Below are 60,948 nucleotides of genomic sequence, written 5' to 3'. Positions count from 1 at the left end.
TTTCTACGTATGTTTTGAACCAGTTTAGTACAGTTCCTGAAAGACCTGTCCAGTTCTCCAGTCGTTTGAGTAATATGTTGTGGTCAACTGTATCAAATGCTGCACTGAGATCCAGTAAAACTAGGACTGACATTTTTCCACTGTCTGTATTCAGACATATGTCATTAAACACTTTGGTCAGAGCGGTTTCAGTGCTGTGGTTCTGTCTAAAACCTGACTGGAAGGCATCGTAGCAATTATTCTGTTTTAAGAAGTAACTGAGCTGTTGAGAAACTGCTTTTTCAATGATCTTACTTAAAAATGGGAGATTTGAGATCGGCCTGTAGTTGTTCATTTGTGTCTTGTCAAGATTGTCCTTTTTCAGTATAGGTTTGATTACAGCAGTTTTTAGTGATTCTGGAAACACACCTGATAATAAAGAAAAGTTGACGATCTGTAATAGGTCTGACTCTAAAGTCTTTGAGACCTTTTTGAAAAAACTTGTTGGCAGGACATCTAAACAGCAGGAGGAGGAGTTCAGTTGACCTAAGATGTCCTTCAGGTCTTTGCTGTTAATAGGTTGAAACTGTTTCATGGTGTTTAAACAGTTTTTTGGTGGACACAGTACATATCCTGGATCTGCTGTTGATGTACCAATTGCTTGTCTAATTTTTTGGATTTTTTTCAGTGAAGAATTTGGCAAAGTCATTGCAGGCCATGGTCGAATGAAGTTCAGCTGCCACTGACACAGGAGGGTTTGTTAGCCTGTCAACTGTAGCAAATAAGACCCGAGCATTATGGCTGTTTTTAGTGATGATGTCAGAGAAGTAGGACCTCCTTGCACTCCTCAGTTGTAAATTATAATTGTGAAGTTTCTCTTTATAGATGTCATAATGAACCTGGAGGTTTGTTTTTCTCCATCTGCGCTCAGCTTTCCTACACTCTCTTTTTTCATTTTTCACCAGTGTGGAGTTTCTCCATGGAGACTTTTTCCTTCCAGAGATAACCTTCACCTTAATGGGAGCAATAGTGTCCATTACATTTAACATGTTAGCATTGAAGCTATTGACGAGCTCATTGACTGAACCTTTGGACAGGTCAGGTGTTAATGGGAAGACCTGGTTAAAGATCTCACTACTGTCTTCAGTTATACACCGTTTTGTGATCACTGCTGTTGATATATTTATGTGGGCTGAGATTTTACTTTCAAAGAAAACACAGTAATGATCAGACACACCCACATCAGACACAGTAACCTTTGAAATGCTCAGGCCTTTGGAGATCAGTAGGTCAAGAGTGTGTCCTCTGTTATGTGTGGCCTCTGTTACATGCTGAGTCAGCCCAAAGTTCCCCAGAGTGTTACTCAGGTCTTTAGTCCCTTTGTCCTGAGGGTTGTCCACATGGATGTTAAAATCCCCAGCAATAATTACACAGTCAAAATCATTTAAGGTCATTTAAGTGAAAAAAAGAAAAAGAAAAGAAAAAGACAGCAGCCGAAAGCGCTATAAACAACGGTAGACTGGTGGGTAATAAGCGAATGAATAATACAGAAAACAGAGATTGGAGACGGGAAACTGTTCTTGAAGTACAGAGAGAGAGAGAGAGAGAGCTGTGCATGGATGTGATTTTAATAGTTGTGGAAGCAAAACAGCAAAATTCATGACGACATTGATCAAATGTGAAGCGCAGTTTGCTGCTTCTTTTGCTGCTGGCTCGGTGGATTTTGGTTGGAGAGACAAAACCTGCAGCTCAGAATCAGCACAAAAAGACGTAAACACAGCGCGGACCGGACGCATCGGATTCGCTAAGCTCCGACAGCGTGTCCGTCTACGGGCCGTCGGGTGAGAAAGCCGAGAAAGACAAAGCTGATTCTGATGCGTCGGTCCGTTCTGTGTTTACGTCTTTGTGTGGAGTCCGTGTACCTGCTCTCATTTGCTGTTTGGTTGTTGTTGAAATGGTTTTGTGAGCTTTAATCTGAGAATCTGGCGTTTCTGGCAAAACACAGTTATATTTAAAAGTCGATTCAGGATTTAATGAATTGATATCGCTTTATTCAAGCTACTCACCTCCCACTTCCACCTGCACTTTCAACTGGACCACGGCCAATCAGAGAGGTCCCACCCCTTACTATCTCTGATTGGTTTAGTCCACGATAGGGGCAAAATGTGTGTCTGTTGTTGACCACAGGGAAGGTTGCAGATTTTTTTTTTTTTTTTTTGCTACCCGAACAGTTGGTCGCACAGGTGCAACCAAATTTTTTTTTTTAGTCGCACCACTGAAAAATTTGGTCGCATTTGCGACCAAATTGGTCGCACTCTAGAGCCCTGCTAGTATGTATTTAAAGTAACCAATTTTAGGAGTTAGAAACTAAGTAAGAAATAAAAGATCCCAAAACAAGATTCATAATCTTATACTTCCTGCTCTTGCTTGGTATATCACTTTACAAACAAGATCAAAAAGACTTTTTGGCTGGATATAAGATTGTAAGAGTTGGTTAGACGGCCAGTTTTTGCAGTCCAGGTATTGAATAATCACACCCCATCTTATCTTAATGACCTTATAGTTCCTTATCACCCCAATAGAGTACTTCACTCTTTCCTAGAGTATTTAAAAGTAGAAGGTGAGGCAGAGTCTTCAGTTTTCAGGCCCCTCTTCTGTGAAACCAACTCCCAGTTTGATTTCAGAAGACAGACACCCTCTGTACTTTTAAGATCAGGCTTAAAACATTTCCTTTTGATAAAGCATATAGTTAGTGCTGGATCAGGTGACCCTAAATCCTACCTTAGTTATGCTGCAATAAGTGTGGGCTGTTGGGGATTCCTATGATGGACTGTGTCTTTCTCCTTCTCTCACCCCTTTTTACTCACCATATGTTTATTCAGCTCTCTGCATTTAGTCATTAGTTATTATTAATCTCTAGTTCTCTTAGTCCCATGTTCCTTCCCTCACCCCAAAACAGTTGTGGCAGATCCCAAACAGTTTAATCTGTTCATCTGGACATGGCGTTTTCAGTGGGAGAAATGTTTGGTCACTCACCCAAGTGTCTCAGCTGACTGCAGGTTTCCCCAACCTTATAAACAGTACATTGAACAATGGGCCGTGAGGTGAGTTCACTGATCATTAATCTGCAAATTGTCATTACCATTGATCAACAAGCACTGATCAAAGACCGTTGATCACTGATCAAAGGCCATGAGTCCCACTCACAGAGAGTTGGGGAATGGCTGCAATCACAGCATTGTAAGATGGTGACAGATGTACCCTTAGGCCCCCTCCTCGATTCAGAGATGGTCTTTCCCTTTTCATATAAGTGGCCTCCTTGACTCTCTGCTCAAACCAGCGTTCCTCCCTGTCCAGAATGTTACATCCTCATCATTGAAAGAGTGTCCACCAGCCTGTAGAGGTAGACTGAGGAGTCCTGGCCTGACGAGTTAGCTCTTCTATGTTGTGCCATCCGTTTCGCCGATGTATAAATCCTGGCAATCCTCCTGGCACTTAACAGTCTACACTATATAACTCTGTTTGTGTCAGGAGACCCGATCCTTGGGGTCCCCTGACACGCTTTTGGCAAAGTGTGTTTTGAGGTTTCAAAGCCACAGGGACATGGTGTTTAGAAAAAATGTGTCTCAACTGTTCCAATATTCCTGACACATACAGGATCTCTAACTGTTTTTACTTGGGCAGCAGTTGTCCATCTCTCCTGGATCAGCTGGAGCTTTCTTTGTGTGCCTTCTCAGCTTTGACAAATGACAAAAACTCAGGGCCTCCTTGATGTGCTGTTCTTCTGCTTCCCTGGCTGCTGTGCCTGTGGGGAAGGTGTTTGCTCTGTGTTGTAGCGTCCTGATGACACTCAGTTTGTGCTCCAGTGGATGATTTCCACTTCTTCCATGAACAAGTTGGCCACAGTGGGTGAAACTGGGGAACCCATGGCACACCCATATAGTACTGACCCTTGTATGTCAAATAGGTGGAATTAAGACACAGTTCTAAAAACAAACACACTTGGTCGGTGCTGAGAGTGGTCCTGTTGCTGAGGTGGGGGTCATCCTGTAATATCTTAAAAGCTACCTCCAACACTTCAGACAGAAACGTGTGTTCCAGTCGACCACAGCATGTCTGTCTGAAGAGCTGCCACTCGGACAACATCCAGCACAGGGACGCCACAGGGGACGGTCCTATCACCCTTCCTCTTCACCCTCTACATGTCTGACTTCAGGTACAAGTCTCAGTCATGTCATCTGCAGAAATTCTCTGATGACTCTGCCATTGTGGGCTGTATCAGGGATGGACAGGAAGAGGAATACAGGAGTGTGGTGGACAGCTTTGTTGAGTGGTGGGAGCTAAACCATTTACAACTTAACATCACAAAGACAAAGGAACCTGGACTTTAGGAAGCATGCTCCTCCTCCTATCTGTCACCATCAGAGGGGCTGACGTGGAGGTAGTTGAGGACTACCGGTACCTGAGGGTACACAATGATCAAATGCTTCGATCGGTGGATCTGGATGTCACTGCCGTGGAGGTCTCCGAACCAGCTCCCCTCAGGTTGGGTTTAATAAATGCCAGATCGGTGGCGAATAAGACCTTCATCCTGAAGGATTTCTTTTCTTCCCATGCATTGGATTTCCTCTGTTTGACTGAAACACCCTGTGAGTTAAGCGTCTTTTCTGAACTGCTGAACTGCTGGCTGTGCTTATTTTAGCACTCCGAGAGCTACTGGTCGTGGCGGGGGGTTAGCTGTTGTTTTTAAAGCACACTTTGAGTTTAAGCAACTATCCTCATGGACACGCCACACAAGCTTTGAACTTTGCCTGTGTGAACTTGGCCACTCGCCTTCATTGCTGTGTGCAATAGTTTATCGGCCTCCTAAATATAACAAGGAGTTTTTATCTGAGTTTTCGGAGTTTCTCGCTGACTGTGCATCCCGGTGTTCCAGATCTACTGCCGTTTAGATCAACTGCTGTTGGTCGAACAGATGTGTGGCAGTCTTGCGTTTCAGGAGTTGCTACCGACAAACCAGCATGCAAATAAACCTTTGAAATGAATGAAATGACACTAATATTTCACTAGTGTTGTAACATCACATGTCGTTAGAGTAGTCTGCCTGTTTCTTTTCTCTGCGAACAAACATTTTAGAGTTGGTAGTTATATACAGTCTGTATAAGTGTGGTTAATCTAATAAACATTTGTAAGGAGATGGCAGTTACTGTGAATTCACAGCAGTTACACAGTGATTAGTAATAAACAGAGTGAGTGGATTTAAGAAAGTCAGTGACTCAGGTGTGGAGATTGGTTGCCTCAGGGCTGTGTTTTAAGCCCCCTGCTGTACTCACTATACACATTGCAGTTATCCTTCTATCTTCTAGTCTCCCTCAGCATGTATCACCTGGAAAGTCACGCCAGTGAAGCTTAAGACCCTTAATGAACCGAACATCAACTCAAAATAAGCACAGATATGCAATGTGTGTAAAATACTTCTAACCGTACTTGTAATAAAAGTTAACATAATGGAAGGATCCTCAAATGGACATCTTCAATCAACAACTGTAATGCAGTATCAATACTGTGAGAAATATTATTAGATGAAATAATGCTGTAAAGAATGTTATTAATGCAATTATAATGATGCAGATTATATGGCAGCAATAAAAGAATTTCTGTATCTCCACACTGTGTAGCCACATCAGACACCACCTCCATTGTCAAGTTTGCTGACGACACTGCTGTTGTGGGCCTGATCTCCGACAACATCGAGACGGCCAACCTGGAGGAGATTAGGAACCTGGAGACCTGGTGCAGGGAGAATAACCTCCTCCTAAACATCAGCAAGACTAAGGAGCTGATCGTGGACTTCACTAAAAAGCAGGCGAGGAATTACAAACCCCTCATCATCAGTGGCACGCCAGTGGAGAGAGTGGACAGTTTCCTATACCTGGGTGTCCACATCACTCAGGACCTGTCATGGTCCTGTCACATCAACACCCTGGTTAAGAAAGCCCGTCAGCGTCTGTTCTTCCTCAGAAGACTTAGAGACTTCCATCTGCCACTGAAGGTGCTCAAGAACTTCTAAATGGTAAATGGCCTGCATTTGCATAGCGCTTTTCTAGTCCCTAAGGACCCCAAAGCACTTTACACATTGTTACGAAATCAGTTTTACCCTGGTTCTTTTTATTCCTCGAGCATCCAGAGATGGCACCGGACTCAGTAGTCATTTTCACAAAACTTTATTCATCTTTACTCATCTTCATTTAAGGGAAGACTGGCAAGGGAAGACTTGCCAGGCCGGTGCCCCTCAGCAAAATCTACACTCCTTTGTCTGTGAAACACAGTTTTGTAGGGGCGACCCTATCATAAACCCCCCACGGTGTGCTGCAAACTCTGTGTCTGTGTGCACGAGCACATGAATGCCTACATGTGCGCGTTCCCGCGTGTCTATGTGAGTGCTCGTGTGTGACCGTGTACGCATACCTGTGTGTATGTGTGAGTGCGCGTGTGGATGTGTGTGCGTGAATTTCCACTCAGCATTAACTCCTCTCTGTTTTACTTTCACAGTTCAAGTGGGGGAGGGGTCTCCTACAATCTACTCCTAAGTTCACGACACAGTGAAGCCTTTATTATATTGAGGGCAGTGTCAGTGTCTCTATGTTCTATGTTAACACATTTCTAAACTCTAAAATAGGCTAAACATTCTACAACATCCAGTCATTCCCATTCACACATACATTGGCGACGGCAGCTACATTGTAGCCACAGCTGCCCTGGGGCGCACTGACAGAGGCGAGGCTGCCGGACACTGGCGCCACCGGGCCCTCTGACCACCACCAGTAGGCAGACATAGTATCTTGCCCAAGGATATTTGGCATGCAGCCAGGAGGCAGCCTGGGATCGAACCACCAACCTTCTGATTAGTGGCTGACCTGCTCTGCCACCTGAGCTACAGCCACCCACTTCTACTCCTGCACTATCGAGAGTGTCCTGACGGCAAACATCTGCACCTGGTTTGGGAACAGCACCAAGCAGGACAGGCGAGATCTGCAAAGAGTGGTGCGCTCGGCCGAACGCATCATTCAATCAGAGCTCCCTGACCTGCTGTCCATCTACACCAAGCGGTGCAAGTCCAAAGCTAGGAAGACTATGATGGACCTCTCCCATCCCAACAATGGACTCTTCTCACTGTTGAGGTCTGGGAAGCGCTTCCGCTCCCTTAAGGCCAAAACAGAGAGAATGAGGAGGAGCTTCTTCCCCCAGGCTATTCGGGCCCTGAACCAGGTGTAGGACTGGACTCTCCCACACACGTCACTATAAGACTGGACTCTCACAAAAACTGAGAACGTTGGGCAAGTTCAAAAGAAATGTGTTTGTAAGAACGAAAAACCAAATGGTACCTACAATAGTTATGGAAAGTCTAACTGTTGTATGTCTGTGTTCTACATGTTTATCTGATGGAAAATAAAGTTGCTATTGTTTTATTGCAGTTTTTTGACAATTCTGAGTGGATTTACACAGTACGGGTCACAATGACCCACAACAAAATCAATGTCATTTTTTTGTTTTTCAACATAATACAAGGGTTCATTTCCAAAACTTGCATATGATCTTCAATTTGTAGCAGATCCACTATTACACAGCAGCTGGAGCAGTCTCCAATGGAGGTCAGTCCAATGCTGCCACCTGTGGCCAAGTACCATAGCCTACTACTAGATTAACTTGTGACACATCTGCACCTGCTGCTATGATCACATTGAGTAGAGGCTGAGTGGCTGCACTTACCCCTGGTACATCCACATCTACCCACACACATGTTGAAAGATGCAAACCCAGCAATGTGGATTGTCAACACTGAAAACAATCAGTAAGCAAAGACAACAGGGATCAATTTTGTCTGTTTATTTAGCACCCACAACATTTGTAGTCGTCTTCTGCACAGGGGAAGTCCACACACACCGTGTGGTACCACTTTCCACAGAAGGTGCAATCTGCAAGACTGAATGAGATTGTCAGGGTCATTGTCTGACTGTTTATTACTAATCACCTGCTGTACATTCACAGTAACTGCCATCTCCTTATAAATGTTCGTTAGATTAACCACACTTAAACAGACTGTATATAACTACCAACTCTAAAATGTTTGTTTGCAGAGAAAAGACACAATTTTTCAATTCAATTCAATTTTTTTCTTTATTGTCCCACAAGGGGAAATTAGTTTAGCAGCAGGAGGATAAGAACAACAGAACAATACTATAAAACAATAATAACAATAATAATGATAGAAAATTCAAGGACAATTATTTGCCATTAAGGAGACAAGACGCAGTAGGGATAAAAGAGACCTGGAGTCTTTTAGTCCTCCTCGGAGGTACTCTAAAACGGCGGCCGGAAGGCAACAACTCAAACTCACTGTGAAGTGGATGGTTCACACAATTAATAATAGAATGAGCCTTTCTAAGCACGTTTCTATTGTAAATGGCCAAACGTCCATCTTGCTAGCGCCCTGAAATTTTGCTAGCGGTTTTTACCAGAAATCCCAACCGATTCTTATTCTTCACTGTCAGGTTACCAAACCAGGCAGCGATACAAAAAGACATCACAGATTCGATAAAACTTCTATAAAACAAGGACAACATCTCAGATGAGACATTAAAAGATCTCATTTTCCTTAAAAAGAACAGTCTTTGTTGAACTTTTTTAGTAGTGGCATCAGCATGAGATTCAAAACACAGTTTATGGTCAAGTACCACACCTAGATATTTATAACTCTCAACGATCCCAATATCGGCAGTTTTAATGATAGTGGGTGATGAGCTATAAGAGGACTTCCTAAAATCAATAATCATGTCTTTAGTTTTTGACACGTTCAGTGAGAGGAAGGACTCATCACACCAATTCACAAAATCATCTACAACCTGTCCATGGCCTGACTCGTCCCCCACTAGAAGACTGACGATTACTGTGTCGTCAGCAAACTTCAGGATGTGTCTGTTTGTGAAATTGCTGCGACACTCATTTGTGTACAGAATGAACAGAAGGGGAGAGAGGCAGCAACCCTGGGGTGATCCAGTAGAGGAGGAGAGCACATCAGAAAAGACATGATTCACCCTCACACATTGTGACCTATTAGTCAGAAAGTCTGTCACCCAGCCGACCAGACTAGTGTCAAGCTTGAAATGATTGTAGAGCCTGTCAGCAAATAAGAGGGTTGAATTGTATTAAATGCAGATGAAAAGTCAGCAAATAATAATCTTGCATGGGTGTGGGGGGCCTCAAGATGCTTATACAAGAGATGCAGGAGTGTGACAGCAGCATCCTCCACACCTCTCCCTGCTCTATAGGCAAACTGGAAGGGGTCAAGATGGTGTTCAACATGCATTAAAATCTCCTTCTTAATTATCTTCTCAAATGTCTTCATCACTAAAGAAGTCAGAGCCACAGGCCTAAAATCATTCAGTGCCTTAGGAGAACTGCCCTTAGCAACAGGAACAATGATCGCATGTTTCCAAATCTTAGGTACCATCTGTAGCTCTAAAGAAAGTGAGAAGATATAGTGAAAAATCCCACTCAGCTGATCAGCACAAGTTCTCAGTACCTGTCCACAGATGTTATCAGGTCCAGGACTCTTGCTTTTGGTGTGTCTGAAAAGATTAGCTACCCCTGTCTCATCAATACAAATAGATGGGGGAGTGATAGTCCTTTCCCTCAGTGTGCTGGTCTGCCTAGAGCAGTCAAAGTTCTCAAAACGAAGGTAAAAACTGTTAAGATCGTCTGCCAGATGTTTGTCAGAGGTAAACCCTTCTAGGGTAATGCTGCTTTTACCTTTCATCTGTAACCCTGCCATTGTTTTCATACCAAGCCAAGCTCTTTTGAGGTTGTTACTACTGAGTTCTGCCTCAATCTTATTTCTATACCTCATCTTGGCAATCTTTATTGCAGCCCTCACCTCCTTCCTCAATATTCTCACAGTGGGAGCGTCTCCCTCGTTAAAAGCAATTTTCCTTTTAAGAATCAGATCCTTAATATCTTTAGAGAGCCACGGTTTGTTATTAGGGGAAGTCTTAAATTCTCTGACTGGAACCACAGAGTCTTTGCAAAAAGAGATGTAGCTACACACCACATCGGTGAGTTCATCCAAATCAGAAGTGCTCTCTTGAAACAAGGAGCAGTCAGTGCAATCAAAACACCCCTGAAGGGCAACACAACTGTCTTCTGTCCAGACATTAGTCCGCTTCACACAGGCCTTCTCCCTCCTAATCACAGATCTGTAGACAGGGAGGAGGTGAATAACATTGTGATCCGAAGAACCTAGCGCAGGTCCGGCCACAGACTTGTATGCCCCCTTAATTGGTCCATAACACAAATCCAGCGTTTTGTTATTCCTTGTAGGACAAGTGACATATTGAAAGAAATTGTTCAGTGATTTCTTAAGATTACAATTGTTAAAATCACCGAGAATAAAATTTGGAGCATCCGGTGAGAGAGTCTGCAGATTGTGTACCACTTTAAAAATGGCATCGGCAGCAACTTTAACGTCAGCCTTAGGATGAATGTAAACAACAGTGACAAAAATTTGAGGGAACTCCCTCGGTAAGTAAAAAGGCCTGACAGATACTGAAAGGAGCTCGATGTCAGAAAGACACAACCGCTCCCGCACAGTAAAATTATTACACCAGCCCTGGTTGATATATAAACAAACCCCTCCTCCGTGAGATTTGCGTGTTACTCCACAGTTCCGATCCAGCCTGACAGGGGTCCCAAAGCCGCTGATTCGCAGTGAAGTGTCACTGTCCATATCGGTCAGCCATGTCTCGGTAAGCGCCATCAGACAAGCCTCCCTGTATTCCCGTAGATGAAGCACATTCCCTTGTAATTCATCCGTTTTGTTCCTAAGAGATTGGACATTGGCCAGAATCATAGAAGGCAGAGGAACACGATTCCTCCTCCGAAGTTTTCTTACACGCTGACGCACACCGCCTTTCTTTCCGCGTTTTCTCAAGCGGCGGGGCTTTCCAAAATTAGTCTTTGACCGGGGAAATAAATCCTCACCAAGAATCACATCTGTCCGAGCATTAGAAGAGTCGTGCATAGACAAACAGGACCACCGTAATCCAAGGAGTTCCTCGCGTGTATAAGTGATTGTCAGTGAGAGTGAATGACTCCAGGTGAATATCGCCAACAACAATAAAACTAAGGTGTAGAAGATCTCCATCTCGGCAAAAAGTTAAAACCACGGTTAAGAACAGAGTTAAAAACAAAGGTTAAAAACAAAAAGAGAAAGTAAATGCCAATAAACACCTGCTGCAGGTCGCCACAAGAGCAGCGCCCGTCTCACAGCTGGTCGCCGCAGGCAGACTACGCTAACGACATGTGATGTTACAACACTAGTGAAATATTAGTGTCATTTCATTCTTTTCAAAGGTTTATTTGCATGACGCACAAACTGACAAGTTTGAAAGGTACAAATGTGTTGTGCATGAAACGAATTCAAACGTGGTGCAGATGTGTGTCACAGGCTGATCTGGCTGTAGGCTGTGGCACTTGGCCAGAGGTGGCGCTGGTTGATTCGAGTCCATGTTAGAGCACAAAGTAAACTGCTCGCTTTAGTTGTGAAGCAAAAACGCTGAAACCGGAGAAATAAACCGTAGGAGAGGAACGATAACGACGACGATTCTCACTCCCTTAGCTCCTCCGCTTGATAAAATGACATCCATCAGTTTTGGAGTGCAATGGTCAAGTGTAGCCATTCGAGACTTGCAGTGGTTATTCTCTTGAACTCCTCCTTTATCTGTAGACCACACAAACAGAAGAATTAAACCTTGCAGACTATTAGCTATACCGCATTAATGAATGCTCTAATACATTGCGCAACGACGTACTGGGAAACTCACAGAAAACCTCCGCCTGCCCCACTCCTGCTTTACAGGTGAAAATAGAGCAACAGGACCGCTGAGTCTTTGACTTTATTTATTTTCTGCTGTGTTTTACTTGCATCTATTTGAAAGACTGAGTGTAAACACAAAAATATTTTATTTTATGTGCTGGAATGTGCAGAAAATAGGTTTAAATGTTAAACTAATTTATTCAAGTCAGAGAATGTTGCATATAATTAAATGTTTGCTTGATGCATGAAGTTAAAAGATTAAAACTAATAAAACAAGTTAAAAAAAGAGACTTTTCCATTTGATTACATTTTGTATGATGGATTATGCAGAAAAAGTAGAATTGGGCTGTCACGGTCTCGCTGGCAGACCGTGGGGATGTGGGGAAAGGAGGACCCAAAATGCAGGACTCTACAGTGCAACAGTGTTTATTTACAGTGGTGACAATCCGAACAACAATAAATCCCCCCGTGCGATCCCAACTCCCGTTCCGTGTCTTCTCCTTTATCCCGTGCTCCGTGCTCTGTCTCCGTTCCCTGTGTACTCTCCGTGTGCTGCCTCCTGGTCGCCACAATTCCTCCTGAGGAAACACGCATACCAAAGGCAGCCGTGAGTACAAAACCTAACAGTAGACTTGCACTAACCTTGCACAATACACTTAAGACTGACGGGAAGTCACTCAACGATCCAGCGTCGAGGAGCTCTCAGCCACACTGTTTTGAAGCTCCTCTGACGAGGCTTGATCGGCGCCAGGTGTGTGTGGATTCCTGGGTGGGACCGGTCAGCTGGCAGGGCCACACCCACCAGGCCTAAAAGTGCCTGCCACGACCGCACCCTCACATACACAAGCACACACCCCTAAACACCTGACAGTACACCAACACGGAAAAACAGGACAGCAGACACAACCATAATAACAACAACCACAATAATGATAATAATAATAATAATAATAATAATAATAATAATAATAATAACTACAATAGTAGTCCACACTGCTCACGGACCCCGAATCCCTGGAACTGGGTCCGTGACATGGGCTGAAAAATCTATCGCTTTATCACCTACTCAGGTTGTAAATCGTGTTTTTAAAAAGTAACTAAGTAACTAAGTAATTAATTACTTTTGAAAATAAGTAATTGAAGGAAATTGCCTTCCCGGGTTTCCTCCGTGGCGTGAGCGATAAGCAGAGTTCTGTCCTTTCCTTCTAAGATTCCTAATTATTTAAAGTAACACTCAGGTATGCCATTCAGCGTGTTAGTACGAGCTCGGGAGCAGCTTGGGAGAACAAGAAAACAGAGACTGCTTTAGGTTGCCTTCCCAATCGACTCAAAGGTTTATTTGATACACAGCAGTTTATATAGAGGAAAAAAGGTTCGTGTGTCAGCTTTCCCAGTTCAAACCGGTACAGACCAAATAAGGAAACGTCTTCCTGTCTTGTGAGCAAAGAAGTATCCTGTGTGTAGTTTATCAGCTCAGCTACAATTTATGATCATCCCAGCAAAATACACTCCTAGACATAGAATACAGAGTTCTTTCATCAGTGAATTCTGAAACAAACCACCTGGCCTTTAACGAGCCTTTTCCAGGAGATAAAGAAAAAGGGAGGATGGGAGTAAGGAAGTGGTCTCATCTCTGTGGTGTTTTCGACCTTCTGGTACCAGCTTGTGAGTCTTACACCTTAATTCTTGGGTCACAGAGAAAGAGAAAAACAACTAGTATATGGGCCTTATTGAGTGACAGAGTTTTCCTGCATAATGTCACTATAAAACAATATCCAGTAAATGCTACCATGGTACTAAAATACCTAACAGTTCCCCTCTTTTATTATTTTTAAAAATAATAACTCAAATAGAAAGGAAAAATCACAAATGTAATAACATAATATAAAAAGCAAATCATAAAATGTAATAGTTCACAACCTAATGTTCAATATACACATCAGGAACATCATTGGTAACATCTGACACATAATCTGGGTCAATTTGTGCCAATTGCAAATACATTGAAGTGGCTGTACTGGTAGCTATATGGGTTATCATTGAAAATGTGGCTTGCAGAAATGTGAACAGGGTTGCACTTTACAATATGAAATAGTAAATAAAAATCCTAAGGTTAATGCGATAGATATGATAAATAACCTAAATATATAAGACAATATATAAGAAAAACAGTTCTTCAGTTGTCTCCTGGCCTGGTCCCAGGTTCGAGAGACACAGAATAAGCGTCGTATGATGACAATGGGCATTTCATTTTCTCCATTATCAGGATGGAATGAGTCTAGCTTTATCAGGTTAGACATCATGTGGTACTTTTGGCTTTCTGTTCCTGCTGGATGTTTGAGTACCTTGCCGTGGCTCTTTCAGACGTTGTGTGTTAATCAGTGATTGCGTGTGTGTATGTAACTTTTGGATCCGGGCGCTGGCTCGCCTGAGATGTCATCTACCCGTGTGTGTTTATTTGCTCTAGTTCCGGGCGCTGGCTCGCCGGAGATGTCGTCTGCTTGATCCGACGCCTGAGATGGTCCGATTGGGCTGGTCTTAACCCTGCTGGCATGAATCCACTGAGGTTGTCCGTCTGTGAGGATGCTGGTTCTTCGTCACTGCCAGTAAAGCCTGGGGGCTGGAACACGCGCGGCCTCCCAGAGTGTCCTTGGGTTTAGTGACTTCTCCAACATGCATCTCCTTGTCTCCACTGGTGGAACTGTGGAGGGGAAAGGCTGAGAGAGACAAACTTTCTGATAGTTATTATTCAGTTTTTCTACCAGGTTGTGAACATCAGTGGACAATGCAATATACATCACCTTCTACTAGCGGTGCCCCTCTGGAAGCTGACCATGGTGTTGGAAATAGTCTTATTTCAAATGGAGATAATTTGGTTACTGCAGATTGAGTCCTTCTAATCTCACACAGGACTTAAGTAAGTAATTTGACCCAGGTCATTAAATTTTTAGCACACTTTTGAATTACTTCTAATGTGAATGAAGATCCTCTATCACTGTTAATCTGGTGAGGTATTCCGAATCTGGGTATTATTTCATTGCTCAACTTTTGACAGACTACTTCTGCAGTTTCTTTTGAGGTTGGATAAGCTTCTACTCATTTACTAAATTGATCCACTATTACCAGTAAGTACTTGATGCTTCCTTGCGCTGGCATATGTGTAAAATCAATTTGTAATGTATGAAATGGAAAATCTGGTTGTGGTAAATGCTGATGTTTTGCTTTTGAGCTACCTACATTAGTTCGCGCACATGTTAGACAGGTTGCTAATATGCTTTTACTGCATGTGATGTTTTCTCAATTACAAATCTTGATTTTATTGCCCCTATTACCCCTCTTTGTCCGACATGACTCACACAGTGAAAATGTCGGGCAAGGACTGGCATCAGGGAATATGGGAGGGCAATCAAACCCTTAAGATTTTGTATAGGCCATCTCTGTCATCTAAGGTACAGTCATTATTCTCCCAATAGGTGCAATCACATGCAGAGGCTTGCTCTTGTATGAATTTTAAATCAACATTTGTTTCTAAATAGTCTGGGAGTGTAACAAGTGGCAGCTGTAGGGGCACAGATAATACTTCCTGCGGAGGTGGGAGCTGTGATGCAGCTGCAGCCTTGGCTGTCACGTCTGCTAAGGCATTACCTGTTGCTTCGTCTGTGTCAGCTGTACTGTGTCCATTCGTTTTTACAACTGCAACGGCCGATGGCAGCTGTATAGCCTGAAAAAGTCTTTGAACAAAATCAGAATTTAGCAATTTATTTTCCATCAGCAGATCTAAATCCTCTCTGTCTCCACAATGTGCCAAAGTCATGCACAACGCCAAATGTATAGCGGCTGTCTGCGCAAATTGTCACATGCTTATCCAAATGTAGCTCACAGGCGCGTATTAAAGCCATGAGCTCTGCTTTCTGTGCTGAGTGAAATGGTAATGAGTGAGCCTCTAGTATGATGTCAGGCACTGTTACCACTGAATAGCCACAAAGAAATGAGTTGTCATTCGGCCTTGAACAGGACCCGTCCACATAAACCGTGGCTGAGTCTGGGATAGGTGTTTGCTCTAAATATGGACGTGGTGCTGTGGATTCCTGTATACGTGTCATGCAGTCATGATCGTCAAGCCTGTCTGAGCCATCCTGTCGGTCAGAAGAACACAGCATAGGATCAATAAATGTGCTGGCGAATCAGGTGTGCTGCTCGCTTTTATAGTGAGATTTGCATATGTTGTGTAGTTATGTTTGCTAGAATGGTCGTGACCTGGTGATTGGTGTGTAGAATAGTGTCATGTGAGAGTGTGAGCTTCTCGCAGTCCCTTATCATGATAGAGCAAGCTGCTACTGCTCTCAGGCAGGCCGGCATTCCTGAACAATTCAGGCAGCACCTTTGAGTGGCGGAGGTCAGCACTCCCTTTAATGCATTGAAAGAGACAGTCATTTCTGTGGATCACAGTATTCGAGGAGGCTTGTCTTTTTTACAACAGTCACGCAGAATGTGGTCATGAAAAGAACAGTCTGGTATCCACTGTCTGCAATAGTTCACCATGCCTAAGAAGGACAGCATTTCCTTCTGTGTAGTAGGCCGAGGGACGGAGGTCACAGCTTTGACCCTGTCTGCAGTCATGGAACGTTTTCCGTGAGACAGTGTGAATCCCAAATATTGAACAGAAGTCTGACAGTACTGCATTTTCTTTGCAGATGCTTTGTGGCCAGTCTTTTTGAGGTGCTGGAGAAGCATGTGTGTAGCAGTTTGACATAGTTTTTCACTTTCAGCACAGAGGAGGAGGTCATCCACATGTGGATCAGGGTGCAGCCCTGGAGGAGTGAAGCACCATTGAGAAAGCAGCAGAGCTGTCTATCATGCCTTGGGGCAAACGAGTCCAAGTGTACTGCTTATTTCTATGTGTGAATGCAAATAACGGCTGTGTGTCTTAAAAAGGAGCGGAGCATAAATCCACCACGGGAAAATGTGTATGCAATGCATGTCAATATGCTGTGAACATCTGAAACGAGAGGTGGCAGAGGAATGTTGACTGCATTAATTTGCCTTAAGTCTTGTATGAAACGCCATACGCCAGGTTTGTTAGGCTTTGGCACAGGATTGACAGGAGTGTGGGCTTTATTATTCCTGTAGTCAATAAATCTCCTATCATGACATCTAGGGCTGCGGCTTTTTCCGTGGAAATGGGATGCTGCTTGACATATACTGCTTGTTGTGTTTTAATAGGTGTACGTGATAAAGTGTACAGTCAATAAATCCTATATCATTCTCACTTTTTGACCATAATGTCATATTCTGGTATTCAGCTGGCAATGTAACTGCAGAAATAGTACAGTGGATAGGGTAGGTTAGATCTATGTGACGACATATTTCGTAACCTATGTCTGAGTTATGTAACAAAATCACTGTTTGACCTTCACTTGTGTGAGCAGTTATCATGTTGTTGAACAGTGTGAGAGAAACAAAAGTGTGGCTCCCAGTCATGGGATTACCTGTTAGTGGCGTCTGTACACGTTTTTTTGGCACAGTGTGTGACATAGAGTACCGGACAAAAAGGATGTTGAGTTCATTCTCTGCTGAGGGTCCAGCTGACACAGAGGATGTTCCTTCTCCATCATGTCGGTACATAGGGCAGAGAAAACATAAGCTGTTATCAGTGTCAGCAAACATTTCACCCTTTATGTTAAATGAAATACACAAATTCATTTTTGCTCTGGGTGTCTGCGGCTGCTGGAAAACTGAGCTAAATTTGCACCTCTAGCTTGTCCAACAGTGCATAAAGCGTTTTATGAATACTAGGATAGATTCATCAGGCTTCTGTTTACACATAGTTACTGCATTTAAGTCGCTTTTGTCTCTGGACATTGTTAGCAGGAATTTCTTTAGATTCTTAAAGAAATCGGCGACTTTGTCATTATTTACCCTCCTTTTGTCCATAGCGGTAACATTTGATGCATCACGTCGCGGCATTCTATCATATATTTTCTACAGGACTTTTTAAGCAGACTACTTTTCTTATCACAAATGATATTCAACATTTCTACTGACCTGTTTTCTGGCGATAATCGTTCGGGATAAGGCTCCGAAAAGAAATTAGAATGCATTGAACTTCTTAAGTTGTAAACAAAGTCAGTCACATAAGCACTCCCGCATGTTCTGGATACGTGATCATGGACGTCTTCACCGATTCGCGGACGTAGGTTACACGTAACCGGAAATGGGAGTTATACTGAGCCGTTATTTGAGACTTTATTTTGTATTTTATTAATTTTTGGTTTTACAGGTACTTTAGATTTTTTATCGGACCTGTCTGTGGTCTTTGAATTATTCTGACCCATGTTCAGTGATTTCCAGAGGGGTTTACACGCTAGGAGGATTTATGTTAGTATTTTCGCTGCGGCACAGCTGAGGTCACTTTAAATTTATTGCTAGCAATTTTTTGTTTGTGTGAGCAACTCTCACTTAGCGAGCAACTTCTCGCTTAACGAGCAACTTCTCGTAAAACAACAGGCAACTTCCTGTGTCTTTCTGCTTTTAATTTACTGCTTTTAACCCTTGTATGGTAATCGGGTCTGTGAGACCCGTTCAACTTCTCCCTGTGTCACTCTTTGGTGAGCAACTTCTCACTTAACGAGAAGTATTTAAGACAACAGGCAACTTCCTGTGTCACTCTTTCTGAGTGAGCAACTTAAACAAAATTAAAATATTCAAGACAACAGGCAACTTCCTGTGTCCACCAACACCACACAAGGGTTAATTTACTTTATTCGGGGACTGAGGAAGTCAGTCAGTGTATCTCTCTGGATCACTAAGTGAAACTTCGTCAGCATATCCCGTTTTTTTATGGATCGATCACTGAGAGAGGTATAATAGGTCTCTATATAAATATGAAAGACGCATATTTACCTTCTGTCAGTAATCCCACTTCTGACACCAAAATTGAAGGAAATTGCCTTCCCGGGTTTCCTCCGTGGCGTGAGCGATAAGCAGAGTTCTGTCCTTTCCTTCTAAGATTCCTAATTATTTAAAGTAACACTCAGGTATGCCATTCAGCGTGTTAGTACGAGCTCGGGAGCAGCTTGGGAGAACAAGAAAACAGAGACTGCTTTAGGTTGCCTTCCCAATCGACTCAAAGGTTTATTTGATACACAGCAGTTTATATAGAGGAAAAAAGGTTCGTGTGTCAGCTTTCCCAGTTCAAACCGGTACAGACCAAATAAGGAAACGTCTTCCTGTCTTGTGAGCAAAGAAGTATCCTGTGTGTAGTTTATCAGCTCAGCTACAATTTATGATCATCCCAGCAAAATACACTCCTAGACATAGAATACAGAGTTCTTTCATCAGTGAATTCTGAAACAAACCACCTGGCCTTTAACGAGCCTTTTCCAGGAGATAAAGAAAAAGGGAGGATGGGAGTAAGGAAGTGGTCTCATCTCTGTGGTGTTTTCGACCTTCTGGTACCAGCTTGTGAGTCTTACACCTTAATTCTTGGGTCACAGAGAAAGAGAAAAACAACTAGTATATGGGCCTTATTGAGTGACAGAGTTTTCCTGCATAATGTCACTATAAAACAATATCCAGTAAATGCTACCATGGTACTAAAATACCTAACAGTAATCAGTAAAGTAACGGGATTACTTTTTTGGGGAAGTAATCAGTAATTAGTTACTGATTACTTTTTTCAAGTAACTTGACCAACACTGACTATCAGTAACATCATAGCACCACCCAGCTGTATAGAAACTCCGTCATGCTAGCTCACGCAGTACGAGTTATTGTAACTGACTGTAAAAAGTCAGCACAACGAAAATAAACTCCAGCTAAACTTGGTTTATATCTGACCCAGATAGACTGCAGCTCATAACTGAGAAACACCAAACACTCTTCATGTTATCATTCATATTTCATCCACACAAATATTTTATTTCTTTTTGTCCACTGGGCAGGTGACCTGCAGAATCATGTCTGCCCCAGCTGGATACCTTTTCACACACACCGTGACGTCAGACACACTCACTTCTGCTTAGCGCACAATTTCACTTCATTCGTCAACCATCCACACACCACGTACTGCCCAATAAATACTTTGCAGTGTATTTCACCCTTGGACTTCTTTTACGTTTGCGGCAGGAAACGCGACTTACTCCAAAACCCAGGCTACGTGTACACAACAGATCACAGAATTCTAGTTTCTAGGTATGTGTGTGCATGTGAGTGTGTGCATGTGTGTGCATGTGTCTGTGTGTGTGTGTATGCGTGTCCATGTGTGTGTGTTTTTGGGGATGCATTTGTGTGACCTCCTGCTCACCAAAAGGGTCATAAAGGCAGGACGTTTACTAAAGAAGAAAACAGAACCCTCACATAGGCTGTGCCTATAATAAAAGACTGCAGCCTCCCCCCACCATTCAACAGGCTGGGGAGGGGGTCACAAACACAGGAATGTGCTTTTTTTCATGTATTCATGTCCAGGTTTGTTCATGTTCATGTCAGGGTTCTTCATGTTGTGTTTTAGTTCACCCAGTTTAGGTTAAAGTTTAGTTTTGCATCAGTTTGCCTTGCCCCTTTCTTTGTACCCTTCGATCAGCCTTATTGAACTGCTGGAGTGATGATGTCCTATGACAATGAGATTATCACATGACATTTTTGAATGGGGATATTTCTTTTGAACTGTTTTCAATTTAACGTAATATTTAAGTGTTTCTTAGTTTCAGACTAGTTGGTTAGTCTATTTCAACGTTTTAAACCATATCCCAGGGTTTTTACTTCACCATTGATGGGGTTTTAACAAGCAAATAAAAGACAGAGCTTAAATCTGTAAAGATTAGATGAAAAATACTCAAAGGATAAATTCAATTGGTTTATTATTTTGTTACATAAGTTGAAAAAAGTAAAACAAGTAACTACAGAAACAACAAAAGAAAAGTTAAACAAGTAAATGAAGGGGGGAAAGGAGGAGGGGAGAAAACCCCAACAATCCCCTCTGAGCAAGCACGAGGCGACAGTGGGGAGGAAAAACTGCCTTTTGACGGGCAGAAACCTCCAGCAGAACCAGGCTCAGGAGGGGACAGTCAACTGCTGGGACTGGTTGGGGGGGGGGAGGGTGAAAAAAGATGAAGAAGGTGGAGAATATGTGTTAGGGGGGACAGGAGAGGTGCAAAGTAAGATGGGGCACAGGTGGAGGAGGACGAGGCTAAATCATTTGAATAAGCGGCAGAACCAGCCTTTTTTCTTCTTTTTCGGGTAGTTTTCCACGAGCTCGTTCTCCAGGATAAGGGTTCTCAGCTGATCGTTTGTTTCTGCATTCTGCTGCTCGAGTTGCTGGCATCTTTGCTTCATTTCTTTTAAGGTTGCTTGTTTTTTTCTAAGCTTTTCTTGCTTTTTGTTGTGCATCTCTTCTAACAGCTCGTTTTTTCTCTGGATTTCTTGACTCGTACGCTGCAGGTCTTCATGTATTTTCTCTTGTTGTTGCTTTTGTGCCTGCATTTCAATTATTTGGCTCTTCAAGTCATTGGACTTCAACAACATCTCATTAATGACCTTTGAGTGTTTTCTCTTCATTCCATCAATCCTACACTGCATCTCTGAACATCGTTTTTCCAGTATTTCCTTTTCTCTTTGCAGTTCAGGAGTTTCATCACAAAGTTCTAGCAATGCTAGATTCCTTCTCTCAAAGTCCTGGATAATACGTTTTTCTTCTTCCTGTTGCTTTCTTTCTTCAAGAAGCTCTTTATTTTTGCGCTTTATTTGACCAAACCTGACTATCAGATTGTTGTACAATTTCCGTGTGGCTTTGAGTTTGTCCTTCATTTGTATTTCCTTTTCTCTTTTCAGTTGAAGTGTTTCCTCATATTCTTTATTATAAAATTCTTGCAATTCTAGATGCCTTCTCTCAAAGTCCTGGATAATACGTTTTTCTTCTTCCTGTTGCTTTTTCTCTTCAAGAAGCTCTTTATTTTTGCGCTTTGTTTCACCACACTTGACTTTCAGATCGTTGTACAATTTCTGCATGGCTTTGAGTTCGTCCTGCATTTGTATTTCCTGTTCAGTCTTCTGTTGGTGGATTTTTTCAATTGTTTTCTCCGCTGCATTGAGCTTTCCTCGAAGCACCTGATTCTGTTTCTCAATGTTTTGGAGATCCCACTGTATCTCCTCAATAGTAGCTTTCTTTCCTTGAAGCTGGGCAGATGTTTCTTTTAATTCAGCACTCTGTGTTCCTGATGAAAGAAAACGAGAAAAAATCTTCTCTCGTCCTTCACCAAACTTCACTCCCGAGCCCTCGTTGATCATTTTTATATCAGGCTGGCGTTGCTGTTTTTCTTCCAGGTCTTTATTTCGTGCTTCCAGTTGTCTGCACTTTTCCACTAGTTGAAGCTTCTCTTCTTCAATTTGTTTAATTTTGTAATGTAGGTCAGATTTTTCCTTCTGACTTTCCTGTAATGTTCTTAGGACTGATAAGACACCATCCGTGGTAATTTCTCCTGGAGAGATTGGCCGCACAATTTCTCCTGGAGAGATTGGCCGGCCAGAACACAAAGGACAGGCAGCATAATCTTTTTGTCTTTGTTGGCCTTTTCGTGGAGGCATGTTGGAGCCTGTGCACAGTGACTCTGAAAAGGCTTAGAAATATTTCCAAATGGATCTCTGGTCGAACGTTTGAAGGCTGTGAACAAACTGATTAATTGCTGCTTCTGACCCCTATTTATAGACTTCAGATCAAAGGCAACATAGTCCTTGTGACATCATCACTCCGTAAGCCAATCAGATTGTCACATGACATTTTAGAATGGGGATGTTTTGTTTTAAATTGTTTTCAAATTTAACTTTAGTGTTTCTTAGTTTAAGACCAGTTGGGCCAACACTTTCAGGCTGCTCACAAGGTGCAAAATGGCGGTACCTGCTCCACGTCACGGGTTCTATTTATGGACTCACCTGGCAACTTTAGTGATGTCACTGCTGATGTCACTGTTGGTGTGACCTCATGACTCATTCATGCTATCTGAACTGTGGTGTAATTATGAGGTCACAGGGGGACGTGAATTTATTCACAAAGTTGATAGAGAGTTTGTAACTCAAAGACGCAATGATGCAGTCAAATCATTTGGAATTAAATATCTCTGTCAGTGCGCCCCAGGGTGGCAGTGGCTACAATGTAGCTTGCCGTCACCGGTGTGTGAATGGGTGGATGACTGGATGTGTAAGGTGCTTTGGGGTCCTTAGGGACTAGTAAAGCGCTATACAAATACAGGCCATTTACCATCTGTAAATTACAACATTTAGAGGGTTCTGACATCACAGTCATCTTTCTGACATCACATCCAGTCTCTCTGCTGTGATGTCAAATATCAATGCCAGACTTGCTTCTCTGTTGTGATGTCAAATATCAAGCTGAAGTCTATGTATCACGTGTCTCTCCCATTTTGTAGAATTTGCGACCACAAAGTCTGGGTTCTTTTCTAGGTCAGCTCTTACTCGTTCTGGTAGACCTGCCAGATTCATCTCTCTGTTGTGATGTCAAATATCAATGTTTGACACAATTTCGGACCATCTGCTCAAGCCCAACAATAACAAGCATTGCCCTGGTGATTGAGGATCAGATTGTCCTCAATGACGTCTGTGATTTCCCTAATGCAGTTGCACTTTTTCTTGGACTCATCTATGCACTTAACCTGGACTATCTAAAGGACTTAAGGTACACTTTTGAAGTAATTCAAAAGGTGTTCGTGGGTCTTGGTACTCAGTGCTCTGCCTGGGGTTCATGCTTTAAAGAATAATTTGCTGAAACGGTGGGCAGAAAAGTGTTCGTGATAACAAAATCTGTTCTCATGCTGGTTTTTTTTTTAAGTAACCCAGTGCTATGATTTGACCATGATTTGGTCAATAAAGTCATCTTAAAAGTCACTGCATACACTTCAGTAATTATTTAATTTATTTCTTTTTATATTCATACTAGAAAAAAAAGCAATATCTGACTAATATTTCATATTATCAGTTCCACTGATATCGTACAGATAAAAATATTGGTAACAGCATTGTTTGTTTCTGTGGGTATGTTCTTGGTATCTTAGCAGTTCTTGTCATTACCGCTTGATTATAGTACACCTGAACTATCCAGTGCTGGCTCTGCACTTAGGATGTATCATGATTTAATAGTTAGTTAGTTTTTATTTTCATGTGCTATGAAACAAGTGTGTGTTTCACTTTACATGTTTGAACCTTAGGGGTGACACAGGACTTTGTATTGCTAGAAAAACTTAAAGAAACAGAATAAAACATTTTCCCATCGTAAAGAAAACTCCCTTAAAATATGGACAATAACAAATCTCTGTGTAAAAGAACAGTACCAAAAAAGATGTGTCACAGTTTCTGGATGATCCCCACAGAAAGTACAATTAGTATTTATGTCCCTTTTAAATTTGACCATGTAGTGACTGGCTGGATAACATTTATGTAGAATTTTAAAAGAGACTTCTTTCACCTTATTTATGTAGCCCTGTCTGCAATTATTCGGGCTTGCAGTATAAAGAAAAAGTCTACTGTTATAAAAAGTGGTTAAAATATAAATAGTTGATAAAAGGTTTAAAAATCAAATGCAAGTACAAATGTATTTCATTTACAGTTAAGAGTCCAATAAATAAAAGGGTTTCATGATTTAGAGTTCATTTTCTGTGCACACTAAATATGTTGGGGTGTAACCTAAGCTTATTTACCCATCTAATGTCAGTTATCTCAATATTGTATTGTCATTGGTTGTTGTGCTGACGAGCCAGTCAATGTCACTCTTCTCTGTTATGGGGGCGGGACGAGTGGTAACAGTTTGTGTGAATCTGTGGGAGCGGACACAGAAGCTAAGTCCGAAGAGAGAGATGTCGTAAGGCAAACGTGGTGTGGATTTTGCATCTAAGTGTATCATTGAGGTCGACTACCCGTGGTCCTGATATTACTTATTTGTGATCTGCAAGAGGTAAATGAGACTGTGTGCCTTGACATTTGTACTGTAACTATTCGTTATAGTGATGCTAACTAGCGACTTGCTAATTAGCGCAGCTTACCGCGTTATGTGCTGTGATGCCATGCTGTATGTTTAGCTCTGTGATTTTCAGTCAAAGCATGCTAATGCTAAATCGTTATGTGATAGCATTTGGTATTGTTAGCTCAAGTGTTTTAATATGTTTAGAAGCCGAGGGACGCTCTGAAAGGAGAGGGAGAGAGAGGTTTCTGCCCGGATGGACCCTGCTATTTCCTCGCCCCTGACTGTTTTCTTACCCCTGAATGTCTTCACTACTGGTGAACTAACTGCTAACTGCCCGTTTCTGATTGCCCCACTAACAAACTCATTGGACTTGTGAGTACTAACTGGAACTAAAGTGCACGTATTTTGTTTATTGCTCAGTTTGAGTGAAGCGGCCATCAGTTTTAGGCCTCACCGCACCCGAACTTCGAATCAGGCCTGCAACAAGCACTGTGCTACCGGTGTAGTGTGGACAGGTTAAAGTGTGTGTGTGTTTGTGTGTGGGGGCCCACTGTTACAAATTTAGTTTAAATTGAGTAAGTGTTGTAGTTTTAATCAAAGTTATTATCAAAGGTTGAAATTCATCCCTTTTAAAGGTGTGAGCTGTTGTAACTGAAATAACAGTTGGCACTAAAGAAAGAGGTATTTTATGTTGATAATCTTTTATTGAAAATCCATGTAGTCACATTTACAGTATTTTTGTTTGTTCATTTGAATTCAATTCATTTTATAAAAGTAACTGTTTATTTTATTCATTTCTTTTTGTCTAAACAAATACCCGGTGAGGGATAAATTTGTGTAAAATACAGTTGTGGTGGTCCTTATTAGTTAAATTAGAGGGTATCAGGTATCATTACTAGTAGCACTACGAACCCAGGCCCAGTCTCATTGTACTACATACTCTAGCTTTACCATAGCTACGTGGGACCTGGGTTACATTTACAATCAAATATTTATGGGGGACCATCCAGACTGTCTTCCACTTGATATCTGTTTGCACTATAATATAATATAATACATCATGTTGCTATTTAATGTTTTTTGCTCGTGTTGCAGCTGCTCTGTGAGCCAAGCTTTCGTTGTCTAAATTCAATGGCAATATATCTCTGCACCACACGATAGCGATAGACACAGTCTGTGCTCTGCTTCCGCCACCAGTCATCTTTAAATCTTTTTTTATTCAATGAAACCTTTATTTAACTGTCCATCTCGCAGCATTACTTAAAAAAATCATATTTAAATACAAAAATTAAATACATGAACGACAGTAGTAGAAAATTGATAAAATAACAGCAAATAAATATATTTACAAATGATAGCAACATCAATGGAATAAAACCATGAACACCAGCAGCAGGAGAAAGAGGCCTGTATCTACATTATTACTCTGGCAGCTCAGTCTCCATACAGACAGGACACGTTGCAGCGTAATTGCAGACAGGTGCGTGGGCCTGAGCTCCGCCCCGGCAGAATGACGAGTGGAAGAAAGCAGCAACACAATAAACATATGTAGCCTTGCGGAGCCGGCCGGGCAGACACCGAGACCGTGACAGAGTGCAAAGATTTTATATGTGACAACACACAAAAAAACACAACAAAAATCAGAATGTGTTTGTGATTTGGATTTTTATTTAAAGGTGGAAGCTTTTTTCTTTTCTTTTTTTGCCAGATTAGACATTGTGATTCGTTTCATTGAAGTATACTTTAGTTTTTTTGTTTTACTTTGATGCTATAATAGATGTGCATCAATTTGCATCATGGCAAAACAACAGTCTCCTCAAGCTGCTTTATACTGTAAGGTGAAAACACTACAGTAAAAGCCAGAAAACCCCAACAATCCAATGATCCCCTTTTGAGCAAGCACTGGGCGACAGTGGAGAGGAAAAACTCCCTTTAGGAAGAAACCTCCGGCAGAACCAGGCTCAAGAAGGGACGGCCATCTGCTGCGACCGGTTGGGGGTGGCTGGGCAATCTCAGTCCACGAGGGCCGGTGTCCCCGGCCCTCGTGGACTGAGATTGCCCAGGGAGACAAGATGATATAGGGAGACAAGATGAAGTATACTTCTAATGGCCTATTTTAGCAGTTAATTTTTAACAATCAACTGGTGGTAATCCATCATCAGAATTGAGGAAAGGTGGTGTTGATGGAGACTCTACAGGAGGATTCACTGGTACAATTCCTCTTGGAAGTGGCGCTCTTTCTTCTCCAGCCAATTCACTTTGGATATAAATCTTTCCCGTTGCTTTTTTGTGGAGTGCAGTTTCTCTTCGTGCGCCACCTTTTCAGCCAGTGGGGAGGAAAAACTGCCTTTTGACGGGCAGAAACCTCCAGCAGAACCAGGCTCAGGAGGGGACAGTCAACTGCTGGGACTGGTTGGGGTGAAAAAAGATGAAGAAGGTGGAGAATATGTGTTGGGGGGACAGGAGAGGTGCAAAGTAAGATGGGGCACAGGTGGAGGAGGACGAGGCTAAATCATTTGAATAAGCGGCAGAACCAGCCTTTTTTCTTCTTTTTCGGGTAGTTTTCCACGAGCTCGTTCTCCAGGATAAGGGTTCTCAACTGATCGTTTGTTTCTGCATTCTGCTGCTCGAGTTGCTGGCATCTTTGCTTCATTTCTTTTAAGGTTGCTTGTTTTTTTCTAAGCTTTTCTTGCTTTTTGTTGTGCATCTCTTCTAACAGCTCGTTTTTTCTCTGGATTTCTTGACTTGTACGCTGCAGGTCTTCATGTATTTTCTCTTGTTGTTGCTTTTGTGCCTGCATTTCAATTATTTGGCTCTTCAAGTCATTGGACTTCAACAACATCTCATTAATGACCTTTGAGTGTTTTCTCTTCATTCCATCAATCCTACACTGCATCTCTGAACATCGTTTTTCCAGTATTTCCTTTTCTCTTTGCAGTTCAGGAGTTTCATCACAAAGTTCTAGCAATGCTAGATTCCTTCTCTCAAAGTCCTGGATAATACGTTTTTCTTCTTCCTGTTGCTTTTTTTCTTCAAGAAGCTCTTTATTTTTGCGCTTTATTTGACCAAACCTGACTATCAGATTGTTGTACAATTTCCGTGTGGCTTTGAGTTTGTCCTTCATTTGTATTTCCTTTTCTCTTTTCAGTTGAAGTGTTTCCTCATATTCTTTATTATAAAATTCTTGCAATTCTAGATGCCTTCTCTCAAAGTCCTGGATAATACGTTTTTCTTCTTCCTGTTGCTTTTTCTCTTCAAGAAGCTCTTTATTTTTGCGCTTTGTTTCACCACACTTGACTTTCAGATCGTTGTACAATTTCTGCATGGCTTTGAGTTCGTCCTGCATTTGTATTTCCTGTTCAGTCTTCTGTTGGTGGATTTTTTCAATTGTTTTCTCCGCTTCATTGAGCTTTCCTCGAAGCACCTGATTCTGTTTCTCAATGTTTTGGAGATCCCACTGTATCTCCTCAATAGTAGCTTTCTTTCCTTGAAGCTGGGCAGATGTTTCTTTTAATTCAGCACTCTGTGTTCCTGATGAAAGAAAACGAGAAAAAATCTTCTCTCGTCCTTCACCAAACTTCACTCCCGAGCCCTCGTTGATCATTTTTATATCAGGCTGGCGTTGCTGTTTTTCTTCCAGGTCTTTATTTCGTGCTTCCAGTTGTCTGCACTTTTCCACTAGTTGAAGCTTCTCTTCTTCAATTTGTTTAATTTTGTAATGTAGGTCAGATTTTTCCTTCTGACTTTCCTGTAATGTTCTTAGGACTGATAAGACACCATCCGTGGTAATTTCTCCTGGAGAGATTGGCCGCACAATTTCTCCTGGAGAGATTGGCCGGCCAGAACACAAAGGACAGGCAGCATAATCTTTTTGTCTTTGTTGGCCTTTTCGTGGAGGCATGTTGGAGCCCGTGCACAGTGACTCTGAAAAGGCTTAGAAATATTTCCAAATGGATCTCTGGTCGAACGTTTGAAGGCTGTGAACAAACTGATTAATTGCTGCTTCTGACCCCTATTTATAGACTTCAGATCAAAGGCAACATAGTCCTTGTGACATCATCACTCCGTAAGCCAATCAGATTGTCACATGACATTTTAGAATGGGGATGTTTTGTTTTAAATTGTTTTCAAATTTAACTTTAGTGTTTCTTAGTTTAAGACCAGTTGGGCCAACACTTTCAGGCTGCTCACAAGGTGCAAAATGGCGGTACCTGCTCCACGTCACGGGTTCTATTTATGGACTCACCTGGCAACTTTAGTGATGTCACTGCTGATGTCACTGTTGGTGTGACCTCATGACTCATTCATGCTATCTGAACTGTGGTGTAATTATGAGGTCACAGGGGGACGTGAATTTATTCACAAAGTTGATAGAGAGTTTGTAACTCAAAGACGCAATGATGCAGTCAAATCATTTGGAATTAAATATCTCTGTCAGTGCGCCCCAGGGTGGCAGTGGCTACAATGTAGCTTGCCGTCACCGGTGTGTGAATGGGTGGATGACTGGATATGTAAAGTGCTTTGGGGTCCTTAGGGACTAGTAAAGCGCTATATAACTACAGGCCATTTACCATCTGTAAATTACAACATTTAGAGGGTTCTGACATCACAGTCATCTTTCTGACATCACATCCAGTCTCTCTGCTGTGATGTCAAATATCAATGCCAGACTTGCTTCTCTGTTGTGATGTCAAATATCAAGCTGAAGTCTATGTATCACGTGTCTCTCCCATTTTGTAGAATTTGCGACCACAAAGTCTGGGTTCTTTTCTAGGTCAGCTCTTACTCGTTCTGGTAGACCTGCCAGATTCATCTCTCTGTTGTGATGTCAAATATCAATGTTTGACACAATTTCGGACCATCTGCTCAAGCCCAACAATAACAAGCATTGCCCTGGTGATTGAGGATCAGATTGTCCTCAATGACGTCTGTGATTTCCCTAATGCAGTTGCACTTTTTCTTGGACTCATCTATGCACTTAACCTGGACTATCTAAAGGACTTAAGGTACACTTTTGAAGTAATTCAAAAGGTGTTCGTGGGTCTTGGTACTCAGTGCTCTGCCTGGGGTTCATGCTTTAAAGAATAATTTGCTGAAACGGTGGGCAGAAAAGTGTTCGTGATAACAAAATCTGTTCTCATGCTGGTTTTTTTTTTAAGTAACCCAGTGCTATGATTTGACCATGATTTGGTCAATAAAGTCATCTTAAAAGTCACTGCATACACTTCAGTAATTATTTAATTTATTTCTTTTTATATTCATACTAGAAAAAAAAGCAATATCTGACTAATATTTCATATTATCAGTTCCACTGATATCGTACAGATAAAAATATTGGTAACAGCATTGTTTGTTTCTGTGGGTATGTTCTTGGTATCTTAGCAGTTCTTGTCATTACCGCTTGATTATAGTACACCTGAACTATCCAGTGCTGGCTCTGCACTTAGGATGTATCATGATTTAATAGTTAGTTAGTTTTTATTTTCATGTGCTATGAAACAAGTGTGTGTTTCACTTTACATGTTTGAACCTTAGGGGTGACACAGGACTTTGTATTGCTAGAAAAACTTAAAGAAACAGAATAAAACATTTTCCCATCGTAAAGAAAACTCCCTTAAAATATGGACAATAACAAATCTCTGTGTAAAAGAACAGTACCAAAAAAGATGTGTCACAGTTTCTGGATGATCCCCACAGAAAGTACAATTAGTATTTATGTCCCTTTTAAATTTGACCATGTAGTGACTGGCTGGATAACATTTATGTAGAATTTTAAAAGAGACTTCTTTCACCTTATTTATGTAGCCCTGTCTGCAATTATTCGGGCTTGCAGTATAAAGAAAAAGTCTACTGTTATAAAAAGTGGTTAAAATATAAATAGTTGATAAAAGGTTTAAAAATCAAATGCAAGTACAAATGTATTTCATTTACAGTTAAGAGTCCAATAAATAAAAGGGTTTCATGATTTAGAGTTCATTTTCTGTGCACACTAAATATGTTGGGGTGTAACCTAAGCTTATTTACCCATCTAATGTCAGTTATCTCAATATTGTATTGTCATTGGTTGTTGTGCTGACGAGCCAGTCAATGTCACTCTTCTCTGTTATGGGGGCGGGACGAGTGGTAACAGTTTGTGTGAATCTGTGGGAGCGGACACAGAAGCTAAGTCCGAAGAGAGAGATGTCGTAAGGCAAACGTGGTGTGGATTTTGCATCTAAGTGTATCATTGAGGTCGACTACCCGTGGTCCTGATATTACTTATTTGTGATCTGCAAGAGGTAAATGAGACTGTGTGCCTTGACATTTGTACTGTAACTATTCGTTATAGTGATGCTAACTAGCGACTTGCTAATTAGCGCAGCTTACCGCGTTATGTGCTGTGATGCCATGCTGTATGTTTAGCTCTGTGATTTTCAGTCAAAGCATGCTAATGCTAAATCGTTATGTGATAGCATTTGGTATTGTTAGCTCAAGTGTTTTAATATGTTTAGAAGCCGAGGGACGCTCTGAAAGGAGAGGGAGAGAGAGGTTTCTGCCCGGATGGACCCTGCTATTTCCTCGCCCCTGACTGTTTTCTTACCCCTGAATGTCTTCACTACTGGTGAACTAACTGCTAACTGCCCGTTTCTGATTGCCCCACTAACAAACTCATTGGACTTGTGAGTACTAACTGGAACTAAAGTGCACGTATTTTGTTTATTGCTCAGTTTGAGTGAAGCGGCCATCAGTTTTAGGCCTCACCGCACCCGAACTTCGAATCAGGCCTGCAACAAGCACTGTGCTACCGGTGTAGTGTGGACAGGTTAAAGTGTGTGTGTGTTTGTGTGTGGGGGCCCACTGTTACAAATTTAGTTTAAATTGAGTAAGTGTTGTAGTTTTAATCAAAGTTATTATCAAAGGTTGAAATTCATCCCTTTTAAAGGTGTGAGCTGTTGTAACTGAAATAACAGTTGGCACTAAAGAAAGAGGTATTTTGTGTTGATAATCTTTTATTGAAAATCCATGTAGTCACATTTACAGTATTTTTGTTTGTTCATTTGAATTCAATTCATTTTATAAAAGTAACTGTTTATTTTATTCATTTCTTTTTGTCTAAACAAATACCCGGTGAGGGATAAATTTGTGTAAAATACAGTTGTGGTGGTCCTTATTAGTTAAATTAGAGGGTATCAGGTATCATTGCTGTTGGATTTGTATTGTTGATTGTCATTTATGCTTGGGGATATTTGCTCGTATATGCTTGGAGGTGTATATGATCATTGGTGGATTGAAAGGATGTTTCATCCTGGGGTAGCGGCTCTGTGTGGCATGGGGGGGGAGTGCGTTCACTCCCTCTACAGAGTGTTCCGGCATAGATTACACACACACACAGTATTCTTTGTTCACATGTATACCTATGTAGGATGTCATATGTTAATGACCCTATGCATATTCATGTAACCACAATAGGGGGAGTGCTATGGGGAGCCTGGCTGAGAGTCTGATGGAGGCTAGGTGGTGGGACGACACTTGGCTCCAGCCAGATTTCCCTCATGCATGAGTAAACCAGCCTGCTTGTGTCTTGCTTTGCAGTGTAATTATATTGTCTTCAACGTTCCAGCGGATAGGTACAAGCTACAAGCCTATCATTAATTGGTCCTTCGATGCCGGAGCCCTGGGATCGCATTCACCGAGGGGGGGGAGAGGCACGCTGAAAGACTGACGTCAGCCAGGAAGTTCCTGTGGATTCGCTGTCTGTCCTTTCTCCTCGATGAATGACGATCGGCGGGATTCGAGGCTACATTACACGCTAAGCAACACCGAGTAAGTTTAAGTCTTTGCCGCTGTGTGCAGCAAAGCACGCGGTCACTGTGTGAGGTTGCGTTGAAAGTCTTTATCACTGTGTGCGATAAAGCGCGTGATCACTGCTATGTAAGTCTTTGCCACTGTGTGCGGCAGAGCACGTGGTCACTGTGTGAGACTGCGTTGAGACAATAGGCCTAATTTTTGTTGGTTGTGAGTGAGGATATTTGTTGTTGTTGTTGTTGTGTGAGTGTGTGCGGAGTAGAACACGTGGTCTGCGACACCGACTGTTGTTGTTATCATGGTTTCCTAAGCAGCCAGGAGTGTGTGGAAAAGGCCAGCCCACATCAGCAGCTGTGCTCTGGTGGGTGGCTTTCCCCCCACCCCTTGCTGACACAAAATGTTAACTCTTTAGCTTGCCCTGTTCGACAACAGCCTGTGTGCCAAACCATTGAGGTGGATAGTTGTTAAAAGTAACCTACATTAAGCTTGTGGTTGCTCAAATTCAGTACAATGACATGTGAAGTGATATAGGTAAATATTTAAACTCATGAAGTGCATAGAGGCACTTGACCTGTGTGGAAGACTGTCGTCTTATTATGAGCCATTGTTGAGATATAGAGCACATCTGTGAAAACAACTAATATGCTGCAACTACTGTGTGATGTCGCATTGCAGTTTTGTTTTTGTTTTTTGAGCTGATGAGCAAGCTACACATTATCAGATCAGGAGCTGTCTGAGAACTACTCAAAGAGAGGGGAAACAGAGAGTGTGCAGCGTTTCCATGAGCAGTTTTTCTGCACCTTGACTCGTGTGTGTGTAGCATCAGCATCATGTTTTTGTTTATTTGTTTTGTTGGATTAAAAATAATTAAATAAACTGGTGATCATGCCTATGGATCACCATGGCACATATCTCCAGCCATATGATTTATTTATGCAGATGAAAAAGTGAGTGTGAATGTGTCTGACATCACAGTGTTTTTGTGCACTGTGCAAAAGTAATTGCCTCTGATTGTGAGTGAGAGCAGTGATTTTGCGGATCACAAGCTATTGTAAAGGGGAAAAAAAAAAAAAGAGTGAAAAAGAGACAAATTACATTGTAGACGAAGAAAAATAATCATAGGAAAAAGGTTTTGTGTTGATCAGCCAAAAAACAACTACAATGTCATTTTCTGCTTTAAGAAAGGATTGTTCACACAAACACGGACAGAGAGAGAGATGTGTGTTGATTAAGCAGTGATGATAATGAACATGTCTTAGTTTGTCACTTTCAGGTGAAAAGCAGACCTGTATCAATTTTCCACATGCAGCGGTCGGACGGAAGAAATTTATAGTTAAACATCATTGGAAACATGCAGGCCAAGTTCTGGCTGACTTATATACAGCGCAATGTGTTTCTCAACCTCACAAACTCACAAGCAAGCTCACTCCTCCCTGAAGAATGCAGCTCCAAAGCAATAACATGGCAGATAAAGAGACAGCATCAAGTCCTGAGCAAAAAGTCTCAGCAAGCAGCAGCAATGTGGACAAACAGCATCAGAGAAGAGCAAACCCATCATCCTGACTGATCGGATGAATGGCACTGTGTTTACAACAAGCTGCAACTTCACTATGCATGTGAAGAAAACTTTCGAGGAGAACTGAGGAGACTGTTGGAGTTTGACATTTGCCACCTGTGGAGTAAAATGGCAAGAAGAGACAGTGGAACACAGGACCAAGCTGAAGGAGAACTGCCGGCTGGGGACTGTTGCAAGTGGGAGAGGACAACAGAGTGAGATGACAACAGAGTGAGAGTAAGTGGAAACACAGAGGAATGCTGTTATTAAATGTGGGAAATCAAAATTTGGGTTAGCAAATCTGGGGAAAAGAAAACTGACTGCTTAAGTTGGAAAATTGTGAAGGAGTCTGAAACAAATAGAAACATACAAAATCACACAAACAAGCAGAACATGAATTAACTTTACTAACAATTCCAAACACAAAATGACTCATGAAGACTCATAGCACATTAGTTAAGAAATGATCAAATAATAGCAGAGAAGTGTGTAGGAAAGGCAGCTTTAAGAACATGCTCTGCTGCATATGCAGCTCCACAGACATGCATTAGACCTGTCTAATTACACAAACCTGCAATGAAAATTAGTTTATCTTTCATCAGTGTTAAAATAGTGTCAATTTAGCAGACACTTGTTATCAAATACTGAATTTATCCTAAAAAAAATTGACTCTCCAAGTTGCAGGACAACAATTTACCCTTTGTGGGGAAAAAAAAAAAATCCTGGTTTGATGAATCAGTGATCAGGCAATAAATTTAGTTGTTAAAATGGTAAATTGGGAGAAGCTTCCTGCTTGATTGATGCAGCAAGTAATTTACTGTATGAGGGAAATTGTCTTTTGTGATACTATTTTGAACATGCTTTCCTGTTGTCCTGTCAACTTAGTGGGTTAATGGCTGATATGCAAATTAGTTGATCGGTTTTAGATTAATGAAAGGTGATTGAATTCTAGCACGAGTGGATGAGATGTGTTTGAGTGGAAACTCTAAAACACTGAGTTTCCTGCTTTGATGTGCGAGTGAATTCTGTATCTAGATATACAACTCTGAATACGTCAGAACAAACGTCTTTTGTGAAGTGCATGACAGCATGTCACATGTTTTATGATGAAGGGAAAAAGGAAAATTGAATAAAATAGATCTGTGGCCTAAATGAGTGAAGAGCACAGACCTGGTGATTAAACTCATAAGTTAATAAGACATTAGACTGTTGTGTGTTGTGCAGCTGATGGTTGGTTTGGAGTGAATCTAGCTGATGATTCTTCTCCTGTTGTGAAGTTGATGAGGAGCTTGTGTCATGACTTAACAAGGCCTTTTTATTTTGATACTTTCACAGAGCACTGAAAGTTTGGTTTGATAATTTGTTATTTTTCATTTTTTATCTTTTGAACAGGCACTGATTTTGTTTGAAAGTGCTATACGACCGATTGAGAAAGCCACTTATTTGGGACAATTATGTCCCAGCCTAAAAAAAAAAGGATTCAGCGAGCATTACAGTTCTACATGTGGTTTGCTCACATGATTTATACCAGGACACCTGGTTGATGTTTTTCCTACTACAGGATTTTTGGGTTTATGTGCTAGGAAAACTGTGTTTACAGGTTATGAGTGGTGATGCTGTTACACTGTGTTTTGGGAAAATGTGACGTTACTTTGATGGTTGATTTTATGGTGTTTTTATGGCACCTCTGGAACCTGTTGACCTGTGTCTGACCTCCATCTGACCACAGTCAATGTGTATTGCTAATGTTTGTTTCTTTGAGAATGCTGTGGAAGATTCAGCTGAAACGGACAAGTGACATGAGTAAAACAAATAAGAGATTACGGTATTTATGGAATAGTTTATTATGGGCTCTTTGCTGGCCACTTTGAGCCCATAATAATAATATGTGAGTGGAGTGACTTTGCTTAAGAGAAGTCACCGATTACATTAATGTTAACTGAGCACATGGGATGATCCATGTTTGAGGCGAATTATGGTAATAATAGTGATTTAATGATTTGAGAAAACCTGCACATGACACTTGTCTTGCCCGTGCTGAATGCTTATTACTCTTTTGATATAATTGTTTATACGTGTGAAGTTTGATTTTATTTCCAGATCTTATGTATGCAGGCTCCTGGTGGAGCCAGTTTTTAAGACAGGGATCCAGGTTTGGTGAGTTGACGCATGAGAGTGTCCATGCGTCAAGAGGTGGGGTCCAGAATTAACATTAAACAATGTTTACTATTATTGTTGCAGTGATTTGTGTGATTAGCCGTTTATTTACAAGTATTAAACATATGCAAGTGGTGCATCCAGGTTCAGATGAGGCTTTGATGGCCTATAAGTGAAGTTCACTGAACTAAAGAATGTGGTTTGATGATTGTTGACATGCTCTCCAAATAGAAGTTTTTCTGAAATACAGGTGCAGCAGTGAGAAGCAAGAAACATTCCAGGCATAGCCCAGGCAGTGGTTGAGGTCAAAGGTCAAGCTGGTTGGGGCCCATCATGAGATCAGACCTTGGAGCCACTGCAAAGAGGTCGAGGTCCCAGGAAACCCCAGCACCCCCAAGACAGCACAATAGAGAAATCTCACACTTGGTTGTTTCAGTGGTGAGGGGGGAGTGCTGATTGAGCCCCCGTAGGGTAAGCTCGCACTTCAACCTCCAGCCTCTGATCAACTCTAAGGCAACCAAGTGCGAGGCGTGACGGCTGAATCAGCTGAACCAGGAGGAAGGCGGAGAAGCTGAGTGTTTTGAGACAGATCCAGCAGGCCCAAAATCAGGACTATGCGTGACGAAAAGGAGTGCCTGAGAGGATCGTCCACAAGATGGGAGCTGAGGCCAGGAGAGAGGCTTCAGGAGGATCAGAGATCATCTTCAGCACAGCAGACATGACACAGAGAGCTGTGCTACTGAGCTTCCAGGAGATTTTAAATAAAATGAAAGATTCAATATTGACGCTGAGGAAGACAACTAAGGTGTACGACGTGCTCTGCCTTAAACCTTCAGCAGCGTTGGAACATGAAAACTCGAGGGATGAGGGGAGCGTGCCAAGCTCCATCGACAGCGCAGAAGGAGGTCGAGGATGACATCATGATTCTGTGAAAGCACAGGAACCAGAAGCTATGGTGGTGATGACAGCAGTTTCCTATGAACATCACCTAATGCGGTGCCACTATACTGTACATACGATGACACTCTGAAGGCTGCTGGGATCATAACAGCAGTAAGACAACTGAACCCTGCACCGTTTTCACAGAGGTGTTTCTCTGCAGAGCGTGGACAATGAAGGAGTCATAAATATCCCCCTCACAGGACGAAGGCCTGAAATGAGGTAATGGGAGGCCATAAAACTAGAGTGCTGAGAGGTCTGCAGCTCTGGAAATAGCTGAGACCCATGTTGACAAACAACAAAACCAACTGGTATGTTTGAATGTTTATTCTACATACATTTGGACTCTGGTCCTATGGACAATGATGGAAACATCTGGAAGAGACATTCATGACGCCCTGCAGAGCTCAAACCACCCTGCAGAGAGACATGTGATTTGCACACCCGCAGGAAACATCACCAAGCTGAGATGTTTTTGAAAATGTTACTTTCTTATTTTCACTATTAAATTAACAATTTCTTTGTTTGCTTGTAGGATGCAGTTTGCCATGAGATGAGATCAATGAGGAATGAGATAACTGCTAATACATTTGTTAAACTGTGTATTTTTTCAGTAATTTAGGGTGATTTGACATATGCTGAATATAACAATGTTTGCATTGAAACTGTCAGACATGAGGTATTCATAACTGGGAACTTTTCAAGCATAAAGGTCAAAAAGGGGGGAAATGTTAGATTTGTATTGTTGATTGTCATTTATGCTTAGAAATATTTACTCATATATGCTTAGAAGTGTATATAATCATTGGTGGATTGAAAGGATGTTTCATCCTAAAGTAACAGCTCTGTGTAGCATGAAGGGGGAGTGCGTTCACTCCCTCTACAGAGTGTTCCGGCATAGATTACACACACACACAGTATTCTTTGTTCACATGTATACCTATGTAAGATGTCATATGTTAATGACCCTATGCATATTCATGTAACCACAATAAAAGGAGTGCTATGGGGAGCCTGGCTGAGAGTCTGATGGAGGCTAGGTGGTGGGACGACACTTGGCTCCAGCCAGATTTCCCTCATGCATGAGTAAACCAGCCTGCTTGTGTCTTGCTTTGCAGTGTAATTATATTGTCTTCAACGTTCCAGCGGATAGGTACAAGCTACAAACCTATCAATTACTAGTAGCACTACGAACCCAGGCCCAGTCTCATTGTACTCCATACTCTAGCTTTACCATAGCTACGTGGGACCTGGGTTACATTTACAATCAAATATTTATGGGGGACCATCCAGACTGTCTTCCACTTGATATCTGTTTGCACTATAATATAATATAATACATCATGTTGCTATTTAATGTTTTTTGCTCGTGTTGCAGCTGCTCTGTGAGCCAAGCTTTCGTTGTCTAAATTCAATGGCAATATATCTCTGCACCACACGATAGCGATAGACACAGTCTGTGCTCTGCTTCCGCCACCAGTCATCTTTAAATCTTTTTTTATTCAATGAAACCTTTATTTAACTGTCCATCTCGCAGCATTACTTAAAAAAATCATATTTAAATACAAAAATTAAATACATGAACGACAGTAGTAGAAAATTGATAAAATAACAGCAAATAAATATATTTACAAATGATAGCAACATCAATGGAATAAAACCATGAACACCAGCAGCAGGAGAAAGAGGCCTGTATCTACATTATTACTCTGGCAGCTCAGTCTCCATACAGACAGGACACGTTGCAGCGTAATTGCAGACAGGTGCGTGGGCCTGAGCTCCGCCCCGGCAGAATGACGAGTGGAAGAAAGCAGCAACACAATAAACATATGTAGCCTTGCGGAGCCGGCCGGGCAGACACCGAGACCGTGACGGAGTGCAAAGATTTTATATGTGACAACACACAAAAAAACACAACAAAAATCAGAATGTGTTTGTGATTTGGATTTTTATTTAAAGGTGGAAGCTTTTTTCTTTTCTTTTTGCCAGATTAGACATTGTGATTCATTTCATTGAAGTATACTTTAGTTTTTTTGTTTTACTTTGATGCTATAATAGATGTGCATCAATTTGCATCATGGCAAAACAACAGTCTCCTCAAGCTGCTTTATACTGTAAGGTGAAAACACTACAGTAAAAGCCAGAAAACCCCAACAATCCAATGATCCCCTTTTGAGCAAGCACTGGGCGACAGTGGAGAGGAAAAACTCCCTTTAGGAAGAAACCTCCGGCAGAACCAGGCTCAAGAAGGGACGGCCATCTGCTGCGACCGGTTGGGGGGACACCGGCCCTCGAGGACTGAGAATGCCCAGCCATGATATAGGGAGACAAGATGAAGTATACTTCTAATGGCCTATTTTAGCAGTTAATTTTTAACAATCAACTGGTGGTAATCCATCATCAGAACTGAGGAAAGGTGGTGTTGATGGAGACTCTACAGGAGGATTCACTGGGGAAGCCATACCTGCACTTCTGCCAGGGTGTCTTGGACGTACCTGAATAAATGTAGTTTTCCCTGGAAGTGGACGAGGATTAATCTGAGACGGAGTCTCCTCAGAACATCTCCCCATCATGCTTCTATGGTCCAACGATGCCAGCTTTTGTCCTTTCTTCACTCACAATTTCTCCTGGAGAGATTGGCCGCACAATTTCTCCTGGAGAGATTGGCCGCACAATTTCTCCTGGAGAGATTGGCCGCACAATTTCTCCTGGAGAGGTTGGCCGCACAATTTCTCCTGGAGAGGTTGGCCGCACAATTTCTCCTGGAGAGGTTGGCCGCACAATTTCTCCTGGAGAGATTGGCCGCACAATTTCTCCTGGAGAGGTTGGCCGCACAATTTCTCCTGGAGAGGTTGGCCGCACAATTTCTCCTGGAGAGATTGGCCGCACAATTTCTCCTGGAGAGGTTGGCCGCACAATTTCTCCTGGAGAGATTGGCCGCACAATTTCTCCTGGAGAGATTGGCCGCACAATTTCTCCTGGAGAGATTGGCCGCACAATTTCTCCTGGAGAGGTTGGCCGCACAATTTCTCCTGGAGAGGTTGGCCGCACAATTTCTCCTGGAGAGGTTGGCCGCACAATTTCTCCTGGAGAGATTGGCCGCACAATTTCTCCTGGAGAGATTGGCCGGCCAGAACACAAAGGACAGGGAGCATAATCTTTTTGTCTTTGTTGGCCTTTTCGTGGAGGCATGTTGGAGCCTGTGCACAGTGACTCTGAAAAGGCTTAGAAATATTTCCAAATGGATCTCTGGTCGAACGTTTGAAGGCTGTGAACAAACTGATTAATTGCTGCTTCTGACCCCTATTTATAGACTTCAGATCAAAGGCAACATAGTCCTTGTGACATCATCACTCCGTAAGCCAATCAGATTGTCACATGACATTTTAGAATGGGGATGTTTTGTTTTAAATTGTTTTCAAATTTAACTTTAGTGTTTCTTAGTTTAAGACCAGTTGGGCCAACACCCTCCTCCCCCCCGCCCCATTTAGTTGATTCACATATTAATTGCCACAAACATGTCAATAATAAATTTTATGATAAATGTTTTTTCATTATCCTACTTTTATAAAAGGAAACATTATTTAAAGCAGCGGTCCCCAACCTTTTTTGCGCCACGGACCGGTTTATACCCGACAATATTTTCACGGACCGGCCTTTAAGGTGTCGCGGATACATACAACAAAATAAAACCAGTACCGGTACCAAAAAACAGATTTATTCATAACACACGTGAAAAGACCAGGAAAACCGAGTTAACGATAAAAACGATAACAAAATAACGCTGAAAACCGATGTGGAGCAGGGAAATTTTACTGCTATTGTTAAATAATTATCATCATTACCATTGCATTAATAATATAATCTTCGGTGGTAAAATTCGGTGGTCTGACGGGCAGACATGAATTCCAGTAGTCGAAGTGAGTGGGCATAAGCCGGCTTATCCAAAGGTAAGGCACTACCTGTTGAATTATTTCCAAAGTGTGCCAAATTGGACATGATAAAATTTAAGTCTACTCACTGAAATTACTGGTGGATGTCTGTTTTGATTTTGATGAAAAATCTCATGAGTAGAAGCAGTAGAGTCTGCTAAGAAGAAAGAAATGAAAGCAGTTAGAGTCTGCTAGGAAAAGTTTAAATACTGGGTTAAAGTCCCGGTTGGTCATTAGGTCAGACCTTTGTTGGTCATTTTGTGGGTTAGAGTCCCCATTGTCCATCAGGGTAGATCTGCCTCAGTTACACTGCAAAAACTTAAAATCTTACCAAGTATATTTGTCTTATTTCAAGTCAAAATATCTAATCACACTTAAAATAAGCCATAATCAGCTAAAGAGTAACGTTTCAGTGAGATATAGGAACTTGTTTTTAGACAGTGCATCTTGGATATCTTGTTAAGTGAAAAACTCTTGAAAACATATTGTTTTGAGTCATATCTCACACGAAACAAGCTTTTTTGGCATTTCATAAACGTTTTAAGCTGCTGTGTTATTTGTAAAAGATTTATCATCTTGTTTCAAGAAATAGACCTAACTTGAATCAGGACATCAAATCTACTTTATTGAGAACTGCAGGTTAATATCATGCCCAACATTACATTATTATGAGTCTTAGTATCTTAAGCACAGTGTATTTATCAGTCAAACCATATCAATGTGACATTGAAAAAGAGGCAAAACACTGAAATTGTTTCCCTCTCAGTTGTGTTGCACTGAACAGATTGCGCCAAAAGTAAAATAAAAAGTAAATAGAACAATTTTTTTGCCAGTCTTTAAAAACCTTATTTCAGCCCACATATTCACAAAAGAATAATGTTTGATGATGTCAGTTAGATCATACTTCACTGGAATGTACTTGCTGTTATTAAAGTTTACATAGTGGTACGCTGTATAATCAACAAGATTTCCAGCATCCACAAAAATATTTGCCTGAGCTAGACAGGGAACTTCTACCTCATAAGCTAAATATTGATCATTCCACCCAACTGTAGAGAGAGGCTGGCATTCAAAACAATACACAGATGCATTTACAATATAGATGTTTTTAACAAGTGCAAACTCTGGAGCATCATTTATGACATCAGAAATAACCAAAGATTTTTCACATGAATGTATATTTCCATGTAGCATAATCCACTGTACAGAAACTACATGTTCAACTTGCTCAATGAAGTCTTTAATCTTGCCTTCTACATAATGAACATTTTTCACCTCTTTGGCTGGAACCATGTCGACTTCACTTGAAAAAATGGGATGTTTCTCATGCACGTTCTGACTACATTCATAAAGTTGGTTGTGCTTCACAAGAGATTTACAAATATTCTTAAAACTACTTTTCAGAGCCCACTGCTTGAAGAAACAATGTTTTGACTCAAAACGCATACACATATGCCTCACTGTAGGACCAAGAGCCTTAATCTGAGAAGGAAGATGCAGTAAATAATGCTGTTTAGGTATAATATTTTAATCTGGAAACAGTTGTTTGAAATGTTTTAAATGCTGCTCTATTAAAAGCTTCAATCTGGAGAGAGTTGAGACAGCAATAATAGGTGAAAACAGAATTTTTATGATCTCTAACATGTTACGTAGCATTTGTGTGTAATGATTTTCTCCAATTTTGTCCATAAGAAATGGAAAGATCTTCAACAAAACCAGCATCTGCCCAGCTGACTGTTTCAATTTATTGTCATTTGATGAAAGCGTACTGACAGATATGGGGCAAGGCTTATCCCTCACATCAACAGGAGAATAAGGGAAACACAGAATTGCACTATTGAATGAATCTTAGTTCATTTGCCCTGAAAGCACAAGATTCTTTAAAACACATTTGATTTCATATGGGGCAACGCCTTCAAGAATAACATGCATGATGTCTTGCGGGGTTTGATTGATTATATCAACGTGAGGAGAGTCTGTTAACTTGCTTCTCCTGTTTATACCATACGTTATTTTTAGTTTGTCTTTCAGAAAGTCCGTACTTGCCTTCTCAATGTCATTACATTGCCTGTTATGACTGGCCATGGTCCTTTTAACAAAAAAAATCTTCATTAAATTTTTCCTGCATGTCTTCAAAGTGGCATTCGCAGTGCCTGCATTTACTGTAGGCAAAACCCACTCCTTCCTTAAATCCAGCCACTTCATGCTGAGCTAGAGTGTCTCCACACACAGATATGAGTGCCCCATGAATTGTCCTCTCACCCCTTGCAGTGACAACTTGGACACCATCACACAGCTCAATTAAGTCACGGTTAATCCTCTCAAATATCTCATCTATACCACAACGGGAAAGATCTTTTGATTTTACCATGGCAAGCAGACGAATAGCAGGAAGTCTTGATCTGTACTTAGGGCTGATGTTACCTAAGGTGTAATAAATCAATAACAGCTTGTTCTTGTTTGCCCGAGATCCAAGAGGATTGCATAGTTCAATTTCATCTGTATATAAAATCAACTGTAATGCTGTAGGGACTTTAATAAACAGTGGGTGCCACTTAAAAATGTCTCCATCAATGAAATCATGAAGAAAGCCATCCTTGCATGGCTTTGGCCTCTCATCAATCATTGCAAGCATTCTTGGATGTGATAGCAGCTGCTCCAAACTTTTCAACAACGGTATGTAATGAAAACAATGGTCTTTAATGGCAAGAACCCTGGAGTCTCCACGCTTCGAATAACAGACTGTTTGTTTTGTGACAATAATCTCTGGTTCAACTGGTTTTAACAGTTCTTTGATAGTCTTTTCCTGCAAATGTGTGGAAGCAATTTGAGTGAAAGGGTCAACAAACTGGTCAAATACCCCCACTGCATCACTCTTTAGTTGATCCAGGTCCCCAGAATGTCTCTCAATCATGTCACTCATTTGTTGTTTTAAGTGCTCCAATAATACGGCCTGATATTGCTGGATTCCACTCACGAAGTGGTTAACAGCTCTCTGTGGAAGAGGAAAAACAAAGGAAAAAACCTTAATTACAAAATTCATATGAAAACACAGTCAACATGCAAACTCACAGACACAATTTTTGAAAAAGGAAACCTTCAGTTACATAAAGTTAGTGCGATGCAATGAGCAAAATAAGTTACCCCCACCACCCAATTTTTTTTGTAAAGAATAATATTGCCTTATGCAACGTTAAAACCTTGTATTCACTTAATTATAATGCATTTTGAGGAATCGGATCATAGGTGGAAATGCAAATTGAAAATTTGTGTTGTGTGTATTATGTTGTCTCTATTCTTAGCTCATGCTAAGGAAATATAGTGATAGGCAGATTTTGGATGCAACATACATGTCTATTTCCATATATAGTGGGGGAGTGAGATCTGAGTGGTCACCCATGAAGTACATGGAGACACATTCGAATGTCAGGTGTTTCACTCACATACCTAAAGCTGTCCATTTATGACATCTTGAATGATCTATTCAAGATGCCAGGTCTGAACAGTGCCCAAGTTATAGCTTGAGCACTGTTCAGCATAAGTTAAGCATATTGCTTTTAGGTTCTCTAACAATGAAATACAATTCAATGGAAAATTAATGGCATAAATTACCTGTGTCAGTCGATGGGTTTCCTTGGCTTGAAGAAGAAATGCAGTTGCATGTTTATAAATGTCAAGATTCAGGTGACCCTCTCCATCTTCTTGAAATCCACTCTGAAACAGAATAACAAAAACATATCTATTAAAACAGAAATAAATAATTGCATTGATAGGTAGCAATCACCAAACAATATTGCATTCATTAGTTAGCTAGATTCATGCCCATAAGGTACAAGGTAGATGTATTTTTACTGACTGATGTCTTTAATTTGAGCTTTTAAAATGACAACTAAAATGACAAACAAAGCAGTACTTGATAATAGATTAATAAGACTAGCAAAGCACATGGAGAGTTCAGTACAGTATAGTTTAAATTCCTTGATCATGCCTGATCACCCCCAAAATTGAATTACTTGTTTATTGGCCCATTTGTGACATTTCCTGAAAATTTAAAATCTGTCCATAACTTTGAGTTATTTTGCTAACAGTCAGACAAATGCCACCAAAAACATAACCTCCTGAGTTACTAAGAAAAAAAGGTAAAGAAAAGAAAAACAAAAGATAGTTTTAGAAAAGAAAAGTAACAGTTAATGTTGTCAGTAGTCTTACTGTTACTTCAGAAATGCAAATAGTTATTTATAACTGATTACTCATTTAAAAAAATATACAAAATAACTTACTGATTGGTTTGTATGAAAGTAATTAGTTATGTCAGTTATTTACTGTCGGACAAGTTACTGACAATTTGAAATATGTTATATTTAGTAGTTTCACCTTTAAAAAAAAAAAGACCAATACTGACAATAAAAGTTATATTGACTTTAATGCTCTTATTAATGTGAAGATGAGTATTTTTTTTGTGTGTTTAAAATTTTTTTGACAGTAACTCTGAACAAATCATGTAATTTTGGTTTGCTTTGCCTAATAGTCATTCTCTTAGGCTACATCCACACGTACCCGGGTATTTTTGAAAACGCAGATTTTTCTATGCGTTTGCACCTTTCGTCCACACGTAAACGCCGTTTTTGGTCACTGAAAACGGAGATTTTTAAAAACTCCGGCCAGGGTGGATATTTTCTAAAACTCCGTTTTTGCATTTATGTGTGGACAGAAAAATGGAGAAAACGCAGCGTCAAAGGTGTGCTCATTTTTTGACGTCACACTGTGCGCCACGTTATTGTTTCGGTGAATTTCTACAATACTGTTACTGTTAATTGTACTCTCTGCACTGCCTCCACACATACCACTTGCTTCTGCTTCTATGCCCCAGCTTTGTTTACTTTTTCCCACCGAGGCTTCTAGACTTCTGATTGGCCAACATTTCTGCACGGTTAGGAATCTAGCGCCACCTGTTGCTTTGGCATGTTCCTAGCAGCGTTTTCCTTCATTTCTGCGTTTACGTGTGGACGGGATTATTTTTTAAAACGAAAACGGAAAATCTCTGTTTTCAAAAATACCCGTGTACGTGTGGACATGGCTTAAGTTGACCTTGAACACATATGTAAACATGATAGTGACCTATTCAGTTAGCTGACTGGCTTTTACCAGCTGATTTCAACATGTATTTCAACAATATATCAACTTTTTTTAAACTAATAGGACTTTCTGCAAAGTTTGGATGCATTCACCGGAGCGAACGAACGGATGACTGAAAAAAAAAACAGTCTGACAAGACTGCAGCTTTGCGTTTCTGCCACAGCTCTCATTTACGTTTCAGGTGAGTTACTTAATTTAGCGAAACAACTAGTTCGACACTCATCACTATTAAAATAAAAGTACAACATGAGTCTGTCAAAAACAACACATTTAATGGACGTACTTGGATCAGCCAAAGTAAATGCTAACATTATGTTACAGCTTCTGCAGCTCGTTTCTCTGGCTTTTGTTAAAATAACTTACCGTTGGTGCGGAGATGCTTGAGCCCTCGTCAGTTACTGAAGAACTGGCGTTAGTTTACTGGTGTCAAGTCAGCCTCCAGTTTATTTTACGTTCCCTGTGTATTCAAAGTATTACGGGAATGGATGTGGAAACCGGATTTCAAAATAAAAGCCAACTTCGAGTGAATTAACAGATATGTTAAGAACATAATAACATATAATTTAGGCTTTTTTTTTTACAAACTCTAATGTTACATCTATATGACACAGCCTTGTACCCTAATTGTGCCCTGTCACTATCAAGGCCATCTTATTTTGGATTTCAAAGTAAAAGCCCTGTGAATCTTCATTTTTGAACTACTCTTTCAATGACTTAATAATGCTCTTAAAAGCAAAAGTCGTATTTCCAAATACTATTTGAACTTTGTATCAACACTTTCCAACCGCAGTCTTTTTCACAGTAATACCATATCAATATCAATTCTTTCTGATTTTGCTTTTCATAGTAATGGCCCTTTGAAATTGCGGATATTTGACTTAATCTCCTAACGATTCAAAATGCTCTAAAATGAAAACTTCTTGTTTCCACAGGGTAATTCCACTTTAGATCAACAGTATACAACCCCACAGTGATACCATATCAATATCAAGTCATTCTGATTCTGCTTTCAAAAATAAAAGCCTTTTCAAATTGTCCATAATTGACCTAACTTTCAGTGATTTCAAAATGCTCTAAAATGGAAAATTCCTGTTTCCACAGGATAATTTCACTTTAGATCAACAGTATACAGCCCCGCAGTGATACAATATCAATATCAAGTCAAGTAGGTCAAGAGTGTGTCCTCTATTATGTGTGGCCTCTGTTACATGCTGAGTCAGCCCAAAGTTGCCCAGAGTGTTACTCAGGTCTTTAGTCCCTTTGTCCTGAGGGTTGTCCACATGAATGTTAAAATCCCCAGCAATAATTACACAGTCAAAATCAACACAGATCACAGACAGCAGTTCACTGAGGTCATTAAAAAAGTCTGTGCAGTATTTGGGAGGCCTGTAAACATTAAGAAACACAACTTTGGATGGGGCCTTCAGCTGTAAAGCCACATATTCAAAAGACTGAAAACTTCCAGGAGATAGCTGCTTACATTGAAATGATTCATTAAATAAGACAGCAACCCCTCCTCCTCTCCTGCTCACCCTGCCCTCACTGATAAAACTGTAGGAGGGGTCGTCTCGATGAGAACAGCTCCACTGTTACTTTGGTCCAACCAAGTTTCAGTTAAAAACATAAAATCAAGGCTGTGCTCAGTGATTAAATCATTAATTAAAAATGTTTTCCCAGCTAGAGATCTAATGTTTAATAAAGCCAACTTAAGTGTTTTAGAGGTATTACTTGTCCCCTCGTGTTTGGGAGCAGTCTGTGGCACACAAGGTATGTTTACTATGTTTAAAGATCTTTTAGAGTGCAGCTCTCTGTGTTTTGACCAGGCCACATGTCTCCTTCTGTCACCTGAAAGTACAGAGATTTTAAAACCTTCTAGTAAGCTTCTCCTGGGAAAAGTCATCACTGCCATAATCCTCACAGCCCGGACCCTTCACACATCACGCATCAGACTGCGGAGACAGAGCATGAAGAGGAACTAAGGGGGGCGAGGCTGGGCAATGTGACTTCGATTGCTCTGTTGAGGGTGGGGCTCGATGGCGAACCTTTGGCTGCTCTGGTGGGGGGTTTATGGGGGACAAAAAGGGATTGGGCCGGGGGGTAGATCTGAGCCCAGCATTGACCCGCTCCATCATCTCCTCAGTGAATTTCAGGTGTGGGGAGGAGGGAGAAAGGGAGGGGGAGGAGGGTGATGGCCTGTCAGGGGTTTGGGGGACTGGGGAAGGTCGTGGTCCCTGGTCCTGGTCGTTGGTGTTGTTGAGAGAGTTGGAGGCAAATAGGGACCCCTCTTCTTGCCTCAGATGTCTCTCCTTTCTGAGGCTCTTCCCGGGTGGGGGCAGATGGAGCTCCTCCTCAAGGTTTCTGCTGGGCTTTGTCTGTTCTTGGAGTACTGTTTGTTCCTCTTTATGAGATAACTCCTCGTTTATCTCAGCCTTGGCACCAAGGATGGATGACGTATGGAATAAAACAAGTTGGAGGTGAACAGTTTCACCCCTGACTTGTTAAAATTAAATCCATTTGCTTTAAACAGATGCCTGCGTTCCCAAAAAATATTAAAGTTGTTGATAAAATGCACTGAGTGGTCAGCACATGCTGATATAAGCCATTTATTCAGTGCAAACAACGACTTTAGTGTTCTTACCGCACATCCTTTGTACATCCTTTACGGCAGAGTCACCCACAATCAGAGTTTCAGGCCTAGCCTTTAGCTTTCCCTGTGGCCTTTCACTTTTTAACAGATTTTCAGACCTTATTTCGCTGCTTTTAGATGGATGGTTGTCCGATATCGATCCAGGGTCCTTTGATAGTGGAGCAAATCTGTTCTGCAGTTTCACATTCAGTTGTTTTGGAGGTTTGTTGCTAACCTTCCTATTCACGGTTGTCCAGTCCTGTTTCCTCTCGTGTACAGGGGTAGAAGAGCTTCTCTGTCTCGTAGGAAGTGAAGGCCAGTCGGTTTCAGAGATTTCAGCTCGCTGTGCCCTGCCTGTGGTACGTCCTCCCCCTTCCAGGAGACATGATTTATGTCTTGGTTTTGCACCAAGACAGTCCAAGGGGGGATTATCACTTGAGGATTTATAATAATGCACAGAGTCTACTTTCTTGGTCATGTTATCTGTGCTCCTTAGCTGTGTACTAGCTTGCTCATCGCCATTGTTTTGAGTCAAAGGCAAGGTTGTTTCATTTCCACACAGTCCATTTACCTCCACGTTTACTTCTAAGCGATGAATTTTTGTCTCCAGTACTGCAATCTTCTGCAGGAGGCTGTGGTAGTCATCTGTGGAGAGGGAAGGCATCTTGTTGCTAGTTAGCCTAGCGGTTAGCACCTTTCCAGGCTATTGAGGCTGTTCGGTGCCCAGACACTGTAATCAGGCTTCAGCTGTGTCTAGGCCACAAACACACGGAGCGCTGAAGATAAGGTAACTATAAAAATGTTGCTGTTTCTGTTAAGAACACTTTAATCCTAATGATCTATAAGTGTCCAGAAGCTATCGCAGGTAAGCTCATATAGAAAAAAGGGAAAAAAATCAGCATAAAAATCAATAAAAGAAGCAAAGCATTTAAAGAGCAAAGAGAGGAAGTGTCCACACTCACAAAAGGGGGAGGAGCAAGATGTCTGCTATACTGATATGTGAAATATTCCTTTATTGGGTGAGAAAATCAGACCATGTCATAACTGCTTTAAGTCACACAGAATAGATATCAGAGCCTTAAACAGGCTGACTTCTGCTAAATGGGTCAAACTGGGCAGAAAGTCTACAAACACATAACATCCTTATAGAATATGATGTAACACTATAGATCAACTTAGCTCAGAATATATAAAGCATATAAACAGTTACAGCAATATGATGCAACAAACACAGCAGCTACTGATCCAAAATACTCAAAGCTTCATAGAACTGAAACCAACATTTATTTTAGCTCCATTCTGCTGCTGATACAGACTTTAGGTTTCTGAACATTGAACTTGTTGCTGCCTTTCATGGTGTGTAACTTGAAGGCCCTGAGTACTCTGAGTACTTTCTCCCACACTGAAAACACTGGGATGATAACATTATTTTAACATTACCTAATTTTTACCTAATAATTTTTTAAAAAACTTTTCTAGCAATCCTTCACAAACAGGGAGCAGATTGTCTAGCATCTTTCTTTCAGCTTAACGAGTGAACCGTCAGCTCGTTGAAACAAACGTTGAAGTCTGATTGGCTCGACACCACCGAACAGAGGCAGCAATGTAACATAGCTCACATTAACAGTGCAGTGAATCCTGCTTGTGCCGTGATGTTCAGGACTGCAAACCGAGCAGCATCACTGACTTTCAGCTTGTTGTGTTTGTAGATATATGACTGACTTTAATTATCCATAAAATCATCACATCTCTGTAAGATAAAGGTCGACTATTGAACGGTATATATTTTAAAGGCTTTAAAACAAAGTTGATGCTGAAAGTAATGTTTTAAGGTTCTTCATTATTAAACATTAAACGTTTCAGCCAACCAGCACTGCTTTGGGATATTGCATGGCATAATCCACCAGAACTAATATAAAGCAATATCCACGTGCACTCCGGTGAAATGGCCTGATGAGGTCCTTGACAATGCGTTCAAATGGGACCTCCATTAATAGTAATTCAATTCAATTTTATTTATATAGCGCCAAATCACAACATAAGTCACCTCAAGGCGCTTCATAGATACAGAGAAAAACCCAACAATCATATGACCCCCCTATGAGCAAGCACTTTGGCAACAGTGGGAAGGAAAAACTCCCTTTTAACAGGAAGAAACCTCCAGCAGAACCAGGCTCAGGGAGGGGCGGGGCCAGCTGCTGCGACCGGTTGGGGTGAGAGAAGGAAGACAGGATAAAGACATGCTGTGGAAGAGAGACAGAGGTTAATAACAGATATGATTCAGTGCAGAGAGGTCTGTTAACACATAGTGAGTGAGAAAGGTGACTGGAAAGGAAAAACTCAATGCATCATGGGAATCCCCCGGCAGCCTACACCTACTGCAGCATAACTAAGGGAGGATTCAGGGTCACCTGGTCCAGCCCTAACTATATGCTTTAGCAAAAAGGAAAGTTTGAAGCCTAATCTTGAAAGTAGAGATAGTGTCTGTCTCCTGAATCCAAACTGGAAGCTGGTTCCACAGAAGAGGGGCCTGAAAACTGAAGGCTCTGCCTCCCATTCTACTTTTAAATACTCTAGGAACAACAAGTAGGCCTGCAGAGCGAGAGCCAAGTGCTCTAATAGGGTGATATGGTACTACAAGGTCATTAAGATAAGATGGGGCCTGATTATTTAAGACCTTGTATGTGAGGAGCAGGATTTTGAATTCAATTCTGGATTTAACGGGAAGCCAATGAAGGGAAGCCAAAACAGGAGAAATCTGCTCTCTCTTTCTAGTCCCTGTCAGGACTCTTGCTGCAGCATTTTGGATCAGCTGAAGGCTTTTCAGGGAGTTTTTAGGACTTCCTGATAATAATGAATTACAGTAGTCCAGCCTGGAAGTAATAAATGCATGAACTAGTTTTTCAGCGTCACTCTGAGACAGGATATTTCTAACTTTAGAGATGTTGCACAAATGGAAGAAAGCAGTCTTACATAGTAATGGGCACTTTTGCGATGGCCAGCTGGTTAACCAGCTGATGGTCCAGGCAGGGCGCACACCATCAGCGCACATCTGCTCAGATTCCCAGCCAATAAAATCTGGCCATTATTTGCTCCAGAGTTTTAGCATATTTCATATGCCCTGCCATGGCGTTTTGGTGAGCCACCTGGAAAATCATTTTTGGCATTCCTCTTCTGTGTGAGTGTCACGACTCAATCAATAAAGCCTTTCTTTCAATAATGCAAAATGCAAGTAGGTCCGGACTACCCCACATCTCTGCTGAATGCATTGCAGACATACCAGGCCCAAGCCATCCATGATTGCTCGGTGGACACCCGCAAACCTGCACCTTGTTGCTGTGGGCAGGCTGAGAGCCACTGCCTGGGCTCTGCCAGACTGCAGCAGGAGCAGCCCCAGCGACCACTCCTTTGGCCAACGGCACGTCTCTGCTGTGGCCCTGAAGATCTCCAGGAAGGCATGGGGGTTGTTTCCCTGTCGTGTCTCTCTCACAGTGCAAAAGTTTTGAAACACATTATTAAAATAAATCATAAAAATACTGCTATGACTTTTGATTAATTTGGAAAGTGTAAATGGCAAGAATTACCAATAGTTTTAAGCACAGTGCAAGAGCTACCTGGTGAACTTCTACAGCAACATTTCACTTACCTTATTAATCATCAGAAATATTTTGAACAAACCGTTATCTGTTGTTGCATTTGGAGTGTCCAGTTCACAGCACAATATTAAAAAAGGAATGTACTGTACAAATATTAGCAGCAGGCAACTTTGTGCTTTGAGTACTGCTGAAAGTAACCATGCGTGAATGCGATCATTGCTGCTATGTTTGCTCATTTATTTACTAAGCCAATGCATACAGTAACTGGCATGGACAGATTGCCAATACATGTACAGTAGATGCACGTAGATTTTATTATGACAGAATGCACAAGCACATGAATGTTGTTGCTACCATGGTGCTCTCTGTCTGACTTGGCCTTTTGTATCACGTCTAAAATACACTCTTCTCTGACAGGACCAACCAATCGATTTGAGTTAAAATTTCGATTTTCATTTTTGAACAAAGACAACATTCGTAAATGGACTGGTTCTTATATAGCACTTTTCTACTCTGTCGGAGTACTCAAAGCACTCTATACAACACGACTCATTCACCCAATCACACAAATACTTTCTTCTATACTTTGTGCTGTTTAGCTAACATTCACACACTTTCATGCTCTGATGGATGGGGGTTAGTATCTTCCCCAAGGATACTTGGCATGCAGACCCCCTAGTCTACATGCCACCAACCTTGCAATCAGTAGCTGACCTGCTCTACCACCAAGTGTAAGCATCACTTTTTGTTTTCTTGCGTGCTCAGTGTGCACAACCTCTGCTATATTTATAGAACCTCTGCTCAATGCAAAAACATGAATAAACTTCCATTTGCACTGCGTCCCCTGGTGGATGTACAAGACATTAACACTGGTTTTCAGAAATGCTGCGAGGGGGCATTAATATTCCTTGTATTGTACAAGTCACAGGTGGGGGATATCATTAAAGTCACAGATCAGCCGGCAATCAGTCAGGAATCCACCAGGCATCTGTCATGGTCCTGTCAGGAATGAGGTGGACATTATAATGTGTGTTATTTATTCTTTTGTATTTATTCTTAATTACACTCTCCGACTCAAAGAACTTAGCAATAGCCAGTTTAGTATCTACTATGTTCTTTTTATTCTTCTTATACTTTATTTATTGTATATGCTGTTGTGAAAAAGACTGCAGTTGAAAAAGGTTTTGTTGTACAAAAATGCAAAATGATAATAAGGAATAAATGATTTTTCTATCTATTTATGTAATTTTTGCAGTTGCTGAATTTGAATATTGAGGTGTTTTTAACAAAACCCCAAGGAGGAGAGTCATCAGCAACGATATTAGAGAAGCAATTGCTCCTGCCCATCAGTGAAGGGGGTTATAAGGTGATTTTCAAGCAATCTGAGGAATGATACAGTGAGAAATATCAGTCACAAGTGGAGAACATTCAAGACAGTTGCCAATCTTCCCATGTGTGGAAGTCTCAGTTATTTTACCTCAAGTTTAAACCGTGGAAGCTGAAGGAAACTGCAAAATATGCAAAGCTACATCTCAGACTTCACAGGCCTCAGTTAGATTTTAAATGTTAAAGTATGATATTAATAGAACTGTGCATAAACAAATGCCCACAAACCTCAATTAACTGAAGCAACATTGTGAATAGCGTGGCCCAATATTTCTCCACAATGATGTGACTGACTGTTAAAGTCATATAGAAAATGGTAACTTTAAGTTATTGCTGGTAAACATGGTTCCACAAGCTACAATGAATCAATTAATGACTCAATCAATGAATCTACGGCGAATCAGATTTTGGCTTAGGTTTTGTTAAATAAACAATGACAGTTTGCTCAAGGCTAGAAGCACACGTACATATTGTTTGGAAAAATGTTAACAGGAATGTACAACTCCTCTCAGAGGTTATATAAAGTAGATTTCTTCATGATTAATGTTATTAACATGATCTAGAGATAGTTGCCAGTATGCTTAATGATTTGCAGCATATGTAGCAGCCCCTGGCATCAATAATAACAGAAGAGAGTCTCTAATGGGTCTAGCCATTTATTTTCTTCAGCTAACACAGTTCTGAGCAATGTCTGACAGTTCTTTGGACATCGTTTCAACACAGTGAAAACTACAAAATAAAAAATTTATTGCTTCTCATACAGTTTCTGTAGCTGTCACATTAAAATGTAATTATTATGTGATTGCAATGTTCAAAAGTTGGTGTTTAATCTGGTTTCATGTTGTTTTGTCGCAACCTACTGGTCGACCTGAGTATGGCGCTTTGTGGTGCTTTGGGGTGATGTGTAATTAAGCGCACATGTTGCCAGAGACTGAGGGCTCGAACCAAATGGGAGTAGGCTGACTTGTGTACAAGGTGAAAATATGGAAAATATGGACCACAATTGCACATGAATGTTGAGTAGAAAGGCGCACACAGTATGTTGGTGCATTTACTTTGTGTGTATGTTTTATTTGAGTTGTAATTTTTATTCTGCTGACATAATATCCGTGTTTTTCATTGATCATTTCAACATAGTTTTTCACGGTGTTTGCTGGTGAAAAGAAGATTAAAATACTGGTTAAACATCAGTTGGAGCATGGCCCTTTATTCTACTTCGAACATGAAAAACCTTCAGGAGCAGTTATAGTCTCTTTAAATTAAGTTGTGAACAATATCACAACATACAAGTATTATACACTCTGTGACTTAAAGCAATACAGGAGTGCAAATAAAGCCTAAAAGATCCAAAAAGAAGTACTCCAGAGTTATTAATGAAGAAAAAATAAAAGGTTTTAAAACTATGTCAAAGTGCATCACAACTTAATTGTGTATGATATGATCATCACGTCACATAGGTCAGAAAGCTAAAATTAGCACATGGATGCATTCAGTGCAAGTACATAAAGAGATTGTTAACAGACATCTTAAAATGCTAACAAAACAACATAACTTATAATATGAACAGAAATAATACTGAATTTTTGTCTTGATCCATGCTCAATCATGCAGGTAAAGTAAGGAAATCCCAAAAAGTTCATTCTGTTCATCTGGACGTAGCCTTTTCAGCATTTCGTCACTCATCCAAGGGACTTCTTCAGTCTCAGTCTGACTGCAGGCTTCCCCCACAGTACCTTTGCGCAATAAATGGTGAACAATGGGCTGTGAGCTCAGTTCCTTGATCATTAATATGCAGATTGTCAAAACCATTGATCAACAAAAACTGATCAAAAACCATTATTCAATGACCATTGATTGTTGATCAGGTGATAAGGTAGTGTGCAAGGTATTTGCATATCTAATCCAGGGATTATGGTTGTCATGGTATAGTATGTCACGTGGGATTCGCAATTTGTTTGTTGGTCTGTTTAAGAGTGAGTCAGCAAAGCAGTACTCTCCACTTGAGCCTCGTAGTGGCTTAATTGGTATCAAGTCACTACATCTTTGTCAAATAAGTGACATGTTGAAATATTGCAGTTATTTCATTCAGTTTATTTATTATCAGCTCATCTATGTGTCAGTGGATCTCCAACTTCCTAACTGGCAGACCACAGGCAGTAAGGATGGGCGGACATGTCTCAGCCTCCACCACTCTCAGCACTGGAGCCCCCCAGGGGTGTGTTCTGAGCCCCCTGCTGTACTCTTTGTACACATATGACTGTGTGGCCACTACCAGCTCCACCACCATCATCAAGTTTGCTGACGACACCGTCGTGGTGGGCCTGATCTCTGATAACAACGAGACGGCCTACCTGAAGGAGATTAGGAATCTGGAGAACTGGTGCCAGAGGAACAACCTCCTTCTAAACGTCAGTAAGACAAAGGAGCTGATAGTGGACTTCAGCACTAAGCAGGAGAGGAACTACCAGACCCCCGTCATCAACGAGTGCCCAGTGGAGAGAGTGGACAGCTTCAAATACCTCGGAGTTCACATCACGCAGGACCTGTCATGGTCCTGTCACATCAACACCGTGGTGAAAAAGGCCCGTCAGCGTCTCTACCACCTCAGACGCTTGAGAGACTTCCAACTGCCCTCCAAGGTGCTCAGGAACTTGTTTTCACTTCATCACTTAAATCACTTTAAGCATATTTGCACTGCACAAGACATAATGTGGATCGCACAACACTGGACATTATATTCTTCATTTCCAGTTAATACTTGTACAGCTGCTGTTATTGTGTGTGTGTGTGTGTGTGTATATATATATATATATATTTATTTATTTATATTTCTTCATACATTCTTATATAGTTCTATATTGTGTATTTTGTTGTACAGTTATTTTATTTTCAACTTTAATTTATATATTTTATCTTATTCTTCCCAGTTAAATTTACCCTTCATTCTAATTTGTGTTGTACAGTTATTTCATTTTTAACCTTAATTTATATTTTATTCCTTCCTAGTTAAATTTACCCTTTTTAATTTTTCATATTTATTTCCTATCTTATTCATAGCCTTTTCTTCTTTTCTTTTTTTTTAGCTCACGAGCAGTTGTCTAAGCATTTCATTGCATATCGTACTGTGTATGACTGTGTACGTGACAAATAAAATTTGAATTTGAATTTATTTGCTTTGATAGATTTCTTGAGGTTGTTGAAATAGAATTACTTCAGTGTAAATAGACTGCACTGAATTTTGTGCAACTGTACACAGCCAGAATCTCGGCTATGGAAACATAAAGCAAGGCATGCAAGAAACAGCCCTTGTTTGCTATGTGTGGAGGAAAATGCAGAGTGGAGCTGTTATTTCTGGGCAGTCCATTAGGGGCATAGTTTTAGTGTGAATGGTCTGCTGTGCTGTCTGTCTAAAAACTCATTGTGTTAAAAACTATCGGATATGCATATCCAAAAAATTATGGATTATTATAATTACAATATAAAATAAACACACTGTATTTGAAAGAAAATACACCAAGAAACAGATTATTAGGGCCATTACTATTATTATTATTATTATTATTATTATTAGTAATAATAATAATAATAATCTGGCAAAACAAGTGCCCGTTTGAGGGCTTTAACATGCTCAAAAACTTGTGAAATTTTAAACACGCACCAGGTCTGGTGAAAAATAACGTATTTTAATGGCTTCAGATATGGGCAGGGTAAAATGGCTCAGTAGTGCCACCTAGAAGAATGAAAAACTTGAGCCCCAGGTCTGGGTATGACCTACATACATGTATGAAATTGGGTACACATATGTAACATGAAGAGGCGCACCATAGAGTCCATAATGGCCATATCGTCTCAACATTGCATTGCAGAAGTGTTCAAGTATAAAAACAATAATAAAGACAATTGCAATGTTCTGGTTATATAACATTTTTCTATCATTACTTTATTATGCATTAGGCACACGAGTTGTGGATAATTAAATAATAGATTTTTCCCAGATGGACAGCAAGTGGAGAGTGATAGATGAGATGAGGAGATGGAAGGAGGAAGACAGGCAAAGAGTGAGTCACAGGCAGAGCCTAGTTTATTTCCAACTGTTTTTTATGTGTTGCCGTATCCAAGGATGTGCAGAGAGGCTTAAAGGGGCGGGTGCTCAAAGTTAAAAAGGGGCACATTGAACCAGGCTGAATAACAACAACACACATTCATCAAGAATCTAATATGGGCAACAAGGCAAAGCAAACGTAGCCGATGGTTTACCTGATGGGTACAATGTTGCTGTTGAGGGGTTGCTGTGGATAGTGCTGGAGGGCAGGGCTGTGTAGATCTGAGACTGTAGACAGTAAAAAGTCCACAGGAGAGATGGTAGCTGATTAAACAAGTGTCATGAGATAATAACAAAATGCAAAGATTGGTGACAGCACTTGGAACCATAAGGCAACAAAAAACTGTGAGAAATAATTTAGGCTCTGCCTGTGAATCACTCTTTGCTTCTCTTCTTCCTTCCATCATTTCATATATCACTCTCCACTTGCTGTCTATCTGAGAACAAGGCACAACTTGCTATTGCAATAAACTATAATCTAATTATCCACACCTAACAACTCTTGCACTTAATCTATAATAAAATGATGACAGAAAAATGTTATAGCCCTGCCTTTAGTAGCCTCACACAGCTCCTACTGTTTCCTCCTCATGTCCTTACCAGGCATGTCTGCACAATGTTATATCATGAGTAATAATTAAAAAAAATCCATCTAAATAAAACACACATGCACGCACACACAGGGACATTTTAGACCTTCTTCAGAATACTGTATATACTATGGGCATCACTGTGCTGATCCAGAATCCTTACATTATTATTTATTACTAGAGCTACAATAATAAAGCAATGAGGAGGGGGAAGTAATAAATATGAAATAATGTATTTATGATGATTCCATGTGTTTCACTATCCACTCTGTGCAGGGCAAAGCTTATTACATGTTTAAACTGTAGAGATACAATCATTTTACTGCTGTAAAATCCAACTTTTGTCTTATTTAAAATATAAATCTAATATAATCTGCTTCTTAATGTATGTTCTTTAAAATACAGCGTGTGTTTTTTAATATATTATAATTATAATAATTATGTGGACATGCATATTAGATCGTTTTTTAGTGAAATATAATCCTTCCAGAAAGGCAGGAAAAGCCCGGAAACTTACTTTAAAACTAAATATGTTCCCTAAATATGTGACAGAGCTACAGACCCATGACAGCCTTACACAGGTAGCCAGCAGCTGTGACCAGCACTACTTGTGCAGTTAATAAAAGGACAGGTAATGTTTGTCGCGCTGTTGCACACACAGCACGCTCGTTTGTTTCAGTTCGTCAGTTGCAACAAGACAGCTTACCAACGTGTACGTAATAAGCTAATACTCCTGTGTGCTACACACTACAGTGTGCGCTGTACACCTACTTACTGGTTTTGTCGCATCAGTCTGTGTCTCTGAGATAACTTGTGTTTCTCCTACAGCTCCGGACCGCTAAAAATGCGCGTGCTCTTTGTAAGCTCGTTCCCGGCTCGTAACCAGCGCGTTCTGCCGTCAAGGGCGATCATTGGTTAAATGTGATCATGTGACTGATGCAAGCCAGATCCTTTTATTTAGCAAAACTGTGATTAATAGTTAAATATTATTGTTGAGGGGCACAGACAAGACTCCGCACGCACACACACATAAAAAAAATAAATAAATAAAATAAAAAAATTTAAAAGTTGCCTCAACAAAAGGGCACTTTGGGCACTCCTCAGGAAAGGGGCGGGTGCTCAAGCCTCTCTAGCCCCCCCCTCTGCACGTGCCTGGCCGTATCTTCCCAAGCCTTTCACCAATCTTTCCATTTTATTATTATCTCATAACACTTTAATTTTAACTCAGCTAACATCTCTTTTATAGACTTTTCTCTCCTGTAGACAAACCAACACAGCCCTGCCCTCCAGCACTATCAGCAGCAGCAGCAGCAGCAGCAGCCCCTCAACAGTAACATTGTACCCGTCAGGTTCAAAATTAGCTACGTTTGCTTTGCGTTTTCCCCACCTGATGACAGTGATATAGTTTGATTCCAAATTTGATTATTGATAAATGTGGGTTGTTGCTATTCAGCCTGGTTCCCCTTTTTCATTTTGAGTACCCACCCCTTCAAACATCTCTGCACAGCACTGCTCTACAAGTTTTTTTCATCTAACTAATACTCGTCTTACTTACATTACTTCTTTCCTTCACTCAGTCACTTGGCTCTGGACTTCTAGTAGGTAAGTACGCTGGCTTTTCCTTTTTCTTTTCCTTTTCCCAAACTCTTGGTTTTCCTCTGTTTTTTTTTTTCTTCCCCTGGGCTACACAAAGCATTCTCCCTTATAGTTATCATATAATCTGTCTGGGCTGCTCGGGATTTCCACTCACGCACTAAGTGCTTCTTCTTCAGTCACCTTTTTCATTCACTATATGTTTATACCCCACTCTGCATTTAATCATTAGCTATTATTAATCTCTGGCTCTCTTCCACAGTGTGTGTTTTGTACTGTCTTTCTCCCTTCAACCCTAACTAATTTCAGCAGATGGCCCCTCCTCTTTTTAAAAGAGAGTTTTTCCTTCCCACTGTCGCCAAAGTGCTTGCTCATATGAGGTTGTATGATTGTTGGAGTATCTGTGTTCTCTCTGTATTATTGTAGAGTCTTTACAATATAGCACCTTGAGGGACATGTTGTTGTGATTTGGCACTAAAGAAATAAAACTGAATTGAACTGAATCAAATAAAAGATCAAATAGTTTCCAACGATGAGCCGCCTTCTTTCAAATAAAACAAATAAGAAAAGGAACTCTAAGTCCCGACTATCTCCACTTCCAGTTTGCTGTCCGGGACCACCAGCATTTCACCCATGCCCTCTCCTTCCGTTTCATTCCACCTCATCATTTCAGTGAAAGCATACCAATGCCAGTGCAGACTGGACAGTCCAGTCTGATGCCTGAGGAACAACA

General features: G+C 41.0%; 3 long non-coding RNA genes across 3 annotated transcripts; 1 reads left to right on the top strand and 2 right to left on the bottom strand.

Moving 5' to 3' along the window:
• Positions 1-13,749: 13,749 nt before the first annotated feature.
• Positions 13,750-19,457, bottom strand: LOC309705582. Its single transcript, XR_014276580.1, has 2 exons — positions 18,755-19,457; positions 13,750-17,454 (listed from the first exon to the last, which is right to left on the bottom strand). It is a non-coding gene; the product is annotated as an uncharacterized lncRNA (long non-coding RNA).
• Positions 19,458-20,990: 1,533 nt separating this feature from the next.
• Positions 20,991-38,349, top strand: LOC309707406. Its single transcript, XR_014276978.1, has 4 exons — positions 20,991-24,809; positions 25,023-31,096; positions 31,310-32,621; positions 33,877-38,349. It is a non-coding gene; the product is annotated as an uncharacterized lncRNA (long non-coding RNA).
• A 2,999-nt stretch (positions 38,350-41,348) lies between these two features.
• On the bottom strand, positions 41,349-50,893 carry LOC309691460. The gene is made up of 3 exons (XR_014272005.1): positions 46,686-50,893; positions 44,799-44,900; positions 41,349-44,181 (listed from the first exon to the last, which is right to left on the bottom strand). It is a non-coding gene; the product is annotated as an uncharacterized lncRNA (long non-coding RNA).
• Between the last annotated feature and the right edge of the window lie 10,055 nt (positions 50,894-60,948).

This window comes from Aulonocara stuartgranti, assembly GCF_965226115.1.
Source record: "Aulonocara stuartgranti genome assembly, chromosome: 1".
Classification (NCBI taxonomy): Eukaryota; Metazoa; Chordata; class Actinopteri; order Cichliformes; family Cichlidae; genus Aulonocara; species Aulonocara stuartgranti.
This window is presented reverse-complemented; position numbering and strand designations above follow the sequence as displayed.